The sequence below is a fragment of the Capsicum annuum genome, chromosome 6 (genome assembly GCF_002878395.1).
Source record: "Capsicum annuum cultivar UCD-10X-F1 chromosome 6, UCD10Xv1.1, whole genome shotgun sequence".
Classification (NCBI taxonomy): Eukaryota; Viridiplantae; Streptophyta; class Magnoliopsida; order Solanales; family Solanaceae; genus Capsicum; species Capsicum annuum.
The window spans coordinates 121,656,852-121,728,734 of record NC_061116.1 but is presented as its reverse complement, the minus strand read 5'-3'; the positions used below and the strand labels follow the sequence as shown (position 1 = coordinate 121,728,734).

Below are 71,883 nucleotides of genomic sequence, written 5' to 3'. Positions count from 1 at the left end.
AATCCAGTAGCAATAGCAAAAGTTGAAACATATTGGTTATCTGTTGGGTTTATGGCAAGGGCTGATTTGTATTGTTCCAAACAGATTACTCATATGTTGCAACAGATAAGCAGTCTGATGCAACAGATAACTAATATGTTTCAACAGATAACTAGTCTGTTTCACGGCTTTGATGTTTTAATTCATACTCCCTCCGTCTCAAATTACCCGTCCCAAATTGAGATGACACATTGATTAAGAAAAATAACTAATAACATGCCTAGTTTACCATAATACCCCTATTAATTGATGTTTACATTTTAATTTGAAGAAAAAGTAATTAATGAAAAAGGATAAAACATGAAATTTTTTTGTCTCTTCTTGATTAATGAAAAAAGACAAGTAAAATAATTTGGGACGGATAATTTGATATGGAGGAAGTATTTAATTTTAATTCTATCTATTATCTTCTCAAAAAACATGTCGACGATTAGACGTAAGGAATAATTTTAAATCTAGTAGCAATAGCAGAAGTTGAAACATATTGGTTATCTGTTGGGTTTTGTGGCAGGGGCTGATTTGAGTTGTTCCAAATAGATTAATCATCTGTTGTAATAAATTACTTATATATTGCAACAGATAAGCAGTCTGATGCAACAGATAATCAGTCTGATACAACAGATAACTAGTATGTTGCAATAGATAACTAGTTTGTTGCAACAGATAAATCTTCTGTTGCAACAAATTACCCATCTATTCGATTCATATTACGGGCACTATAGAAGCATAAATATGAATCCAGCATATGAGTCTTCCTTTGCAACAGATTACTTATCTAATGTGCTAAATGAGTGATTTGTTTAAATTATAGGCACTTATGTTGGATTCATGATCGGATTTTTTCCATTGTTGGATAAAACAGTTTTAACTGTGTACCCAGATGATAAATTCGAATAAAAATCATAATTTTACTTGCCAAAGTCAACTATAAAGTAATGCCAAAGTGGAAAGCGATGTAGGAAACAAAATTTGACCTAAAAAATTGGTTAGATAGCAGTAGTAACAGTAATAACAACAACAACAATGATCGACAAGAAGAAGATAAAGATGATAATGAAGTATAAAATGATGATAATGAAGCAGAAGATGATGAATAAAGTAGCAACAACAATGAAAGAGAGCAAACAACAACGGATGAGAAGAGAGAGAAACGCGTCTTTTTTCCCTCCGTTTCCTATTATATTAACTAATATCTGGATCAAAGAGTAAATTAAAAAACTTGTGGGTTATTTTTAAACTTTTTTAACTTTCTTAATCCATAATAAAGTAATTATCACCTCCACTCAATTATTAAGATTTGTATCACCTACATCTCATTTTAAAACTCTTTTATCACCTACAACCTAAAGCCCCTAGAAAGTCTTACTTTGCATTCTTAAACATTGTGCATAGTCAAATTGCGATATATATTTGGGAATTGGTCTATAAAATTGACCTTGGGTGTAAAAGCATGGTGACTAGAGATGTTAAGACGTAATGACAAAATCATATTTAAGGAAGTTGTCTTAAAATACCTACAATCCATTGAAATCCATGGAAATTTAGCACAAGAAGGCACGGTACAACAAAAAAATCCAAACATATCATTCCTGATAGTTGGGATTATAATTTAGTTATGTTTGTTGACACCTAATTTTTGCCCTCCACGACTAAATTTAATCCGGAGTTTCTTCAATATTTAATAAAATTAAAATATTTATTTCATCCAAATAAAAAAAATTAAAATATTTTTGTACATGATTTTGTCATTTTAAGTAGTGATTATATATTATCGTGTTCAATTATACGAGATTATATAATTTGATTACTTAAATATGTATTCTATGGAATATTGGGTTTTAATTAAGGATTATTTTGAAAATAAATATAATGATTAAAATCTTGATTTTAATATAATTTATTATCAAAATAATTTATTTGGATAAATATACATTTGATTTTATTAAATCAAGAAGCTCAGGATTAAAAGAAGTATTAATTAGTATTGAATTTCAATTTAATTTAGTCAATCATTAGATTTGGCCATAATTGAAATCAAATTGGTCATAATTGCAATGCAATCCGTTAATTGATTTTTAATTTAGTCAAAATTAAATAAATATAGCTAAATTTTAAATTTCAATTGGGGTTATATTTTAAATAACCCCAAAATTCTCAAAAACTCTCATAACTTCTACCCAATTTCCACCAAAAAATAATTTCAAATTATACTACATTGTACTATTTTTCACCAACTTTTTTCTTTCCCAATTTTGAATTCAAAAATTGTACTATATTTTACAATTCTCCCCAACATTTTTCCTTTTTCCAAATTCCAATTTTGAAATTCAAAAATTATACTACATTGTATAATTTTCTCCCCATATTATCTTTCACCTCACCTTATCTTCAATTTTTAAATTCCAAAAACACCCCTAAAAAACTTCCTCCCACATTGGTAGATTAATAGAATTGGATCCCAATCCTTTCCTATAAATACTACCACTATTTTGGTAGAAAAAACAAGTCTCAAAGCCTCAAAGAATTGAAAAGCTTTTGAGCAAATAGTTGAAATTTTTTTTAGTGAAAAAAAAAGTCCCAAGGTTGGAAAAAAGAACTTCGAGCAAAGAAGAGTTTTTATTTTAGTAAAAAAAATTCTTTTTCATGAAATTCATGGGCTAATTGAGGTTCTCGAGTTGAAAGCTTTCCGGTGGTTATCAAGACTCTGAAGAAAGCTTGTAGTCCCAATTTGCACCCCAAAAAAGGTAAACACACCTTTTCCTTTTTTTAGTTTTATTATCATTTTCTTCATCATCTTTTTCTTTTTCGTAGTTCAGAGTTATAATTTTGTTTGCTGGAATTGTTTGTTGTAAATGGCCTTGAAGGCCATAGGACGTTGTGGTGTCAATATTATGGTTATTTTCATGTTCATTGTATAACAATGAGCTAGCAATAGTTGTATATGTCTTTTTGACTTTATTCTTTGATTATTATAGATAAAGTTTTAATCTTTACTTAAAAGATGTACTTATGCTTTGTTTAAATTCATTGTTGGCGGATATATTTATTTAGCATGTAAAGTTGTTTTCTTTATGTTGAAAAGAATATTTAATATTGATTGTTTGTCCTTTTTTACTTTATTCTTTGATTATTATAGATAAATTTCAATCTTTGCTTAAAAGATGTACTCATGTCTTGACTAAACTCATTGTTGGTGGATATATTTATTTTAGCATGTAAAGTTGTTTCTTTTATGTTGAAAAGAATAGTTAATATTGATTGTTTTGCTTTTTAGCTTTATTCTTTGATTATTTCGTATAAAGTTTTGATCTTTGCTCAAAAGATGTACTCATGTCATGTTTAAATTCATTGTTGGCGGATATATTTGTTTTTAACATGAAAAGTTGTTTCTTTTATATTGAAAAAATTGTTACTATTGTTTGTTTCGCCTTAATAAGAATAGTAATTGATTAAATCAAGAATTTGTCATTTTCTTGTTAATTATTTTAAAGGATTTTCAAAATTCTCATATAAGAGATGAAGTGCTAGCTTTATTTTCCATCCACGATGTTTATTCCTCTTTTTTTTTTGCATGTTTTTAAATTTGTCTAAATGATGAGAAAGTTCGGATTTTTGTGGCTAAATAGAATTATTTAGATATTTTTGAGTCATGCATAGTATGATTGTGAAACTTTATTTCACTTTTAGAAATGTCAAACTTTATTCTAGTTTTCTTACTCCCTTTGGATTGTTATATGTGCTCTTTGTGAGTGTAAAGACTTGATTCGTGTCTCTCCTTGGTTCATAATATCAAAAGAAAATCAATGATATCTTAAAAAGATAAAACCATAGGCCGTTACACGTTTTTTCCTAAAATATTGGTTGTAATTTAGATGTATAAATCTTTGTTAATATTGCCTTAATTGAAATTTAAGGATTCTCTTTCATGAAAAAATAGCCTTTATTTTATTTTGTTATATGGATTAGTGTCTATGTTTGTTCAATTTTAGAAGTCATGGTTATTTTTCTTATTGCCTCATCCCTTTACTTTCACAAGCTTGCGTTGTTTGTTCTCGCATTAATTTATTGAATACGACCTTTTTCCTTTTACCTTTATTCATTCTTAATATGAACATAAATCATGAGGCATGTAAGTGGGTCTCTTTGCTTTGCATTTTATCTATTGACTCTTATTCTTGTTATACGTGTCCAAGTGTTCTTATGCTTGTCATTCAAAAATTGGTTCTTGATATTTTCTTTTGCTTTGAAATATGTCATTTTTATGCCTTGAACGTATATTAATTTATTTATCTTTTCTTTGCATGTAAAAAATGTCTCGAGTCCAAATGGACTCCTCTCCTCTTGCATTTCGTAATGGGTCAATGAGGTCCATCTCTTCGAGTCAAATTCAAAGTTTAAATCCAAGGTCAACTACATGGCGTGCAGATGCTAGAAGACAGATGAAGAAGGAAAATGGGTCAAAACCCATTGTGAGGTTGCTAAAATACTTGAAAAGTCTTGATTTTTATTATTATCTTCTTTTTACTTAGTCATTTATTTATTCATTTATTTGGGGTCTCGAAGCCAAAGTTATATTCTAATATAGGTAATGTAGATTGTGAGGCAAAAAAGGCTCGAAAATATAGATTAGGACAGGTGATGATGGGCCTAAAAGCCTAAATTAGTTTAGGACAAGTTTATTGATTTAGGCCTAACGGCTTAAATCTTTCAATTTCTCTCTTTCCCATTTTATGTTCTTATTTTGTTTTTCATTTGCTTAGACTTGATTAAATCCCCTGTTAAGTCATCAAAATTTATTTTTTATACAAATATTTTCCTAAAATCACTTTCTTTTCAAAAAAACCAACTTTTTTTTTTTTTTTAAAGTTAGTCAAAGATATTTTTCAAACAGTCCAAATAACCGCAAGTTAGCGGAACCTTCCTAAAATGTTAATAGGAACCACTTACCTAGAATTTCAAAACTTAAATAATTTTTCTATTTTGGATCGTTTAAATTAACTTATAAAGGTTTTCTTAATTCCTTTTCAAAAATTAAGTGGCGACTCTCAAAAGTCAAAATTTTCGCAAAACAATGTTGATACATTTGTTGTAGATCCAATAATCATTAGGAGTCTTTTAGTCTTGTAGATTTGTAGAAAGTGTAGAAAACATATAGTGCTAGAAAACAGAAACTTGTTAAATATTAGATTAATACGAGTCTAAATTGATTGATGTGGTTTGTGAGGATTCATATAACTCGCATCAACTAACTAGTGTTGAGGAGTAATTTTTGTTATTGCTTTCATTCTATTATCTCAAAATTAATAATAAGTGGTAGTACAATCTACCTTTGGGTTCGCTTGCTTTAAAATGTTACGTCGTTCCAACTTTAAACTCAATATGTGCTTGGATAAGCTTAGACCAGTTGGAATAAAGAGAGTATTACAAGATATCATCTTCCTTCCCCTGAACTCATGGACTCTCTTGGTTTAAATAAGTTAATTGGATAATTTTGATCACTAGATATTCTGGGCATGTATCTCTCATATAGTCACCCATATTTGTTGGTTAAATATTTTTGGTGGAATACGTGGTTTGGAACCATTCACGTTTTAAATTTATTCCTCAAGAACAATATTATCAAAAGAGATGATAATATGTTGGGTTCAAGTCTCATCGATTTATGCCTAAGACGTTTTTATATGGATAAGACGTTGAGTTTGAATCTCAATGCACCATATTGATGATATTATGATGGCTAAGGCAAAATAATGTGTTTTTGATGAAAAGTCAAGAAAAATTTCCATTGAATATGCTCCATTCCATGAAGTGAATGTGGTAGAAATATATGACAGGTCCGAAAGATGACAATTTGCTCCATTCTTGAAGTGAATATGGTAGCAATATATGATATATGCCTCGATTTGCTCCTGAACTAGCAATATCATGGAAAAGGTTATAAGCTATCAGAATTTGATAGGCTTAAGGCATGATAACATTCCATTCCTTAGGAATGAGAAGTTTATTAATGCAAACATGCACTTGATTATGATGGAATCACAACTCACATTCGAAAGAGGCTGAATAATTGAGAAGAGTTATTTTGAAATCTACTTCTGAAGTAATAATTCTGAAATTTATTCATGGAATAGTAAATCTGAAATTTACTAAAGAAAGTACATGTCATGGTAAACTTGGTGTTTACTAATATAAAAGTTCATAAATTGATATGAACGATTGTGACATCTCGAAGATGTGCATATTGAGTATTAGACATGTATTGAAGAACTAGAAGATTCTTCAAGAACTGTTTATGTTACTTGTTCTCGTAATAAGTTGGTTGGACCAACTAATTTTGGGATTTGATCCCTCAAAATCTGAAAAACATAAAAGGTGAATAAGGACCCATCCACCAATCATGTGATCTATTAAGATGCATGATATAAGATGATCACTTGTACTTTATTGTCAACCTACAATTTGGCATTCATAAAGTTGCTTGCTCAATATAAATTAAGTTAAGAACATAATATTCAGATTGTATAATCAAGACAAGTTATCTTGATAATGTTGATTTGGCATAGAATGTCTTCGATAAATAGCTGAATCATTGCTAATGAGAACAAAGCTTCATGTGTTGGTTTGAAATATGATATAGTATATACAAAAGTACTTGTATGATCAAACCAATAAATTATGATTAAAATCTCCCTCAAAGTTGGTTCTGAGTCAGGAACTATACATTGTCCATCTAACAGTTTGATATGCGGTATACGATTGATGAATATACTATGATGCACAAAGATGAAATCCTCAAAGAAGATGAAGGGTATATGTTACTTTCCTAGCATAAGAGGGAGATTATAAGCAGCTATAAAATATGTTAGGAATTATCACCAGATCCTCATTCAAAAGATAATTCAAGTCAAATGTTGAAAGTATCTCATATTTAAGTTGCAAGTGCTCCTATTTTATGTCCATGAAGGACAAAGTCTATGCATGCATGAAGCGTGGGAGATAAATCAGTTCCAAATAAAATAATCCTTGAAAAGGATAAGGAGCAAGTAATCATAATAAGAAGACAATGTGCTCTTGAAGAGCCTGCGGCGTAACACTTCATGAAACCTTATGAGAGGTTCAGGTACCTGAAAATAATGAAGTGATGAGATCTCAAAATGTTATGTCATACTATGAACCGATACGAAATAATATATCATTAATATCTTTGATACAATATTGGCACAATATTGTAAAAGATCACGAGTATCTGAATTCTACGTTTATTTAAGCATGCTGACGTAGAAACATTTATCGACTGACATGAAAGGATGCATCTTGGTAAGCATAACACTTATTGATTTGCGGTCCAGACACTTAAAGATGTCACACATATTGATATTGTCACTTGTCAAAAATCCATATGAAAATTCCTAAAGAATTCAAAATGCCTGAAGCATACAAAGTTTCTGGAAAACTTGTTTATTATCCTTATGAGGGATAAATTGATGGTTTCAAATCATTGAAACTTTTGGAGAGTTTTCAAAAGCAATAAGATTATTTGCTGAAATGCGAAACATACCGAATTAGATTAGTCCTGAAGTACCATATCTTAGTCCAATTGGTGTACTATTGTATCTTGCAATTACTACAAGGCCTGATATAGCCTTTTCAGTTAATTTGTTAGCAAGATATAGTTCTGCTCCTATTAGGAGACATCAAAATGAGATCAAACACATGATCTTATTGCAGTCTCGATCTTGTTAGTTATGCTAATGCTGGGTATTTATTTAACCTGCATAAATCTCGGTCTCAAACATGAAATGTGTTCACATATGGGGAGACTGCCATATCTTGGAGATATACAAAGCAGTCTATCGTAGCCACTTCATTGAACCATGTTGAGATAATAGTTATTCATGAAGCAAGCCGAGAATATATATGGTTGAGGCATGATACATCTCATTCGAGAAAAATGTTATTTGAAATGTGACAAAGTACCCACGATTTTATATGAAGATAATGTAGCATGCATAGCACAATGATACAAGAACGACCTATGAATTGCTAAAACAGCCCACGAAATGACACAAAACAGTCCACTATCACAAGATGAACAAGCAATACAAAATGGAAATCAAGATGACTATAACTAAGAGGATAGATAGTGAGACATAATGTACTACACGTTATAGGCACTAAGATGTATATTAAACATCAAAACACAAACAACATGAATAAAAGACACCTACACTCTTAAGGAGACCTCAAGGGAATCTAAACTCCCAAGCAACCACTATTTCTAAGCAAGTTAACAACACAAGAATTTCACCTTGCCATAAGGATTCCACCTTGCCAAACACTTTCAATGAGTTTACAAGATATATCATTCAAGTTCTAAATGACAAAATGACCTAAATGTTCTATTTATAGACTAGGGAAACACTTAATACCAAAATAACCAAAAGGCCCTTAATGAGCCAAAATAAAAAGGTGGCCTTGTAGTGTACTCCTTGGACGATTTTGGAGTGTTGTGACTTGTTCTCAATACTTCAAATCTTTTTCCTTGGATGGGCAGCCCCACAAGCTCGGGTCTTCACTCACGTCTTCATGTCCTCGAGTGCTAAGATACCTCTTTGACCCGTATCATCCTCCTCTCCTTAGAAAGGATTCATCCTCGAATCTGAACCTTGCAAAATAATAGGAAAGACAAACAAACAAGTTCCTCAAGGTATGAGGGTTAGGATTAGTGTAATCAATCATAGCATCTTGCCAAGATATCTCAAACTTCACATACAACCAAATATTCCTCTTACCCGAATACCCTCCCAAGAAAGAATAAATTAGGCAACCCACATAAGTATGATAAGAAACAAGGAACAAGAGTTTCTTATCAAGTGGAAAACTTAGACTCTTCTAAGAACAACAAATAGGCTTGAAAGCCGAGATAGGAAAACCATATATTCCATGCACATTTAAGTCATTCCAAAAGACATCATCACCTATTTCAAATTATCACCGGGATCAAATGGATGGAGTGTCCATGGGAACGAGTTGGGGACATACTTCCCTACCCCAATACTACTACAATTATGAGCAAATGTTCCCTCCGTACTCGCAAGATCTACAACAAAAACAACTAGAGGGCCATCCTTAGTCAATCAGCCAACATGTTCAACATCACCATTTTCACACACAAGTTGGTCTTCATGACTTCCATAAGACAATGTACTATCACTTGCCACAATGGCTTCAACACTAGGTGGATCAACTAGTGTATCCACAATCTCAAGTTGTACATTATCATCACAAAATGAAGGTACATTCAGCTCACCTAAAGACAAACTATCATTAACACTTAGTTGGTTATTAACCTTATTCACTAGAGTTCAAGAGTTAGTTGGATTACTTAGTAGCTCATGTAGAGCTTGGCCACTCACGGGAATTGGATTAGGAAAGCTTGGATGCTCTATCAAGTTATCCAATTTCTTGCAAATAGAGCTCTCCATTCTTTCTATTCGTCCTTCCATTCTATCTATTATTCTTTTTGTTCTTTCTATTCGTCCTTCCATTCTCTCCATTTTCCCTTCAAAAAATCCTAAGCGGCTATCCATGACATCAAGCTTTGCCACGATGGATTTAAGTCAACTAGGCATTTCACCTTCATCGGCTATTGTACCTATCAAGAAATACGAAACAAACAACATAAAAAAAGCAAACACATTAGAGGTTAGCAAAAATCAATCCACAATTTGTCTCAAAACAGTCCGAAATCTCTCAAGCTCACACTTTTGAAGTATTCACTCTATTGGCCTCACAAGTGTTGATAACTCGCTTATACTTCAATGAGGTTACTTGATCCCAATTGTGGCTAGAGGTCGGAGTAGATTCTTGTTTGAAACAACTCAAGAAATAATGTTCGAACTTGGACCGAAGAAAAAACTATGACTTAAAAATGAGAAAAGTACACAATACACGCTTAACTTGAAAGAAAACGTACTAAAAAAACTAATCTACAACCTAGTAGGTATTTACTAGTTTGCTAATTAGCATGAGAATCAACAAAATTGAAACTAATGGAAACAAGAAAGTGAAACTAAAATATTCAATGTTCTCGAGCTCTTTGATGATGTGGCACTTAACTATTGGACGTTGGAATGTGGTTAAAGTTGAAAATATTTTGTTTCAAGAAACTAGTTGTTCAATTTCATGTATGGAAGAGAAGAATTTCGGCTGAGGTATGGGACAAACAAGGTCTAGACTCAACTTTCAAGACTCATAAATTCTTTCACCTACTTGCATCTAAATGGAAAGACAACCTGTTGGAGGTCTTGCCCCCCTTTTCTCTTTTGGCTTGTCTAGAAAAAATGAATTTACTCCCTTTTGGTACGAAGACTTTTGGGAGGTCTTTTGTTCTTTTTCCTCTTTGGTAATGTCTTGAAAGTTGTTTCAAGAATAATAAGAATCCACACTTTTTTTCCTTCGAATTTGGATCAAACAACAACCTTTTACAAGATTTCTTCAACATAACACAAGAACTCCAACAACAACAACAAAACCGTCCACTCTTCCCATAACAACTTGCAATTTTTTTTGCTCAAGAACTTGGGTTAGACTTAAGTAGTGTTAGAGAGAAAGAAAACCAACACAAGAAACAACAAAGACAATTAAAACAACACCTAAATCTAGATACAAATTCTGCCAAACAACAACACCACTTTGGCCAAGAAACCAAACCCGTAGAATAACTTCTTTTTGTGAGATTTTCGACCTTGGACACCTCTTCTAATGTTAGGAAACAAAGATCTAACACTAGAAAACACAAAACACACAAAAATTACAAGAAAACTAGGCTTCAAATTTCTACTTAAGCACAAAAACATGGACATATTACTATTTTTGAGTTTTTTCAGTTTTTCAACACTTCTTTTAATTTTTTGAGTGAACAAGCCCAAGATTGATCTCGTGGGAACAAAATCAATGATAGATTTGATACCAAATGATAAAATAATGACCTATGAAGTGCTAGAACAGCCCACAAAATGACATAAAATAGTCTACTATCACGAGATAAACAAGCAACACAAAATGGAAAACAAGATGATTATAACTAAGAGGATAGATAGTGAGACATAATGTACTACACGCTATAGGGACTAAGATGTATATTAAACATCAAAACACAAAAAACATGAATACAAGACACCTACACTCTTACGGAGACCTCAAGGGAATCGAACTCCCAAGCAACCACCATTTCTAAGCAAATTAACAACACAAGGATTCCACCTTGCCAAACACTTTCAATGAATTTACAAGATATATCATTCAAGTTCTAAATGAAAAAATGACCTAAATTTTCTATTTATATACTAGGGCAACACTTAATACAAAAATGACCAAAGGCCCTTAATGAGCCCAAACAAAGGGGCGGCCTTGAAGTGTACTCCTTGGACGGTTTTGGAGTGTTAGGACTTGTTCTCAATACTTCAAAGCTTGTTCCTTAGATGGACAGCCCCACAAGCTTGGGTTTTCACTCACGTCTTCATGTCCTCGAGTGCTAAGATGCCTCTTTGACCCATATCGCATAACTTAAGGGAGAATTTATAAAAGGAGATAGAATGAAGCGCATTTCGCCAAAATTTTTCTACGTACATAAGCTCAAAAAAATTATGATATTAACATTCAACAAATTCTTTTAAGTGTCAATGTGGCTGGTTTATCACCAAGTCTCTTCTAATTGCAACTTTCAAGAAGATGGTGCACAAGATTGGGATGCAAAGGTTCAAGGATGTTCTCATCAGGGGGAGTTAATACAGTTGTACTCTTTTTTCCTTACGAAGTTTTGTCCCACTGAGTTTTCCTTGTAAATTTTTTAATGAGGCAGCCTATATACGTATTATTAGATATGTGTACTCTTTGTCCTTCACTAGATTTTTTTCAGTGATTTTTTCCTAGTAAGATTTTAACGAGGCACATTATCTATCAATTAGACATTCAAGGAGAGTGTTATAAATGTATTTACATTATAGTGAATGTCTATCAAGAATATAGATAAGATCTATCAAGATCTAGTTGATATCTATCAGGATTTGAAGTATTTGTCCTTTAATCAGAAATTAGGAGTATTTTTTCTATAAATAGAGGGATTTTGTCGATTGTATTCTCAATCTTATGAAGAGAAATAAAGAATTACTTTCTCTACTCTTCTTCTTTATTCTATATTATTTTATGACAAAAACATGGATGATTGAGTAGCCGTTTGACCATGAAAATTATTTCTTTTTTTTTTTGAAAAATTATTTTACTTTAGTGAAAAAAGTGAAAGAAGATGAATTTGGCCATGAAAATTTCAAATACAATTCTGAAATTGTATTTGAAATTTTCAATTTTTTTCACTCATACTTCTCTCACGAAATTTCAAAAATAATTTTAATTTATATTTATGGCCAAACACAACTTCAATTTCAACTCCAAAAAATTATTATTTTCATAGCCAAACGGGGCATCAAGTATTCATGAAAATAACTCTCTTTTCCACGTCAGTGAAATTCTCAAACTAGCAATTTATAGAATTCAAATTTTGGCTTACTCCTTTCCACGAATTATAGGTTCACCAAAATTAGCGGAGACTAGGGGTGGCAAATGGACGAATTGGATTGGATTTGGACGGGTTAAATATGAATCTAGCAAAAATGATTTGAATTGCAATCCGCTCATATTAATATGGGTAAATATGAATTTGGTCAAATATGGATTGGGTAAAAATGTCTTCAACCCACCTTACCTCCTAAGTCAAAAGCTTAAAACTTCTATATTATATCAACTTGACTGTTTTTTCATTTCTTTTTTTATTTTTTTGTCTCTCTTCTATATGTAGCCTCTAGTTTTTTTTTTTTTTTTCATTTTTTTGTCATTTTTTTCTCTCTCTTCTATCTCTACCCTCTACCTTTTGTTTCACTTTCTTTTTTCTTTTTCTTTTTAGTCTCCTTTTTTTTATTTTTTATTTTTTTGTTTTTACTTCTTTCTCATTTTTTCTTTTTTAGTTGTATTTTATGTTTTATATTTTTCTTATTTTGGAAGAACATGATTAAGTCGAGTATAAATTATGGATGATGACTAAAATATCATAACCACTCAGTATATTTGTTTTCACCATCATCTTTTTTTTTCCTTTACTCCTTTTTCATTTTTTTTTTCTTTTTGATTTTTTTTGTATTTTTTTCTTCAATTCTTTCTTTACGCTTTTTTGTCTCTTCTATCTCTAACTTCTACCTCTCTTTCTATTTTTTTTTATTTCTTTTTTTTTTATGATAACGAAAATACCATATGCGCATATTGATTTATATTTATCCAACATTTATAATTCGAGGGCTATGTGGATCCTCGGCCATATATATTTTAGTCTCAAGAAAATACAATTAATTCATATACTTTTTTTGGTTTTTCATCCGGTGATCGGTGCCTGCATTGGAGCCCCGACTAATCCGGATCGGGCGTTGCAGAGCCCATTAAGGTGGCAGCGCTCCCAACAGAGTTTTCTCCATAACCAGGGTTGTACCCTTGACCTCTGGTTAAGGGTGGAGCAGCTCCATCCACTGCACCATAACCCATGTTGATTTTAATTCATATACTTATTTGTATATAAATATAAATGATAAATTGCACATATTGACAACTAAACTATTCAAATATAAATAATAAATTTATTTAAAATATATAGTATGATACAAATAAATTTAAAGTAAAAAAATATAAAATGTAATGACAAAAAAAAGTGAGGAAAAGAATATGAAAAATAAGAAAAATGACGAACCAAAAATGAAAAAGGGGGAAACGAAAATACAAAAAAAATGCAAATAAATAAAATTAAAAAAAAAAGATGAAAAAGAAGAAAGAAAAAAGTGTAAGAAACGAGTAAAAAATTAGTGGAAAAAATGAAAAAGAAAAAAAAGTAAATTAAAGGAAAAAAGAAACAAAAAAATAGTAAATTAAAGGAAAAAAAAGAAAAAAGAAATAAAAGATAGAAAAAATAATAATAAAGGAGTGAGACTATGGATTATATTTAATTGATAAGAGATGTTATGAATTATATAGGTTAAATGGGATCATTAGAAGGTTATATTTATTAACTCATGTAGGTTTCAAACGAATACGAATGATGAAATAAGAATGAGAAAGAAAAGAGCAAAAAAAAAGAAATAAAAAAAAAAGATGAAAAAATGAGAAAGAAAAAAAGAAATTATAAAGAATGAGTAAAAAATTAAAAAAATTAAAAAGAAAAAAAGTAAATTAAAGGAAAAAAGAAAGAAAAAAAAAAGAAAAGAAACTATAAAAAAAAAAAAACTGAAACTTTAAGTATAGGTGGGTGATTTTTGTATTTAAATAAGTATTTATATTTTATTTATATTTATATATACTTTTAAAATGAATTAAAATTTATATTTACCTATTTGAAATATGAGTGATTCAATTCACTGCAATTGTTTTTACATTTTTACAGCTGAAATTATTGCCACCCCCAGCGGGGACCCCTAGCGGGGACCTCAAATCAAATTAAAGGTTCTTTTATTCTTTTTGGCAATTTAATCACATTTCCCTTTCGTGTTATATTTATTTGCTTAAATTTTCAACTCTCCTCCTCGCGCCGCCAGTAGAACCCCAAACTCTCCTTCACAACTCCATATTCTTCTTCTCTGAACATTACAATGGCGTCAATCAGCATAAATCCTTACAACATCTCATTCCGCCCCAGAAACCCTTTAACTCAAACTCTCCTCAACTTCAAACCATCAATCCCCACACATTCATTTTCCATTCCCATTGTTCGCTGCTCAATCCGCTGTCGACCCGAATACACTCCCTCTCACATTTCGGACCCTAACTACATCCGCATCTTTGACACAACTCTCCGTGACGGTGAACAATCACCAGGCGCAACAATGACGACAAAGGAAAAACTCGACGTTGCACGTCAATTAGCTAAGCTCGGTGTTGATATAATTGAAGCCGGTTTTCCTGCGTCTTCTGAAGCTGATCTTGAAGCGGTCAAACTTATAGCTAAGGAAGTTGGTAATGGTGTTTATGAGGAAGGACATGTTCCGGTTATTTGTGGATTAGCGAGGTGTAATAAGAGGGATATTGATAAGGCTTGGGAAGCTGTGAAGTATGCAAAGAAGCCGAGGATTCATACGTTTATTGCTACCAGTGAGATACATATGAAGTTTAAGTTGAAAATGAGTAGAGATGAAGTTATTGAGAAAGCTAGGAGTATGGTGGCTTATGCTAGGAGTATTGGTTGTCAGGATGTTGAATTTAGCCCTGAAGATGCTGGAAGGTTTGCACTTTACAACTACAGTTCCTCAACTTTCAAATTTTTTTGAAGATATTCAACTATTCAAAATTTGAACTTCACAACAACAACAACAACAACGTACTCTGTAGTTCCACAAAGTGGGATCTGGTGAGGGTGGAGTGTATCCAGACCTTACTGCTGTCTTAGGGTAGAGGGGTTGTTTCCAGTATACCTTGATGCCTGAATTTCTCTAGCAGACTAAACTTTTCATCGTCATTTTACTATTTTCCCCATTTTCACTAGTTTAGTATAAAATTGATAACATAATGTTTAAGTTAATTAAAATCTAAACTTTTTACTCCTATCAAATACCATTATATAATTTCTTTAGGGTATCATTTCGTTTTATCTGACCACATCCCTGCTAGAATTGTTGATTCCAGACCTTTTTCTTGTATGGAGATAATAATTTACTTGAGTGTCTATCAGAAACGACTTCTCTACCTTCCAAGGTAGGGGTAAGGTCTGCATACACACTAGGTATGTTGTTGGAGATACTTATGAGTTTTTTTTCCCTGAGCATTGGTACTTTGTAGATAAATATTGAATTTAGGCTATCCATAAATTGCCAATCGGGAACTAAATGAATAAGTTGGAGTTTTGGACTTATTTCCTTGTTTCTCTTTTGGATTAGTCATATTCATTATGGTCATATATGTTGAACAGATCGTTATATGCTCAAAGATAGTGTTATTTAAATTCAGATGTTTATTTTAAAGTGACTTGAAATTTATCTGGCGAATGATCCTGAAGATTCTGAAAAGTTTGGAGAAAATCTCGTCACAGGTCTGTTGACACCTAACTTGTTTTATTAAACACAATGCTTTTACGGCATTCTTCTTAACTAGTGCATGGAAGACCTTAAAATTATTTGAATATACTAGTAACTGTTTACCCTCTCAACCGAACACTTAAAAAGATAATATGACCTCGTGGTCTGTTAATTTGCCCTTTTCTATCAAGACATTCTCTGGTATGATGCTTTGAGATCTCAAACAAGAGGGTTAAACTACCAAGTGCTATTCTGTTGCCATTTATAAAAGTTTGTAGACTGGCTCAGTGATTTGAATCGACAATGGGAACCACATTCAAGCACTCTACTAATTGGATCTGTTGCTATTTTTTTTCCTGAACTGAGCTTTATATCTTTGGTACTAGCTTTAATAATATTACCTTACTTTATTAAAAAATCCTTGCTTCCTGTTTATTCCTCTCAGGTCCGATCCGGAGTTCCTCTATCATATCCTTGGAGAAGTTATCAAAGCTGGGGCAACAACTCTTAACATCCCTGATACTGTTGGATACACTGTACCCGAAGAATTTGGACAATTAATTGCTAATATAAAAGCCAATACCCCAGGAGTTGAAGATGTGATCATTTCAACGCACTGCCAGAACGATCTTGGGCTTTCTACTGCCAACACTTTAGCTGTATGTGGTTCAATGTTGTTGAGAACCTGGTTGTTTATGCCAACTTAAGTTGTATGCACATTAAATCGTGTCCAATTTCAGGGAGCATGTGCAGGTGCAAGACAATTAGAAGTGACCATCAATGGAATTGGTGAAAGAGCTGGAAATGCTTCTTTGGAGGAGGTGTGAGGGCTTTTCACTGAGAAACTTCATTCAGTTCTCTTATGTGCATGATCTGAGCTCCAAAATTTGAGGGGTGGTAAGGGGTGGAATCACTGATTAAACAACCCTGATTATGAATTCCCCTCTATTCTTCCTTGACAAAAAGTTAGGTCTTCAAAATAATTCCCGTAATCTTGGAAGGCATTCTCCACCTAAAAGGAACTATTCTACCTTTTCCTAACTAAATTAACATCTTGAATTTAGATTGATATTAGAGTAGAAACTGTGTAGTTATCTAACCTTTGCAAAACAATAGTTGCAAGCTTGCAACCTTTTCTTTAAAAAAAAAAACAATAGTTCCAAGCTTGCAACCCTATTTTGGAGACAATTTTTGCCATTGGTTGTGTTATGTGCTGTTGAAACTGACAAACTACTTACGTGTATGGGGCTCCTTTTTCCTGTGTGGTACTTGTTTCTGTTTGGGTTTCTCTTGGGCATGTCTGGCTTTCATTTTCTAACCCTTTACCTTCTCCAATGCTGGAATAGGTTGTAATGGCCTTAAAATGCCGTGGAGAGCAAGTATTAGGTGGCTTATATACAGGGATTAATACACAACATATACTCATGTCAAGCAAGATGGTTTGTACCCTACTATCGCATAATATGGTGATCATTTACTGGGTAATATTCTGCCGATATCCGTTCTGCTTACCTTTGTCGTGCAGGTAGAGGAGTACACGGGGCTTCATGTGCAGCCACATAAGGCCATTGTTGGAGCTAATGCCTTTGCTCATGAAAGTGGTATCCATCAGGTTTGTGTAATTTGCTCTAATTATTGTTTGAAAGAAACAAATGTTCTAAACCCTAAACAGCTCCTGGAAGAGGCAAATCTTCTTATTTACTCATGTGCATCTCGTCTTTTATTGGTAAATGTAATTGATTAATGTACAACAAGAAGTGCTGTAAAATATTTACAAGAGATAGCTGCATTACTGATTGCGTAATGAATTCAAGAAGTCAACCATGACCTCTATGTCATTTGCAATGGCCCAGTTGCAAAAAATAATTAAAAAAAAAATAGCAATGCTATACATCATTTAATGTTCACTAAAGATTCCATTTTTCTCTTAAAAACTCATGCATTTATTTCTTTCCAATGATCCACCAAATTACTGATGGAAGGGTGTTCCAAGTTCCCTGTTTTCCTATACCAAACCTCGTAAATTCCAGCATAACAGCAGTTTTTATGTAGTCCTGAGAAAGAGGCTCTAGATCTATGAGGTGAAGGAACTATGAAGAAATAAATGGTTGAGTCCTCACTTACTTTCAACGTAGGTAACACCAACTATATATGTTGATTCCCCCTCTCTGAAGATTTCAATGCGTAAGACAAGCTTCTTTTGCCATCAACCAAGTAAAACATTGAACACAGTTGGCTCTGTTAGCAAGAACAATTTGATCTCTAAGTGATAAGGATCCTAGTTGGAGGTGACTAAAATCGATATCGAACGTGGAATTAAACAACAAAGTTAAAGGCTAGTTGAGAAATAAGAGATGAGAACGGAAGAAAGAAAGACTCAATTGAACAACAATTAAATCAAGGGAAAAAGAGAACTCAATCAAATGCACGAGAAATCAAATTGAATCCACAGTATGATAACTCGATGATAATTCAAGCTAAGAAGATAACACAAGCAATTTGGGAATCCACCCGAATCACTCGATTTAACCTAACGATTGGAATTGAATCCAGTTACTATCCCAACCTAGAGTAACTAAATATCAAGTCTATTCAAGACAATTCAATCATCAAAAATAGCTAAGTATGAAAATGACAAAGACAACTATTTATAGTTATTGCCTTTTCAAAACTAGTCTATTACAAAATATTCCAAAAGCGACTATTTTACAAAATAACCCACTAGGGCCTTTCTTGATTGCCAAAATGGCATCTTGATTGCCCATGACCTTTTGTATTTGTTTCTTTATGCCTTCCTCCGGGCTCCAAGCTATCATCCATATATCGAAGTCCCTCCTAATGTGCTCCAAGTTAACCGTGCTCATATCACTAAGTTTCAAACCAATGGCTCACAGCTTAATATAAAGACTTTTAAGATAAATAGAGAAGCCCCAAAGACCCAACAAACAATTAGAAGTTGCTCCAAGTTGTCCTTGGGGCATTAGGTTATAATAAACGTTCAGTGCCACATAATCCAGGAGGGGCAGAGATCTTATACCTCCTGACAAAAAAGAACTTTCCTTTAGGAGTTTGAATCTGTTTATTCTTCTATGTTTCAGATTATCTATTTGTTTATGGCCCTTCTCACTTTAGATGCATAGTTACTATCCTATAATTGACTTGTTAGAGCTCAAACAATTGATCTGTTTGCATCTGTTTTTGATTCATCTTCAAATGCATAAAGTTTTTCATTTAAACTTCTTTGAATATATTTAGTATATTGTGTCTCCCCTCCCTTTTCTTCCTTACCTCAAAGCTGGATTCTGCACCTTTTTGTAATAGTAAGGCTGTGAATTAAAAAATGCGAAAAATTATTTCAGTTTTTCCTTTTTCAAGCTTTTGTCCTTAAACTACTTTTATGCTCTTTAGGATGGAATGTTAAAACACAAAGATACATATGAGATCATGTCTCCTGAAGATATTGGGCTTAATCGTGCTAATGAATCCGGTATTGTCCTTGGGAAACTCAGGTATGTGATTTACCAATCAATGCTTCTTGCTATGATGGCACAAGTAGTAGATTTCTGTGTTGTTCGAGTTTTTCACTTATTATCCCTTGATTATTGAACTAGCTTAGCAAAGTACATCTTTTTAGTTGCTATGAGGTAAATATTTTGTTAGTACTTGAGTAAGGCTTCTGTGATCTACATATAGTTGCTGTTTCAAATAGTGAATCAAACCTTTGTTGTTTTAGAATAGTGTGGTTTTTTTTTGGAACTTTCTCTCTCCCTTGGAAAGGTGAAGTAGAAGTTGATTGAGTTTGTCTCACTTTAATATGGTCAGAGCCACCATTGTGTCAAATAATCATCATCACAGTCTGTACCTTTATCCCTCCAGTCTGCCCTCCTTCCTAACCTGCTCTATTCACTATTTGCATTGAATTACATAAGTCTTCAAGGAAATTGATATGTTGGAACTTTTTTGTTTGTAGTGGGCGTCATGCTTTGCAAGCCAAAATGCTTGAGGTAAATTATATGCTCTGAGATTTGAGTTTATTTCTTAGATTTAAGAGTATGAGATAAATCATTTTAGTCGTATTGCAGCTTGGATACGAAATTGAGGGAAAAGAACTTGATGACCTCTTTTGGCGATTCAAATCTGTGGCTGAGAAGAAAAAGGTGAATTAAGCTGTTGAAATTTCCACTGCTGTTTGGTAATATTTATGTCATCATTCAAATGCATGTGGATAGTGTGGAGTTCAGCAATTTTGCTAATGTTGAGACCCTTGTGGTCTGTCCTTTCCCCTTGCCCTGTGCATAGCGGGAGCTTTAGTGCACCACTGCCCCCTTTTTTTTTGAGAATTCATGGAAGGGGATTAATGAGAACATCCTTCCCAGATAACCTACTGGCTAGAACATGGGGTAAAAATATAATTACTTTCTCTTCACTTCCAGTACAATCTTAAGTATGTCACATCTTCAAATTTTGTGAATTGTAGTGTTTCTATTCATTGATGTATCTGGGTTGTACATTAACCTTGTGGAATTGGAAACAACTGGTGTGTAAGAACTTCTATGCTATTGTAAAATGAGATGATTTAAGTATCAAAAAGGGTGGAATTGAGAGGAGAAAAAGTTGAAGAAAATGGAGCATGGATGTGAACGAAAAGATTGGGCAGAGCTCAGGGTTCCTTTTGACTATTTGTTTGTATGCGGCAATCTTGAAAAATTTGTTTTGCAAGTAACAATGACTATTTGTTTTGTATGTTGCAACCCTGAAAAATTGTCCTATTTTTACTGGCATACTACCGCTCATCTCATTGAGCCCGGGGTCTATCGGAAACAGCCTCTCTACTTCTTCGAGGTAGCTGTATGGTCTGCGTACATCTTACCCTCCCCAGACCCCACTTTGTGTGAATACACTGGATTGTTGTTGTTGTTGTACTACCGCTCATCTCAAGGTGAGGCAACTCACAAATTTGTCCTAAGGATCTATAAATCCTCTTTTGGTTGTCAAAGTTTCTTCTGCTATTTGAAAGGGTTATCTGGCTATTTACACTTTTATTAGTTTAATTATTATTAAAATTGAGGTTGAGCTACTATGTGGATCTAATATGATGTCGTTATCGTGGATATATTTTTTGGCCATCTATTTATCTCCACCCTGCTCTTTCAGAAAATTACAGATGATGACCTGATAGCACTGATGTCAGATGAAGTTTTCCAGCCTCAATTTGTTTGGCAACTTCAAAATGTACAGGTAGATGTTAATGTTGACTATATTTGCACTGTTTTTATCCAAGTCTTTGACTTCTTATCTGGATTGAAGAGGATAGTTCAGCTGATCAAAAGACCTCCTGTTCTATGGACAGGTTACCTGTGGAAGTCTTGGCCTTTCTACGGCAACTGTTAAGCTCATTGATGCTGATGGGAAAGAGCATATTTCTTGTTCTGTTGGAACGGGGCCAGTTGATGCGGCTTATAAGGCAGTTGATCTCATTGTCAAGGTCTGAAATAGAAACGAAACTTCCTAATTATTAATAACCTTGCCGCAATGCTAGGACCGATATTGATCGCAAGCTGATCAGTATGTTAATATTCAACCATGAAACAGTTTATCCGAAACACATTTGGCAGAACCTCTTTTATGCAAATCATATTCATAATTATATAAATACTAATTTTATCCTCTCCCCTGGCTATAGATGCATCGAGTTTTGTTGAGAAAAATATTCAACAGCTCATGATTTTGGATGTATTGTCTTGCTGAGTCCTCTTACCTGTACCTTTTTTCATCATATTTATGACATCAATAGTTGCCTTAGGTCAACTCTTTTTTTTGAAAAAAAAAAAAACAGTATTCTTGTTGTTGAAGAAGTCAGGTCAACCCAAGAATATGTTTGTACTTTAAAACTAAGACTAGAGTTCAACTCCCAAATTAATAACCACATATGAAGTCCTTTTCTAAATTTAGTCCAATCCTAACTCAGCATCCAGTGCTGCATTCAATGATGACATCAGCAAACAACCCAAATTCTACGCAACGAATGCCAGCTATTTTGCTATAATGTGCTGTGAACATATCTATTAAGAGCAGTTTCATCATTTTCCACATATTTGATCAACCTACTAGCTTTATCGTAGTTATCAAAAATAAGTAAAACTACGTTAGATATGCATGTTGAGTAAGAACTTTTACATCTTGAATTTGACTTACAAGCAGTTAACTATATATATCTAGAGAGAACCCAAGTTTTTTGTTCAAGAAGATGGTGTTTGCCTCTAAATCAGCAGTCAGACTTTTGTCTTCTATTTAATCATCTTTTTGGTTTTATACATTATTGGTCTGGTATGAATTGTAGTGTTCCCCCATTGTGCAGATACCGGTAACACTCCTTGAGTATTCCATGAATGCAGTCACGCAAGGTATAGATGCCATAGCTTCAACCAGAGTATTAATTCGTGGAGAGAATGGCCATACATCAACCCATGCTTTAACTGGAGAGACTGTTCACCGTACATTTAGGTATGAAATGTACCAGCCATGTTTGCATTTATTCTTCTTTGCCCTCTTTCTCTAATAGAACCTAGGAAACAGACAAGGAAAGAGGTTGACAGAGTAAATGTTGGAACTGAGCACATGAAACCAAAGTGAAATAAAATTTATATGTTATTGATAAAGCTAACTGTGTTGAACTCAGATAGAAATGCTGTATGAGAACCATGGGGGTAAATTAATTAAGGGTGACAAAAAAGTTTCAAAACTAAAAAAGAGTGACACAAGTCTTAAATATTGAGTAGAGGTGACAATTTTAAGATTAGTGTTAATGACACTAATTTTAAAACTCTCAAGTTTTATTATTTATACAAAGATCCCTACCCCATATTTACACAAAAATCCCTGCAGCAACTTCGACAGTTGCTTGCACCAACTTCGACAGTTGTTGTAACACAACAACGAATAGTAGTTATTGCAGCAATTACCGTAGTTGCTGAAGCAACTCTCGTAGTTGTTGAACCAACTCTCGTAGTTGCCGAACCAACTGTTGCTGAACCAACTCTCGTAGTTGCTGAATTTGCTAAATTATTTCTTCATTCATTTTTAAAAGAAATCAAAAAGTTTCTTCTCAAACTTTTCAATTTTTTTTTATAAAAATAGTCCATGAAAATTAAAAAAGGAAGAACGAAATGAAAAGAGAAAGAAAAAAAAGAAGAGAAAATGGAAGAAGAGAAAAATCTCTAGAGAGAAAAAAATAAGAAGATGGGGAGAAAGAAAAAGAACAAAGATTGAAAGATAAAAAAAGGGGGAAAACTCTAAAATTTGAAATTCTGAGTTGGGGGACTTTTTAAAAAATTTAAAAAAATTTAAAAATTACACTTTCCACCCCAATAATTTGACCACAATTTAAATGAAGTTTTGACCTTAGCTGGTCAAAGTTGTCACCATTTTTAATTCAAAGACTTTTTTGTCACCTCCCACCTAATTTTCTCATGGACAAGCTTGGATATTTAAATAGAAAATATCTAACCACCGTAGATGTCAGATTCATGTTTCCTCTGCACCTTTCTCCTCTCCACTTGGTCTTTATTCTACAGGTGCAGCCTTCCCCCAACAAAAGGACTTGCAGGCCCCTTGTTTCTTTTCTCCATTGACTGTCCTCACCCTTTGTGTTTCCTCATCACTGCAATCCCCCCGGCCCCCGGGCTGAACCCCCAGGTTTTTGCAAGTACTGCTCTTAACTGTTACTCCGGTGCCCCCAAGTTTTTTCTTAAATCTCCCATTTTCCCATTTGGCTTATTCAAAAGGAACACCAGTGTCAATGTGTGCACATAGTAGAAGAATCAAAATTCGTGGTATGCATGCTTGGCTGGATGTCAATTATGTGTCCTACATATATTCATTCAACATGTGGCTAATGCATACTCATCACATTTGTTTTTTTGGCGGAGTCCGTAAAATGTCACCTTTCCTTTTTCTTACTAGAAAATGTCTTTTATATCTACTTTCTTCTTCCAGTGGAACCGGAGCAGATATGGATATTGTTATCTCTAGTGTCCGAGCCTATATTGGTGCATTGAATAAGATGATGAGTTTCAGAAAACTGTTGGCGAAAAACACCAAAGCTGAAGGCAGTGCAGTTATATAGGTACTTCTGTGCAAATCAAACTTGTGGCTCTTATGCAACTGCGCCGGAGCTTTATCAATTGTACAGAAGTGGGAGACTATTCAAAGAATTTGACGTATACATGTATTTTATTTTTAGTACTGTGGTGGCCAGAGGATGTCATCATACACTTACCGTTTTCGTTTTCATTAATTCTCTCCATTCTTCTGCATGTTGATTTGTAATCTGTAGTTTACTCGAAACTAAAGCTTATATGCTGGTAGTGCTTGAAAATCATCTAAGTTAATGGTGTCAGTTAAAACATAAATCTATTGGCCATACAAGATGTGTTTCAGCCTTATAACTTTGTTCATGCTCCCACTTCACTAAAGTATGAACCTCGTTTTTAGTCACCCGAAACCAATTTTTAATCACACATTCTGGGTTAATCACATAAAACTAGTTCTTTTTAGATTTAACTACATATGAATGAAGGGGAAACTTGGAGTGACTGGTAAAGTTGTCTCCATGTGATCAGGAGGTTATGGGTTCAAGCCTCAGAAACCTCTTTTAGAAATGCAAAGCTGCATACAATAGACCCTTGTGGTCGGGTCCTTTCTTAGACCCCATAGAACTTTACTGCTTTGAGCTATCTTTTTTTTTTTTCCTTTATTAACTTACATATGAAATTTTTATTGACGGTTTCTGAAACGGTTTCAGAAATTATAAAAATCTGTGTCAATTTATATGTGGTGATGTTGTAACACTTGTATGTTGTTAATCTGCTTTTGAAAGAGTGTCTGCGCTGTTTTATCAGTTTGCCATCTGAACTTGCAATTTTATATTCCTCTCCTAGCGCAAGTTGGATTATGTCTTCCCTCTTCAGTCCTTGGGTGGCAGTTGTTTTTAAAAAGTACAATTTCGGATTTTTGTTTGAAAAACTTTTTCATTTTTTCTCATAAAAGAAGAAAAAAATTCAAGCATGAACAACCACTTAATATTTGGTGTGAAAACTGATTTGATTTTTCAGTTTGTTTATACGAAGCTATTTACTGCAGGAACGTTCATCCAGTTGCTGCAACATGAAAGTTTGGTTAGTCTCAGATTTGGAGAAGAATCATGGATATCAAATCTGAGTCTGAGGCGCATATAATGTGTAGATTCTCTGATGGGGAAAGTTCATGGGATAACTGGTCAAGCCAAAATTAGTGATAGGTTTTAACAAGGGAAAAGGACTATTCCCTCTTTCATTTTATGTGATATTTTTAACTTGAGACCATATTTAAGAAAAGAAAAAAGAAATAAATTTTGAAATTTATAGTCTAAAACAATTCTTAAATATATTGTGTAACAATAAATTATTTCATTAAGGATAAAAATAAAATTTTAAAATTAAATTATTTCTAGTTATACTTATGTGATATCTTTTTTAAACAAACTAAAAAGGAATGGGTGTTGCATAAAATAGCACAGCAGAGTAATTTGTTTGGGATTGAGGTATAATTATTTGTTTATTTTTTAATAACAAGGGAAAAGAGAGGCTTTATTCACGAAGGGACGTGGAGACCAAAGTTCTGCTTTAGAGAATGTCCTCCCTCCTGTTGTCAGAGGGGGGTATATCTCCCTTAATGGTTAGATCAGCCTGTTTGGACCATAATCAATGATAGATTCCTTCTCATGTTAATCTGCTTGGCAATTATTCAAACAAGCCAGAAAATTTACTTACTAACTTCGCTTCCAGGATCTAGTACAAGGGGATCCCCTCCAAAATTTCATTGATTACTACATCATAGTTTGAGGACATGACTCTAGATAAGAAGGTGTGGAAATCGCGGATTAGGGTAGAAGGTTAATGCGTGTGTGGGTTATAGCTAGTAATTAGGGAGCTCTGGTGTAGCCGGCTTAGTAAGCTTATGACTGTGCTCACTAGTAGGAGCCATTAGTGTATGCTACGACCTTTTATTATTTCTTATTTACTGTTTTTTACTTTCGTATTGCTCTTATTTTCATTACTCTCTTAGCTCTATTTGTATTATCTCGGTTATGCCATCCATTCTGCTTCAAGTATTACTATGACCGTGTTAACTATTCTTGATCTTGAGCGGGGAGTCTATCGGAAACAGCCTCTCTATTTTTTCGAAAGTAGCGGTATGAACTGCATACATTTTACCCTCTCCAGATCTCAGTTGATGGAAATTCACTGGATTTGTTGTTGTTGTAAACAGTCTGCCTACTGATGAAATCTCTAGAAGATTTGGTTTCTTTGGACTATCTATGTGTCCAAGATGTAAATCCCCCAAAATCTGAATAGGCTGAGCATGTTTTCCTAAGCAATTTATGTATCAACTGCTTTGATATTGTTTGGGGATTCTTATGGTTTCGAAGTTGCTTCTGAAACGAGGCGAACATTCAATTGATGGTTATCAAAACCCTAAAACAATGGCAATTCTTCTTCATCTTCCCTGTTTAATTTGTTGTGAAATTAGAAAGCAAAGAAGTACAAATTTACAATTTCCGTCTTTTTTTTTTGCCCCTGGTGTCCCAGCCAGCTTACACACCCACCTCAACTAATTTACGGGATTTCTGCCACTTACCACCAACATGTATCCGATAATCATGTCCACCAAGACTAGAACAGATGAGAAAAAATCACCTAGTGTTTCTCCGTTGGGAATTGAACCTGAAACCTCATGCTGTTCAACCCGTCTTCATTCAACCACTAGGCTACACCCTTGGTGCAATTTCCATCTATATGTATTGCTTTACTCAATGGGAACAATTAATCCAAACTGTGGAAGGATGTTACGCTTTGTTAAAGGATATCAAAAGGATAAACGACTACATTGGATACCTGAAACATGGCAACAGAGGAAATCCAGGCTTAGCATGTGGAAGAGGTTGCTTAAGAAATCAAATGGATGCCTTAATCGCACGCTTCAGTTCCTTTGGTATCTGCACAAACCACCTGGCAGAAGCAATGGCTATTTTGGTTGGTTTGAAGTAGTACACTGGACAATGGATGGAAGGAAACTGAAGTTGAATCTGACTCCTTAATCCCAATCAATGCAATAAACACACAAATTTGAACACCTTTGGCAGATTGTTCAATTGATGGAACAAATTATGAAAGCTAAAACAGGAAGATAATTTCAGTTCCGACACTAATAGAGAAGCAAATTGCACTGCAGACTTCAGCTTGAGCTCACGGCAACCCTCACCAGAATGGCGACATTTAAGTTTTTTTATATGATTACAAATATTAATAATATAATGTTTTCCTCTCGGAATCAGTATTACTAAGCGATAGTCTGATAATGACAAATTGAGGGGGACCGCCGGGGGGGGGGGGTTCTAGAGTGAGAAAATTTAAGGAAAAAAATAAAAGAGCAGGAATGACGAAATCAATTGATTACGTCACGCAACATCCAGAGCATGTTTTGCATAAAGAAGTAGCCGTCGAACTTGTGTGTCGCTGCTATTAATTTCATATCATTCTCTTAAAAACAATATGTGAGATTTGGAGTTCTCTGAAACTAGATGCAGGTAGAAGACAAGTCCACTCTTATCATTGCTCTTGATCAAACCAGGACTAGACTACCAGCCACATTAGATATCCGATGATGGCTTAACCTTCTCTTTCAAGAATTGCAATATGTGCTCATGTTTCCAGTTATCAATTCTGCAAGATGTACTGAATACGTTAGATAACCAGAATAAAGACTTGGCAGTTATTGAACATGCCTGCAAAGGAATGATGCAATGCACAACTCATTTTTGTCCAAAAAAAAAAAAAATTAGTGCTGAACTCCATGAATTGCAGCTCCTTGTACTAAGGCTTCACAAGGGTACTAATTAGACTGATCCAAAGATCTATGAAATCGTTTAGCATGTGGCACACTCATGACTCATGACCCGAAAGTTGATTCTTGGTGACAACGAAATGACTGTCTTCCTGTATGCTGAATATAGATATGTTTCCCGAGAATCGACTAGGAAGACATGAAAGAGGAGGATTCAAATGTATCAGGCCACAACAGTTCTGATGGCTTATACTGAACATGTGCATTGTAGAGGCATTATAGAAACACAAGTAGTGCCCACATACAAAACACAAAGGAAAGAAGGGAAAAAAAGAGAGAAGAAGATGACCTAATGGTTTCCTTGTGCTCTCCATGATCATCCAACATGATCAACTTTGGTGGAGAATTAAATGCATATTGAACTTTTACAAAAGGGAATTGGTCCTTCTCTTCTTCAATGAACCCGACGACTTCAGGATAGAAAACTAGCTTTCTCATGCAGACTTCCAAAACTGCTCCAGAATAAACAACCTGTATTCACATTTAGAGTAGATTGAAATTTAGAAGTACCATTTCGAAGTAAAGGCATCATGTTGATCAATCGGCAAAGAAGTACCATGTTTTGTCATAGATGCGACGGCTCATACGTTAGTCTGGCGTTTCAGGAGGTTAATGATTTACTCTACCCATTAGTTGATTGTTATGAGATAGCAATGTCATGTACTTATGCAACAGGTGTAGATTGTGTTGAATCTTTAAGAATAACCATCCCCCAAGTACAAGAAAAGGATGGAAAAAGAAAGAAAGGAACAACGCCCGTGACTTAGGTGTATGGGTAAGTATGCAACACATAATGTGTGGGTTAGACAAATCTCATGGGTTACCCTCCCACAAGTAGGCTTGTTATCCACAAATTTTCAAACCATGCTCCATTGGCCCTAGTGAATTCTCAGTTATTCAAAAAAGAGAAAGAAAGAAAAGAAAGCTTAATTAATCTCGTAACTCTACAATGTTTTTCAAAATATTGGGCAACACTATAGACCAGAAAACCGGAGGAGACTCTTTATAACTTTATGTTCAACCTAAATTAAAGATGCTAAAAATGACCTCTAGCAGAAGAAATATCTCAGTCGCATCTGTACCTTACTCATGGCATCATCAGAGTCTTCTGTGCAACAGCTCAAACATTCAGACACCAACTCTGTAGACAACATATATTAATACTATTTAGCAACATATAATTATACTTGTCAATATGCATATGAAAATTAAATTAGGAAAAAAAAAAACAGAAAGACAAGGAGAGAAGAACATTTCATTTGTTCATTATTAACTCCTAATAATCCACAAAAAAGGGAAGAACCAATGAAAAGGCAATAGCTCCTGCATCCAATATGGAGCATGGCTTCTAAGAACATATCGGTCAAATTTTCTGCATTAGTGCCATTGTTTCCACAACACTATTCTTTTTTTCCTTCTCACATGATAAGTTGTTTTCTCTAATTATGTATGGTCCAATTTCTTAATAAATCACAATGATTAGTCAAATTTAGTACTACTTGTTAGGATAACTACTAGTTAAGAGATATACACTATAGGTGATAAATGTTACGTTCCTTCTCTGTTTAGGACTCTTGTATTATACTTGTATTTAACCTCATAGTAACATGCGTATTGAATAGATACAGAGAGAAAGAATTGATCTCTCCAATCCTTTCATGGTATCAGAGAGCAACAAATCGCTTCCCTCAACAATGACAAACCCATCGATCCCCACTTCCATAACCTCATCTCAAAACATGAAGACAGGTTTTACAAATAACTTCACCCACTCAAATCTGATAAAACTAGACAGGAATAACTATGTCCTGTGGCGATCACAAATTCTTCCAGCCTTACGGGGTCATGATTTGGAAGGATACATTGAAGGAACTCATGATTGTCCATCCAAATTTGTTGCTAACAGTTCATCAGAAGGAAAATCTTCTGCAGAAATAACTGTTATCCGGCCTACACTGCTTGGAGAAAACAGGATCACTACTATTGAGTTGGCTTCTTTCGTCTCTCACAGAAAGTGTTCTAGGGCAAGTCGTCGGATGTGCTACAACCAAGGAGGTATGGCACACTTTAGAGACCATGTTTGCATCTCAATCCAAAGCGAGATTGATGCAGTTACGTCTTCAACTTCAGACAACTAAGAAAGGTACATTATCTACGACTGATTATCTACAAAAGATGAAATCCATAGCCGATAACTTGGTTGCTGCTCTCAGCCCATCAATAATGAAGATCTTATACTTCATATTCTTGGAGGGCAGGGACCAGATTATGATGCACTAGTTGTATCTGTGACCTCCAGGCCAGAAAACATAATGCTCAATGACTTACATGGACTGTTGTTGAGCCATGAGACTCGACTCGAAAATCTTACAATTGTGGGACAAGGCTTTGGACAAGCAAACTATATGGCAAGAAATTCTATTGGGAATCCTAATGGCAATCCTAACTTCAAAGGAGAAGTTGGATACAGAAGATACTCCAATTCAAACAACTCTGGTGGAGGAAGATCTAGCCGAGGTCGTGGTCGCGGAGGCAGAAATGGAAATAGAGATCATGGACATAATTCAAATGGCTCTTCGCCATGTCAAGTCTGCAACAAATTTGGACATATTGCTCTAAACTGCTATCACCGTTTTGATCATGCCTATCAATCTGCTTCCAAAACCCACATGGCAGCCTACTTAGCTCAACTGAATGTTGTAGGTGATCCTGCATAGTAACCTGATTCGGGTGCCACCAATCATGATAGCATCCAGGCTGGCCCACTTGCATTAAGATTGACGGGCTTCAATGTGAATCAAGAAGATGCTTATGATGGAAGAAAAGCCCAAGAATGAGTCCAAAATTATGGAGAAGCATGGGCAAAGTGATACACATTTCATGATTCAATTTCAAGTCTAAATGCAGAAGATTGGGCCAATAGGGTTTTGATTAAAATCAGAAACTTTTGCTTACCTAGTTTAAAGTTTCCTAGTTTAAAAGTTTCCTAGTTTAAAGTTTCCTAGATTTATTTATTTTCATAAAATGTGAAAACTCTCTCCTTCATACCGTTTTCTCTCGCCTAACGTCTTTCTCTCTACATCCGGCAAACGTCTTTCTCTCTCTCCGGTGAAGCAGACGCCGGAGTAAGAACATCGCCGGCGACAGGTAAGTACAATACCTTCTCGCTCTCCCTTCGTCTCACCCTCTCTCCCTCTCCCTCCTTCCCTAAAGCTGGTTCACTCTCTCGCCGGCGTGTGGGTTATCGTTTCCACTCCGGCGACGGGATAGAATCGAAGCGAATAAAAAAAAAACAGATCTGACACTCAGACTAGATCTGACCCGGCAACTTTCCGGCAACGTTATTCCGGCAGCCAATTTCCATCCCGGTGACTTCTAACCTCGAAACTTTATTTTAACGCACTCTCTTGCATCACGCCTTTTTATATTATCTCCACTGTTTAAATTTTGTGTGGGTTATTTTGCTACGGGTTGCCTAGTTATTTCTAGGCTGTCTAGTTATCTTCACTGATTATTTCTAGTATTTGTTCTTGAAATTTTGTTGCATTGTGTGCTTTGCGTTTGCCTTTTATAGTTATTGCTGTTTTTAGCCTTCTCTGTGCTTTTCGTGAGTGGTGGCTTGGGTGGCTAATGGTGGAGTAGGGTCATGTCCTAGGGGGTTGGGGGTGGGGTCGGGGTTTGGGGTTGGGTTAGGTTGGAGATGCGGAGTGCGAAGTATTAAAGGAAGGGATAAGAGAGATGATAGGTTGAGGGTAGGGTCGTGAAACATAGGGACCCTTCACGGTAAGTCGATAGAACTGGTAAAGATTCTTAGGAAGAGAAGGATCAATATGCGTGTGTCCCGGAGACCAAGTGGGTAGGTTCTAAGGCTAGGGATGTAGATGGGTACAAGTTGTGGTACTCTGGTAGTGAGAGGCGTAGGAAAAACGTCTGTATCTTAGTGGATGAAGAGCTTTGGGGGCAGGTAGTGCAGGTTAAAAGGGTTAGTGATGGGGTGATGTCTATCAAATTAATTGTTGGGGGGTCTTCTGTGAACATCTCTAGTGCGTACGCGCCTCAGGTGGGCCTGGACGAGGAGGAGAAGAAGAGATTTTGGGAGGTTTTGGACAAGGTGGTAAGAGGCGTGCCTAGTGCAGAGATGATTTTCATAAGAGGGGATTTTAATGGGCACATCGGGTCTCTGCCGATGGGTTATGATGATGTGCATGGAGGTTTCGGGTTCGAGGATAGGAATGTTGAGGGAGCTGCTCTTTAAGATTTTGCGAGGGCCTTTGGGTTAGTGGTAGTGAATTCCAGTTTTCCGAAAGAGGAGCATCTGGTTACATTTCGTAGTACGCTAGCCAAGACTCAAATTGACTTTTTCCTACTTAGGAAGGGGGATAGAGCAATGTGTAAGGATTGTAAGGTTATCCCGAGTGAGAATCTTGCGACCCAGCATAGACTTCTAGTGATGGACTTGGGTATCAAGGGCAAGAAGAGACGGGGTGGGGAGGGCCGTCCTAGAGTTAGATGGGGTTGACTGACTCCAGCTAGTGCCCTGGAGATAGGGGCGAAGTTAGAAGGGATGGGGGTTTGGGAGCATAGCGGGGACGTGGATAGTATGTGGGATAGGGCTGCGAGATGCATCAAAGAGTCGGCTAGAGAGGTGTTGGGTGTCTCGAGGGGCTGGTCAGGCTCGTATCAAGGGGATTGGTGGTGGAATGAAGATGTTAAGAAGAAGGTGGAGATGAAGAAGGCGGCTTATGTTAAGTTGGTGGAGAGTAAGAATGAAGAGAAAAAGCGAGTTAGTAGGGAGGAGTATAAGTTAGCTAAGAAGGAGGCTAAGTTAGCAGTTACAGATGCTAAGACAACAACTTTTGAGAGCTTGTATAAGGGGTTAGAGGAGAAAGACGGGGAAAAATAGTTGTTTAGGCTTGCCAAGGCTAGGGAGCGGAAGGGTCGGGATCTGGATCAAGTGAACTATTGGTGGCAGAGTATTGGTGGAGGACGCCCTCATTAAAAAAAGATGGCAGTCATATTTTCATAAGCTCTTGAATGACGAGGGGGACAGAGGTCTTGTGCTAGGGGAGTTGGAGTACACCAGGAAGTGTCATGATTTCGGTTATTGTCGGCGTTTTAAAGTAGAGGAGGTCAGTGAGGCTATTCGCAAGATGCGAAGGGGCAGGGCGACGGGGCCCGATGAGATTCCGGTGGATTTTTGAAAGTTTTCTAGCGTGGCTGGGGTGAGGTGGCGACCAACCTGTTTAACAATATTTTCAAGTCCGCGAAGATGCCTGAGGCGTGGAGATGGAGCACGATGATTCCATTATATAAGAACAAGGGTGATATTCAGAGTTGCAACAACTACCGGGGTATTAAGTTGTTGAGTCACACGATGAAAATTTGGGAGAGAGTGGTGAAGCGAAGGTTGAGAAATATTGTGTCTATTTCGGAGAATCAATTTGGATTTATGCCTGGTCGCTCGACGACTGAGGCAATTCACCTATTGCGGAAACTGGTAGAGCAGTATAGAGAGAGGAAGAGGGATCTTCACATAGTGTTTATTGACTTGGAAAAGGCGCATGACAAGGTCCCTAGAGAGGTTCTTTGGAGATGCTTGGAGGCGAGGGGGTTCCTGTGGCGTACATTAGAGCGATTAAGGATATGTATGAGGAGGCGAGGACTCGAGTAAGGACGGTAGGAGGAGATTCTGAGCACTTCCCGGTCTTGACAAGGTTGCATCAGGGATCAGCTCTTAGTCCGTTCTTATTTGCCGTGGTGATGGATGTGTTGACGCGGAGTATACAAGGCCAGGTGCCTTGGTGTATGCTTTTTGCGGATGATGTAGTTTTGATTGATGAGTCGCGGCAAGGTGTTAATGATAAGCTTGAGGTTTGGAGACAAAAGCTGGAGTCTAAAGGTTTCAGATTGAGTAGGACCAAGACGGATTATTTGGAGTGCAAGTTTAGTGACTCGAGGCAAGAGGAGGAGGTGGTGGTGAAGTTGGACTCTCAGGCAGTTTGCAAGAGGGATAATTTTAAGTATCTTGGGTCTATGATTCAGGGAAATGGAGAGATTGATGAGAATGTCTCGCACCGTATTGGGGCAGGTTGGATGAAATGGAGGCTCGCTTCAGGGATTTTATGCAATAAGAAGGTGCCTCTCAAGCTTAAAGGCAAAATTCTATAGAGTTGCAGTCCGGCCGGCTATGTTGTATGAAGCGGAGTGTTGGCCAGTTAAGACTTCCCATATCCAAAAGTTGAAGGTGGCGAAAATGAGGATGTTGCATTAGATGTGTGGTCTTACAAGGGCTGACAGGATTAGGAATGAGATTATTCAGGAGAAGGTGGGAGTGGTATCGGTGGATGAAAAAATGCGGGAAGTGAGGTTGAGATGGTTTGGTCATGTGATGAGGAGGGGCACCCCGTGCCCCAGTTCATAGGTGTGAGAGACTAGCGTTAGATGGTTTCAAGCGGGGTAGGGGTAGACTGAAGAAATACTAGAGAGAAGTGATTAGGTGTGACATGGAGCACTTACATCTCACTGAGGACATGACCCTGGATAGGAAGATTTGGAGGAAAAATACTAGGATAGAGGGATAAGGTGAGGGATGAATCATAGTCCGTAGTTAGGAGGGTTCTGGTGTTTTTTCTTTGGTAATGTACATTATTTTTGTGAATGTTGTATCTATGTTAGTTTTATCATGTTTCATACTTTGAATATTTTTGTATATTGTCCTGTGTCTTGAGCCGGGGGTCTATCGGAAACAGCCTCTCTACTTCTTTAGAGGTAGTGGTATGGACTGCGTACATTCTACCCTCCCCAGACCCCACTAGGTGGGAATATACTGGGTTTGTTGTTGTTGTAGTATTTATTTTCATAAAAGTAGAATTCGAATCCCTAGCTATTTGGGGTAGCTTTTTCCTAGTCCTTGTTAGATTTGATAAAGGTAGATCTCAATCCCATGCTTTTTGGGATAGGGTTTTTTTTCCTATATATAGGGATGGATTTTGTTATTTTCAAGGAGACAATATTATTATTAATTGAGAGTTTCTCTTATTTACACCTTTGTATGTGGTTACTTGGGATTTATCTTCCAACCCTATAAGAACGATTCTTTAGGAGGCAAGATTAATTCTTAATTTGATATCTTTGGTTTCTATTAAAGCTAATTAAAGAAGGTGATTAGTCTTATACTAATTGATGTCCTTAGTTTCTTTGAAATAGGGGTCTAGATCACTTTTGATCTAAGTTCTTGAATTGACTCTATTAGTATCATAATTAGTCTTAATCCGTTAATTTTGAATACTAAGATCAATTAGGGTTCTTAGCACTTAACCTCGAAATTGGTGATTTTATTCTCCAATTTTGCCTATCTTTAATTTCTTGCCTTTAATCTTAGTATTTTCGCTTCCGCATTATTTTCTTGTTTATTAACGTAACCCGATTCTTATCAAATCATCTTACTAATGATCTCAATAACCTGACTCTTAAAGGCGACTACACCGGAACATATCAGATTCTTGTTGGTAATGAAGCAGGTTTGAATCTCTCTTATTGGTGAATCGAAATTGATGACTTCTTCTAAAGCCTTGCATCTTAAAAATATTTTATATGTGCCTAAGATCACTAAGAGTTTATTAAGTGTGGCTCAATTTACTGCTAACAATATTGTTTATTTTGAATTTCACCCTCATGGTTGTGTTGTGAAGGATCGGGCAACGGGGAAGGTACTATTGCAAGGGAGACTTGAAAATGGTCTCTACATACTTTTATCCTCTGGAAGATCTCATTGGCGTTCTTCAAATAAAGCACAAGCACTTCTTGTGTCTAAATCTTCTTTTGATGTTTGGCATAATCGTTTAGAACATCCTTCATCTAAAATTGTTTAGAGCGTTGTTAAAATGCTCCATTTACCACTTCAAATCAATAAAAGTTCTAGTATTTGTTCTTCTTGTCAACAAGGCAAAAGCCATAAACAACCTTTTCCTGTTTCGTCTTCCTTGTCCTTGTTTCCTTTAGACTTAGTTCATTCTGATGGGGTCCTGCTCCTTATTTAGCAAGCAATAAATTTCGTTATTATGTAGTCTTTGTTGATGATTGTACAAAATTCACTTGGTATTATCCCATGTCGACTAAAGGCGAAGTTTACTCTATTTACTTGCATTTTAAATTACAAGTTGAAAATTACTTTGAACGCAAAATAAAAGTAATTCAATCAGATTGGGGTGGCGAATATCAAAAGTGTTCTAAATTTTTTGAACAAGTTGATATAGTCCACACATATCTTGTGCCCGTACTCATGAACAAAATGGTTCTGCTGAACGCAAACATCGCCATATTGTTGAGACTGGTCTTACCTTGTTAGCTCATGCTTCGTTACCTCTACATTTTTTGGATGAAGCTTTCTCTACTGCCGTATATCTCATTAATCGTATGCCTTGTCCTGTCCTTCAGAATCTTTCTCCTTTTGAGAAGTTATATAACAAAGTCACTGATTATAGTTTCTTAAAAGCATTTGGTTCTGCTTGTTATCCATACTTGAGACCCTATAACTCAAATAAGCTTGCTTTGAGATCGTCTCAATGTGTCTTTTTAGGATATAGTCCAAACCACAAAGGCTATAAGTGTCTGCATATTCCCACTAGCCGTGTGTATATTTCTCGCCATGTAGTATTTGATGAGTTAAAAGTTCCTTTTTACAATGCACCATGAAAATGCACCAGTGATATCATCTCCGTCCCATAGCACTTCTACATTACATGTGGTTGCCCCGTGCACTTCCATGACTAATTTTTCACCTCTGGGTTCATCGTCTTTCGGTGTTTCTACAAACACGTCCTTGCTGCCATCTACTGCTCCTACTTGTTCCAGTAGCCCAGTTTTACCAGTGTCTTCTCCAGCTTCCTCTTCCTCACTGCCTGCTCTAAATCTCACAGTTAATTTGCCTCCATTACCAACCACGGTGTCGCATTCGATTCCCAATCCGTCTTCGCAGTCCAAAGGTACCGCCTCTTCTTTTGTTCCTCACCATATGCTTACTCGTTATAAAGCCAAGAACTCTCAGCCTAATGCAAATATGTCTACCAAGTATCCGCTCCTTACTTCCAATTTACCTTCCGAGCCATTTGTTTCACTCAAGCCAATAGAGATATTCACTGGAGAAAAGCTATGCAAGAGGAATACAATGCTCTCATTCAGAATGGTACCTGGACTCTAGTGCCTGCATCTAATGCAACTAACATTGTTGGCAGTAAATGGGTTTTGAAACTTAAACTCAACCCGAATGGTTTTATTGAGCGATATAAGGCCCGTTTAGTTGCAAAAGGGTTCAATCAAGAAGCTCGGATTGATTATCATGACACGTTTAGTCCAGTGGTAAAACCCACAACTATACGAGTGGTGTTAACTTTGGCCTTGTCTAATGGTTGGTCTTTACGCCAACTTGATGTTAAAAATGCCTTTTTACATAGTGAATTGCGAAAGGAAGTTTATATGATACAACATTCTGGTTTTGTTGATCCTCGGTATCCCACACATGTTTGTCGCCTTCATAAAGCTCTACATGGTTTCAAGCAGGCTCCCAGGGCTTGGTTCGACAAATTACGTTCGGTCTTATTGCGCTTCGGTTTCATTTCGTCCAAGTCAGATACTTCTCTGTTTATTCATAATTCTCATGGAAATTTCACTTTAATTTTGGTATGACGACTTGATCATTACAGGAAATTCCCAGGTTTTTATCAATGATCTTATTTGTCAGCTTTCAGCTAGCTTTGCTTTAAAGGACTTGGGCATGCTCCATTACTTTCTAGGAGTTGAAGTTAATTACACTAGTTCGGGTTTGATTCTCTCCCAGTCTTAAGTATATTCGTGACCTCCTCCAACGTGCTAACATGGAAGGGGCCAAGCCAATATCAACACCTATGGTAGGTGGTTTGCAACTCTCTAAACATGGCAGTGAGCCCTCTCTGATCCCGCTTTGTATCGTAACCTTGCTGGAGCACTTCAGTACATTTGTATTACTCTCCCAGATGCGTCATTCTGTGTTAACTTTGTCAGTTTATGCATGCTACGACACTAGCTCATTTTCAAGTTATGAAGCGTGTGTTGTGCTATCTGAAGGGTACTATGCTTCATGGCTTGCATCTCCAGTTCTCTTCCAAGCTCATCCTTAATGGATTTACTAATGCGGATTGGGATGGCTGGCTGGATGATAGAAGGTCTACACATGGAATTGTATTTTCCTTGGTCCTAATCTGGTTTCTTGGTCCTCGAAGAAGCAACGAGTTGTTGCTCGTTCCAGTACTGAATCTGAATATAGAGGTTTGGCTGTTGCGACTGCTGAGGTTACATGGATTCAACAACTTCTCCAAGAATTACGTGTCCCTTTGCTTGCTGCTCCGAAATTATGGTGTGATAATATATTAGCTATATATATTACTGTTAATCCTATTTTTCATGCTCGTACGAAGCATAGACTGCGTACACTCTACCCTCCCCAGACCCCACTATGTGGGAATATACTGGGTTTGTTGTTGTTGTTGTACGAAGCATATTGAGTTAGATTTTCACTTCGTCAGAGAGAAAGTTGCTTCAAAGGATCTTGAAGTTGGTTACATTAGCTCTTTAGATCAAGTGGCTGATACGTTAACAAAAAGTTTGTCTGTTCGAGGGTTTTTTTTTTCCTGCGCGACAAGCTTACTGTGGTCAATCCACAGCTGCACATGAAGGGGGGTGTTAGGATAACTACTAGTTAAGAGATATACACTATAGGTGATAAATGTTACGTTCCTTCTCTCTTTAGGACTTGTATTATACTTGTATTTAACCTCATTGTAACATGTGTATTGAATATATACAGAGAGAAAGAATTGATCTCTCCAATCCTTTCACTACTATCATATCATTCTTAATATACAGGACATGGCAGTGAAAGGTTAAATAAGTTCAAACATTTCTAATCACAATCAGACACGCCTGAGATACACGGCTCTTTACATATCCATATAATCCTCTCATATTACGCAACTAAAGTTTCAGCAAGTAATGCATCCCAATTCTTCTAGAGGTCTCAGCATTGGCATAGAAATTAAGAAAACCTTTTTGCAGTATAAGGATGAGGGCAAAGATACCAAGCTAGCAAATGTGAAGGACTTGGACCACCTAGGAGATTGCATCTATTATAACAAAATAAAACAGGTATTTATGTATTTACAAAGCCAAAGGGTTGCATATTTGCAGCAAAATATTGTGAATTTGTAACACCAGAGATAAGCTAATAAGCTGCTATTTCCACTACCTTCCAAATCATTTTTGCCAGCGTATGCTTTTCTATTTCAGTTTAGTACTCATATAGTCTTCCCCTTAACATTTCAAACTCTATTGAAATCCCACCAACTGGATACATGGTGTAGCAATCCTTCAACGCTTCAATACATAGAGAAATCATAATTGGTTTGTTATAAGCCCATAAGAATAGTTTTTATGTAGAGGTCTAGCATTAATTCAGGCTCTAGATTAGGACTCCTGATATTGGTCAATTGTTGTTTCTTTCCCAGATTAGAACTAGTTAAACAAGTTCGAACAGAGCTATGATTTAAAGCAAGTATCAAGCATTTAGTTACCTAGAGAAAAAACAACAAGCTTAGTTATCCACAGAGAATAAATCTTGTCTTGGATGATTTATAGCAAATAGCACTTCTGGTGCCCAGAAGAAAGCTGATTAAGCAGGACTTTGGAAAATATTGACAACGAACAGAAGTAACACACTGTGTTGTAGTGTTCCACTCCCTGAAAGTGTTTCGGTCAGACTAGGGTATAAATCCTTTTAAGACTGGCCACTTCCCAAGGTTCAAGAGCAATCCCAAACGTGTCAACTTGTGGATGGAAGTTTTGAGTAAAGTCATTGAAGTCAGGAGGCCAACCCCCAAGTTTTTTTCTAATGGATCCTCAATTACATTAAAGTTCCCCCTACTAGCCACGGGAAGTTAATGAAAGTCGATAGGTCCTTCTCATTTTTTTTTTGTTTTGGACTCCAGAATTATTTGTCGATATTTCTGTTTAAATCTCCTTGGTACTAGATTTTCTTTAGGAAAAATTACAGGAATAAATTGTTATTCCTTTCCTCTACAGAGAAACCTAGTCTGCAGAAATAGAATCGCCCAGAAAGAAAATTGAGAAGAACAACTTTGAGAGAATGAGAATGTTTTTTTTTTTCTGCATTTGATAATTCACACAAAGGGCCACTTTTATAGGCCAATTTGCTAGGGTTGTTACGAAAGGAACAGTTACAGGAATTAACTTGTAGTTATAGAAATTAAACCACTTTGTTACAAAATTCATTCCAGAGCAGTTGCAGACTGCTAGAAAAAGGTCAGAAAACTATAGCCAGGCTAAAAAGGGGCGCCACATGACACCGGCACGCATCACGAGCCAAGCCGGCTGAACAGGGTGGCGACGCGCATGTGATTCAATTCAACAAGCATGGTTCGCCCCTAATGGTTCTTTCTTAACTCAGGATAAACTTTGAGTAGGAAGTTCCATTTAGCCAATAGATGCTGCATGTGCTTGTACAACTCAGAATCTATCAATCATTTGTTTCTTCATTGCACTGTTGCCACAGACCTTTGGAACATGTTCTTTTCTCTTTTTGATCTTTTCTCTTTTTGACTAACTTCGGCCATGCCAGGCTCTTTGAGAGAGGCTTTTGTGTGTTGGAGCTTCTGGAAAGTTGAGAAGTCCATCAAAAAGATCTGGTCTTTGGTTCCTGCTTGTATTTTGTTTCTTCATTGCACTGCTTGTATTTTGTGGCTTTTGTGTGTTGGAACTGCTGGATAGAGAGGAACAAAAGGTGTCTTGATGGCATCCCAAATCACATCCCTTCGCTTGAGGTTGAAAGATATAATGCCGAGCTTCTAAATATAATAATTTACTAAGTATTGCACCCAAGGGCGTGACCTAAAGGTCAATGAAGGGTTCAAATCCCAGAAGAGACAAAAATACTAGGTGATTCTTTCCATCTATCCTAGACTTATCTAGTATCTATTGCTGGTGGGAAGGTGGCAAGTATCACGTGGAATTAGTCCGGTGTAAAGCTGGCCCGACACCACGGTTATCAAAAAAATTAGTAGCTATTTATTTTTCTAAAACTATCTCGATAGAGAGAGAGAGATTGCAGAAGAAGAATCAACATAAACAACAGAACAAACCTTTAACAACAATTCATAAATAAATTCACCAAAAAGAAAAAGAAAACGCTAAGTATATACATGTATGAGCAAAGATGTATATAGACAGAGAAAAAAAAGATGTCCAGTTTAGAAAGAACCTTGATCTTTGACATACTCAGCAAGAGTTCTACAATCGGAGCATAAAGCTAGACCCGTAAATCCCAGATTTTCACACTCTTTTGTGCTCAATTGCTCAGCTTTTGCCCCTAAAACTCCAACAAATAAGCACACCAATGCTACCTCCATTACACCCATTTCTCTCTCTCTCTTCTTCCCACACTGCGTTTGCGGTCTGTATATATCAAATCAGAGGAAGGTTTGACCCGAACCGCAGTTAACGGGTCGGTTCCTTTTGACTTGACTCATCCGTCTTCAGATTTCTTTTTTTTTTTTTTAAATCTTTTCCCATTTTTTTTCATTTTTCTCAAACATTTTTTTTCTATCACTTTTGTGTTCTCAATCTTGTGTGTGTTTTATTCTCTCTTTTTTCTTTTTTTAACCTTTTGTTATGAAATAACTAAAGAACAAAGAAAAAGAGTAGAGAGAAAAGAGAGTTATTGTTATTTCTGTTGATAAATGATTTACAATGAAGGAAAATCATTTATTTATAGGGGAAAACTAACCTTGGGATTTGTAACTTTTCCATAAATAGACATACACAATATATGTTAAAGTAGGTATTCACTATATATAATAAAGTAAACATTCACTATATATGGTACATTTATAATACTCCCCGTTGAATGTCTAATTAATATATAATACGCATATATGTTGCCTCATTAAAAACCTTATAAGGAAAATTCAGTGGGATAAAACCTTATAAGAGAAAAAGAGTACAACGCATATTAACTCCACCTAATGAGATCATCCTTGAACATTTGCATCCCGATCTTGTGCACTATCTTCTTGAAAATTGCAGTTGGAAGAGACTTGGTGAATAAATCAACCACATTGCCACTTAAACGAATTTGTTGCATGTTAATATCACCATTCTTTTGTAGCTCATGTATGTAGAAAAGCTTTGATGAAATGTGCTTCGTTCTATCTCCTTTTATGGATCCTCCCTTAAGTTGTGTTATGCATGTTGCATTATCTTCATATAAGAATGTGGGTATATTATCACATTTCAAACAATATTTTTCTCGAATGAGATGTAACATGCCTCAACCATACACATTCTCGGCTTGTTTCATGAATAACTATTATCTCAGCTAGTTTCATGAAGTGGCTATGATAGACTGCTTTGTATATCTCCAAGATATTACAGTACTACCACATATAAACATATAGCCTATTTGAGATCGAGTTTTATATAGGTCAGATAAGTACCCAACATCAACATGACTGATAAGTACCCAACATCAACATGACTAATAAGATCGGGACTGCAAACTTGCTAACAAATTAACTAAAAAAGGCTATATCAGGCCTTATAGTATTTGCAAGATACATTAATACATCAATTGCACTAAGATATGGTACTTCATAACTAAGGAGTTCCTCATTCTTTTCTTGAGGTCAGAATGGATCCTTATTCAATTTTGCATGTTTCTCATTTAAGCAAAAATTCTATTGTTTTTGAAAACTCTCCGAGAGTTTCAATGATACTCAAATTATCAAATTATCTCTTATGAGGATAGTAAAAAGTTTCCCAAAAACTTTATATGCTTCAAGCATTTTGAATCCATTAGAGATTTTCATATGGATTTTTGTCAAGTGACAATATCCAACATGTCAAATGCGACATCTTCAAGTGTCTCGACTGCAAAACAAATAAGTTTTATACTTACCAAAATGCATCCTTTCGTGTCACTTGATAAATATTTCTATGTTTGGATGCTTAAATAAACGTAGAATTCGGATCCTCCTAATACTTTACAATATTGCGTCAATATTTTATCAAAGATATTATCGATGATATATCATTTTGTATTGGTTCACAATGTGACATAACATTTTGAGATCTCATCACTTCATTATTTTCAAGTACCTGAACTTCTCATAGGTTTCATGAAGTGTTATGCCGTAGGCTCTTCAAGAACACATTGCCTTCTTATTATGATTATTTGCTCCTTATCCTTTTCAAGGATTATTTCATTTAGAACCGATTAGTCTACTATGCTTCATGCATGCATAGATTTTGTCCTTTAAAATGTAAAATAGAAGCACTTGCAGCTTAGATATGAGATTAAATTTGAGTCAGTAAATGCTTCCGGCTTATCACTTGAATTATCTTTTGAATGAGGTTCTGATGATAATTCCTAACATATTTCATAGCTGTTTGTAATCTCCCCCTTATGTTAGGATAACTAACATATATCCTTCATCTTTTTTGAGGAATACATCTTTGTGCATCATGGTATATTTATTAATTGTATACCGCACATCAAAACTATTAGATGAAATAGTTGGTTCCTAACCTTGAACCAATTGAGAGGGAAGAAATAATCATAATTTATTGGTCTAATGCATGCAAGCCTTATTGTATGCAACATGTCGTATTTCAGACCAACACATGAAGCTTTGTCCTCATCAACAATGGTTTAGTTATTTATTGAAGGCATTCAATGCCAAATCATTTTCATCAAGATGAATTGTCTTGATTGCACAATCTGAAAGTTATGCTCTTAACTCAATTTTATTGAGCAAGCAACTTTTTAAATGTCAAACCACAGGTTGACAATAAATGTATATGTGATTATCTTATTGATGCATCTTTTCAACATATCACATGAAAGGTGAACGACCCCTTATTCACCTTTTATATTTTTCAGTTTTTGAGGGATCCAATCTAATACTTAGTTGTTTTAACCAACTTATCATGAGAACAAACAACATGAATAATTCTTGAAGAGTTTTCTAATTCTTCATTATATGCCCAATACTCAATATGCACATCTTCGGGATGTCATAATCGTTCATGTCAACTTAAGAACTTTTATTCTAGCAAACTCCAAATTTAGCATGACATGTACCTTTTTACTATAGTAAATTTCGGATTCACTATTACATGAATAAATTTTAGATTTACTACTTTAGAAGTAGATTTCAAAATAACTCTTCTCGATTATTCTACCTCATTCGGAGGTGAATTGTGAAGCCATCACAATCAAGTTCACGTTTGTTGATAAGCTTCACTAAATATCATCACATTCACCCAGGGCATGGATCTATGCTTATAACAATTGAAATTCTCATTCCCATGAATGAAATATAATTGTGTCTAAAGTCTATCAAATTGATTGCTTATAACCTCTTTTGTGATATTGCTACTTCAGGAGCAAATCGAGGCATATATATGATCTAGAGAATTTATCTCTAACATATCTTATGATCATAATATGTATGTGAAAATATCATCACTTTTGATGATCATTATCATATTGTCCCTCCACGCGTATATTTGTGCATTCAATCACTTGTCTTCTTTCAGACATATTATGCACTGTTATCATATACACTTCAACAATGAAGTAAGTTGTCATATTTCAGACTTATCATATATTGCTACCACATTTACTTCATGGAATGGAGCATATTCAATGGGACATATTTTATGACTTTTCATTAAAAGCACATTATTTTTCCTTAGCCATCACAATATCGTTAATATGGTGCATAGGAATAAATTTAGAATATAAATGGTTCCAAACCAATTATTTTTTCTCAAATCCAACAATAATTATATTACTAGTAACAAAAGAAAGATAACATAAGGAATTACTAACCTTGAAATTACATTTAGATTTATAATCTCATCTTGTTTGGTAGAGTCTCGTGCTGATAACGTGTTATAAAATAACTAAAGAACAAAGAAGAAGAGTAGAGAGAGAAAAGAGACTTATTGTTATTTCTGTTGAGGGATGATTTACAATGAAGGAAAACCTCTTCATTTATAGGGAAAAACTAACCTTGGGATTTGTAACTTTTCCATAAATAGACATACACAATATATGGTAAAGTAAGTATTCACTATATATGGTAAAGTAGACATTCGCTATATATGGTACATTTATAACACCTTTAACTTTTTTCTCAATTTTTATTTTTTCCTTTCAACTTCTATTATATTTTGTTAATGAACAGAAAACCAGACAGTCCGCAAAGAGAATCTTCTTTCTTTGGTATCGAAGTAAATTTAAGGGCGTCACTTATTATTTGGAAGGCTTTTGGGAGGTCTTACCTCTAAGACGGAGTTACAAAACATCTCATAAATCAAGACACATGCAGTAGTGTCAACTATTGCCCGTGGGGCGTAACTTGATGTTTGAAAGTATTTGGGCTAAGTCTTGCCTATAAAACAAGAGTTGTAGAACATCTCATAAAATAAGACATAATATGATAGTGTCAACCATTTTCCATGTGGCATAACTTGATGTTTGATAGTATTTGGGCTAAATCATGCCTATAAGGCAAGAGTTGTCGAACATCTCATAAATCAAGACACAATGTAATAGTATGTGTCAACTACTGACCATGGAGCGTAACTTGATGTCTAAAAGTATTTGAGCTAACTTTTGCCTATAAGGCAAGAATTATAAAACATCTCATAAATTAAGACATAATATAGTAGTGTAAACTCTTGTCCATAGGACATAACTTGTTGTTTGAAAGTCTTTGAGCTAAGTCTTGCCTTTAAGGTAAGAGTCATAGAACATCTCATATAAATTAAGACACAATATAGTTGTGTCATCTCTTACCCATAGAGCGTAACTTGTTGTTTAAAAACCCTTGGTCTAAGTCTTGCCCTAAACAAGTGTTATAGATCATCTCATAAATCAAGACACATTGTGGTAGTGTCAACTTTTGTCCATGGGGCTTGTTGTTTGGAAGTCCTTGGGCTAAGTCTTACTCTGAGAGAAGAGTTGTAGAGCATCTCAGAAATTAAGATATAGTATGGCAGTGTTAACTATTTTCGGTAAAGCGTAACTTGTTGTTTAAAAGTTTGTAACTTGTTGTTTGAAAGTCATTGGCCTTAGTCTTGCCTCTAAGGCAAGAGTTATTAGAAAACCTTTCATAAATAAAAACACAGTGTGGTAGTGTCAACTCATGTCCATAGGACGTAACTTGTTTGAAAGTACTTGGACTAAGTTTTGTCTCTGAGGCAAAATTTATAGAATATCTCATAAATCAAGACACAATGTGGTAGTGTCAACTCTTGCCCGTAGGGTATAACTTGTTGTTTGGAAGGAATTAAAGAAAAGAAAATAATAAGAGTTGAGGAAGAAGAAAAAATATTAATAAATAAATAAAAATAAAAATAATAAAAAATAGAAAAAGAAAAAATAGATGTTGAGCGGAGAAAAGGCCAAAAACTAAAAGAAAATAAAAGGTTGAGAAAAAAAAAAGAAAATGAAGGAATAAAGATAAAATAAAAAATAAAGACGAGAAAAATAAAAGAGAAAAGAAAAATAAAAATGAGAAGAAAAAAATGAAAGAATAATAAAAGTTAAGGAGAAAAGAAAAAAGTAAAGGTTGAGAAAATTTTTAAAAAATAAAAAATCAAATCAAAAGTAAATTAAACAAAGAAAAAAATTGAAGTTGAAAGATAAATACATGGAGAGTTGTTTAACAATACTAGTTTAACCGCACGTGCATCTCGCGTGTAACTTTTAATTATTTAAAATTAGACGATTATGTCTATTGTGAAGATTTTTAATAAATAGCAAAAAGTTCAAATCACTTCTCAAAGGTCCTTCACAATTTTAATATAATAATGTAATCAGAAGTTTCAAATGATTAATTAATCGTCACTTTTGCATTTGTCATGCAATACCTTTTTTTCTTGTTGCTATAGGTTAAGAGATATGCATCGATTTGCACCATATTTGTAGTACGATTATATTTTTTTATTTATTTTTCTATATTTAAAATCCTTTCTTATTTTTAAAATTAAATCTTTAGAAAACTCTTTGATTACTTACTTAAAACTTTTTAAAATTTGGTACTTTTTATATTTTTCTTATTCTTACATTTTCATATTTATTTCTAAATTTTTCAAATCTTCTTAAAATCAACTAAAATTGATTTAGAATTCTTAAACTAATGAAAAAGGTATTATTTGTTGTCATTAATTTTGATGACTTCTAATAAAGAAAGGTTTTACTATAAATATTTAATTAATTTTTAACTCTTAAATATTACTAGAAAAAAAAGTAAAAAGACAATTGTCTAAAGTAGAGACTTTTAGTGAAGGGCAAAAAGTACAAACAATATTTTTAAGACCCTTCACACTTTTAATATAGTATAGAGGCTACGAGATACTCATCGATTTGAACCATATTCGTAGTGCGATTATATTTTTTTATTTTTTTTTATATTTAAAATCTTTTGTTATTTTTAAAGTTAAATCCTTAGAAAATCTTTGAATACTTACTTAAACTTGGTGTTTCTTACTTTTTTCTTATCCTAACGCTTTCATATTTATTTATAGATTTTTAAAATTTTCTTAAAATCAACTTTAGTTAATTTTGAATTTTTAAACTAATGAAAAATATACTAATTATCATTAATTGTGATAACTTCTAATAAAAAAAGGTTTACAAATATTTAATTAATTTTTAACTCTTAAATATTAGAAAAATAGTGAAAAGATGATTTTTCTAAAATAGAGACTTTTAATGAAGGGCAAAAAGTTCAAATAATATGAAGGAATGCTAATTTCGTAGAATTTTTCTTACGGGGGATTTAAAAAAAAAAAAGCAAAATCACCCACTGTAAAGGCCATTTTTGTAGTATTCTAATGGGTTAAACAAAAAGCAAGGTCAGTTAGGTCTCAAATTTGAAAAACATTTATTTTAGCAATTATATATATAATAATAAATAGGACGAAAAATATTGTAGAGAAAGGGCGAAAAGAGAGAAAGAATTTTATTTAGAGATAAAATATAATAAATAGAAAATAATTTAAATTGCTCTTGAACTATTAAAAATTGTATAAACATGTCCTCTCCATTCACTTTTAGAGCTTTTTTTTAGAAATAAAATATAATGAGTAAAAAATAGAATAATTGAAAATTATATAAATATGTCCGTCTATATCTATTGTTTTGACTCTACAACGCCATTGGCGCTATCTATATGGCTCAGTATTACCCTTCCTACTAATTAGCAATTCCATAAGGATACACACAATTAGATTTTCATTTATTAAATGACATAATATTATTGGTTGAAATTTTAATTAACTTTAACTAATTAAATTCAATCTAAACTCAAATCCAACTTAAAATCATACCAACCCCACTAACATATCCTATCAAGTAAAGGAGCAAACCCGTTTAACCTAGGTCATTTTTAACTTTTGTGATTTGGAGGAGCGATTTTAAGCAAAATTTTATTATGAAGAGCTTTCATTAACCTCATACTTTTATCACGATGAAGATCTTGATTGATATACTCCCTAATCAAGTAAGAGTTGAAGATTTATATCCTAATATTAGGGTTTGGTTCTCTTTAATATCGTTTAAGATCTAATGAATGTTTTGTATTTTGTAAGTTATTTTTATTTTACATTCTTGTTTTTATGATCGGGGTTAACTTTTTGGTTGCCTTATATTATAATGTTATCCAAACGTACGATTTTCATGATGTTAGTGTTGCATGTTATATTATCTCTATTTTGAATTTTTGTTAGTTGTATGTTTTATATGCTTGTTTTAGATTTTTTTTTTTTTTAATTTCAACCTTGTGTAATTTTTGGCTCGATTTAGTGCATATGCTGATTTTTTATTTTTTTTTTGTTGATTCTTTTCTGTTTGTTATGGATATTTATACTCATGTGAAGTAGGCATGTTTATGATGTATCTTTTATACATGTTGTTCCTATAATTTTACCACACTAGTCTTCACAACAAATAATGTAAATTTTCCATAATTTTTTGTGATTATTTCTATAATTTTCTGACAAGTCTCTTTATTTGTATTTGTCTTGTGAATTTATTGGAGAATGATTGAAAAAATGAACTCGACATTTTATTATGAATGTAAATCGGCCCTATCTCCTCAACTTGCTTACATTAAAAACAAGAAAAAGAAAAATTGAATCAGTCTTCAGAAGGGTATGGATATTGATTTGCTGCCATATATTGATATATGTGTAGAGTGTATAAAAAAAAATTGATTTTCGGGTTGTGCTGCAACTGCTAGTGACGGCCAATTGACAGATTTTTTTATTTTTTTTTGCTTAAGGATGATTTAAGAATTAGAACGCTAATCTATTTTGTTTAATAAGTTCAGAATACTTCAACTCTTTGCTGCAAATCAGAGTGAAGCTATTGTTACAGCTTCTAACATCTCTCTTGTTAATTGTGAGGTTGACATTCTAATATTAGTATTTAATAATACTAGACCAATGTATGTGCGTTATACGTGTATATTAGTTAATAATAATAAACACATATAAAAATTAAATTATTGTTTGAAAGTGATATTATAAAGTATGAAATTAAAAAGTAAAATATATTTTTCAAATATGAAGTGTAATTAAATAAGAACATGATAACTCACAGTTACTCTAACAATTAAAGAGCAAAACTTAATATATTGAACAAAATATCGTCATTGATATCAGAAGTCAAATTATGTTTTAATACAAAAAAACAAATTCTAAATAATAGGGTAAATAAAAAATGAAGTAACAAAGTAATATAACACAATTACTTGTAACAAATTAACAATAACGAAAAGGACTATGGTGAAGCAAAAGATGACAACCAAAATTTCGCTAAAACTACATAATTTTATCTTGTTCCCACTAATTGTGTAAACCATTAAATCCAAACTCTTGATGTACCTTTAGAATACGATTGATTCAAACTATAAGCAATTTAGGTGATTAATTTTTTTTTAATTAAAGAAGAACGTCGACATTGTTTTGTAAATAAGTGAACAATCAGTGACTTAAAAAAATAAATACAACCTAACAAAAACACAATAATGAAAATTATTTACCTTCAGAGACTCATACTCTGAAATGTGATACTTAAAATTGTATCATGTGATGAAAGAAATTAATTATCTTTAGAAAACATAATGCCTGCATAATAGCTAAAGAAAAAAAGATTGATGAGACATAAAATTGTGTGAATTTGATGTAGTTTAAAACTTCAAGAATACGTTCTAACATATAATAATATTAGAAGTTGAAACTTGTGGCAAAACAACACTACATGAGAAATAAGTTGACCTAAAAATAAAGAGGAAAAGAGAAGCACAAAATTTATACTCCCTCGATTTAAAATAGTTGGCTCTTATGAATTTGACACGTTCATTAAGAAACCAATATTAGAAATACATTTTACTCTTTTACCCTTATATGTCTTTTAAAACTCAATAATCAGTACAATAATTAAATATATAGAGAAATTTAGTGCAAATTATTTCATTCCAATTATTACGTCTAGAACCTGAAGTATTTATATTGAAACTATAAATATTTTTCTTTTTAAAAATTGAAATCATGTGCACCATTTCATTACTCTATCGAAGCATATAAAAAGTATGTTGTTATTTTGAAAAATGTAGATGTACTTAACACTATTAACGGTAAAATAATGAACGTGTATACTCCAAAATAGTTTTGATTTTATAACTTGAACAACAAATTTGAAACAAACATTTTTAGCAATAGGACCAACTATTTTGAAAGGGAGAGTACTTTCGTTTAAAAATAGTTGACCTTTGTTGACTTGACATTCTTCAAATAGTAAAAACATTATGTGCACTTACACAAAATATTTGTAGTCATTGAGTTTTATAAATAAGGTAAAATATTTTAAGAATTTGTTTCCAATATGAACCTAATTTTTCGAACAATAAGTGAAAAGGAGTCCTTGATTAACTTAATTTCTTTTGAAAAACATAAGTCAAGTATTCTTGGTTTATAACTCTTTTAGAATGTTAATCACTACGTTAAACACTAACCTAAAAAACATAAGTCAAATATTCTTGATTTATAATTTTTTTAGACTTCTAATCACTATGTTAAACACAAACCTAAAAGGAGTGCTATGAAATTCTTAAATTTAGGAATGGATTCTTAAAAGGTAAAATAGTATTTTATTTTAGATTTTTTTACAAAGTTTAAAATAAAAAATAATAATAATGAAAGCAGTGTGTCTAACATTGTCACATTAATCAATAAAATTGTATATAAGAATAAAATTATTTAAAAATAACAATTGATATTAAAATAAAAATTATATCTATCTGCATAATATAAGTAAATATTGTATCTCAAATATGTTATCTTCCATGAGACTTCCACCTTCTTTTGTATCGATTTGGACCACATTTTTTGCATCAAATAATATGTGAATTTTTACTGAATCATTTTGGAGAGCTCAAGCTTCTCAAATTGCTAGTACTTCAACAATCATTACATTTCCTATAAATTTAATCCGAGGCCAAAGTCTTGAAGCAAACATACATAAGCTATACATAGCTATTATACTTGGTGATAATGAATTCAAAATATAAAGTAGACATACGAAGAAGTCAAGAAAATTTAATATCTATAATGTACACATAGAATGAAATTTGACCGTATAGACTCAGGTATTCTCCAACAAATGGCACTCGAAGAAGCGCCTTATCTACCCATATCCAATTTGATCCATTTGTTTGCCACTCATAGGCACAAATCGACAAGAGGATAGAATGAAACGATCCAAATTAAAGTATCGATAAATCTGCTGGAATTAATGAATTCACAAGCTGCTGAATTTTTAAGACTATATAAAGAAGCATCAAATGCATCAAGATATCAAATAGATTATTTGCATTCAATAATAAACTGCAAAGACGTAGGAGAGAGGATTCTTGCTCTAGTTAGAGTTATCCTTCTAATTTAAAGGAAGGGTAGAGTTTATGCATATCTCATTCCTACCTTGTTGAGGTAAAGAAACTATTTTTGAAGAACTCGACTTAAGTTTATCAAATCAAGTTCCTTTCAGTATACAAATCATAAAAATGTAATCTTAATTACAAAAATTCTACATAATTGAAACAACAAAAAGCTCATTAAATTTGTTATCAATGAATTGAGAAAAAAATTTAACCTGGTGGTGAACGCCACCAATCTTTGCCCTTCATTAAAAATTTACGCTTTAGACAAAATTGTCATTTATTTTTTTATTTAAAAATAATAATATTTAATAATAGTGGTTTGATTGTTTCCTTAGTATTAGGACTTTTGGACCGTACTTTCCTCAATATATAAGACATTAGGATCATGTTTTTAGGTTAGAAATATCTACTACTTTAATTATTATAAGATTTGGTTTAGGATCCCTCAGTATCAAGGATTTTGAATTGTTCTTTTATGTATTCTGACCGAATTTTACTAACGGCCTCTTATTCTATATCAATCTTCGTTGCCCACTGATTGAAGAATTGAAAGAGAGATTTTACTTGATTTAATATATTAAAAAATAGTAGAAATTAAATTAGTTGAGAACGCATTGAAGAAAATACTTTTCAAAGAATTGCTGATTCCATATTATTGAAAGGAATTTGTAGCCATGATTGATGATGTTCTAAGTCTTGAATCTACTATATGTATTTAGTACATGCAAATGAAATTTGTACTGCCTATCGTCTAAGTTGTTGCATTGTTTTTCGACTTTCCACACTTATGTGTTCCCTTACTTTAATGAAATTACAATGATAAATCTTGCAAAAATCTATTAACTTATGTAGGCACTGATCCTACATTATTTTTGTTTCTTTTCATGAAAAAAGAAACTTAGAATCTTTACCTTGTTGTTTAACTTCAATATAGGCATGAACATCTGATCCAATAGAGATCCAAAACAAAGTGATTTGAATATCGCCTATCATAGATCAAAAAAATAAAAATAAAATATTAATAGTAATATAATGAATAAGGTTACTAAAACTTAATGCTTAAATTACTTATCATGGATTCAAAAAAAAAAATACTGATTTGACTTACTTTTATCTCCTCTTTCTTTTAGCTACAATAAATCAAACATCACCAGAATTAAAGAAGAAATTACAGCAAAAATAAAAATATAATTAATAAATTAATTGAAAGAAAAAAAATATAATTAATACTAACCTCGGGTAAAACCTATTCAATTTATCATTCAAGGAAAAAAAAGTGCAAGAAACATTACCCAAAGGTCCCCAGTTAGCAAACTAATAGAAAATGGAGAACAAATTAACATACTAACCTAATGTTGAAATTACACAAATTCGAAGAATATGATACTGATTTTTATGAGAGTTTGATCGAGAATCATGATGTTCCATGAAAACACGCTTTGTAATTGTGTGCATAACAAAAATATATATAAAGACTTCAATTAGATAATCTTCTTAATATCAAATTTAGTTGATTTAAAATTCTTAAATTAATAGAAAAATTATTAGTTATCATTAATTTTGATGACTTCTAATAAGGAAAGGTAACATAGATAAAAAAGATTTTTTTTCATAAAAGAAAATTGTCTTAAAAAAAGAATAACCATGCATAATTTTTTTTTTTATAAAAGGAAATTATTTTCTACCAATAAAAATAATTTCAATCAATAATATATTAAAATATTATAGAACATAGAACAATGAATGCTCAAAAGTGACCGGTGGTATTTTCTCATTAAAGTAATTAGTTGTATTTAGATTTATATTAGAAATTAGGATACCGTCCTTTTTTCTCCATAAATATTAGAATGTAACATATTTGATTTATATTAGGATACAATTTAATTAATTTTAAAATATATTAAATAAAATAGTGAAAAGACGATTTTATCTTAAGTAAAATCTTTTAATGAAGGACAAAAAGTTCAAATCACTTTTCTAAGGGGCTTCACACTTTTCATATATGATAGATATAGATATAGATTATAGATATAGATTTATTTGCTTTCTATTGTTGGCTGCTACAGTTTTTTACGTTGGGAATACTAATCTAAGTGGCTGAATGTTACAATTCTATACCTAAAGTTGCATTGCACCAATTGCAACACTAATTCCTTTCATTATTGTGCATTGTTGTACGTCATTAAAGCAATTGATTCTTAATGGTGGCTGAATTTGGCTACCATTTACCTTGAAATTCATGTAACTTTACACTCTTTGTTCATTCATTACTTTATTTTTTTATGATGGTAGAATATGGTCATTAGTGTCATTAGTTATATGTAACTCTCGTAACCTCTAGACTGTTGATATTCCATATTTACCACCCTTCATTCATTCTTATTCATTGCATGAAAGATTTATTTTTCTATAAATAGAGGTGGTCTTGAATATTTTTCAAGTACATAAAAATATTGAGTTAACAAAAGTTAGAAAAAAAAGAGTTTATTAGTTGAAGGAAGGTGTTCTTTTTGTGGAACTTTGAACTCAACTCTTGTCCAGAGTTGTTGAGTTATTTTTTGTGAGAAAGCTACTGTATCCTGGAGAGGATAAGTCAAGAAGATTACTGTTGGACCGGTGAAACTACGTGCTACAGTGGGCTTGAATCTCCTTAAAGAGAGCGACATATCCATCCCTCAATCGAAGAAGAAGAAATTTTTTTTTATTTTTGTTCACTTTTAATTTTTCAATTGTAATATTATTATAATTTCACCAACAATTTTAAGGTGATTCAATGGAAACACTGAAAAATCTGTAAATGTCAAGATGAGAGATCTTAACAAGTCATTCTGGTTCAACGGTACTCATTTTAAGAGGTGGGAGAGTAAAGTGCTTTTCTACTTAAGTCTTCTCAATGTTTCTGATGTATTAACTGAGAAGAATCCAAATAAAGTAAATAACCCTCCCATGACCGATAATGAACTTATTTCTCTTCAAGAGAAAATTGAAAAATACGATGGTGACTCCTACAAGTATCGGTATTTTTTTTACTAAATTGTCTATCTGATAATTTTTATGATTATTATGATAGAACGTACTCTAGTGCAAAGAAAATTTGGAAAGCATTGCAGAGTAAATATGACATTGAGGAGGCAGGGAACGAAAAAATATACTGTTAGCAGATTTTTCTCATTTCTAAATGATGGACAACAAATAAGTGATAGATCAAGCTAAGGACTTCATAATGATCGTTGGAGAGCTCAGGACCGAGGAAGTCAAAATTGGAGATAACCTTATTGTTTGTGGCATAATTGATAAACTTCCATGTACTTTTGTGGAAGAAATTTCAAAAAAACTATGCGCCACAAGAAAAAGAAAACTTCTCTTGAGACTTTGATAATGAGAATCCGCATGGAAGAAGAAGCAAGAGGTCAAGATACACTTTTGCAAACAGAAGAGAGCAACGTCACACCTAAGGTAAATCTAACTACTTCAAATAAAGCTACTCCTGAAACTAACAAAAATACTACTTTGAAGCCTAAGAAGAAAATATTTAAGAAAAATGATTGTAGACATTTCAAGGACAATAATGGTGAAAATACCTAAGCAAAAAATCAACATGTTCAAGAAAAGGGATCGTGCTTTGTCTGTGGCGAGAGTGCACATATTGCTCAATTTTGTAAATTTCGATAACACGGGCCTATACCTCAGACAAACGTTATCGAAGAACTATTTGTGGTGGTGATAACAGACATAAACATGGTAGAGAATGTTGATAGATGATGGACTGACTCTGGTGCAAACCGTCATGTCTGTTATGACAAAGACTGATTTAAAAACTATACTCCTTTTGAGGAGCCCAAAATCATAATTCTTGAAGATTTTCACACAACTCAAGTGCTTGGAATGGGAGATGTCGAGTTGAGGTTTAATTCTGAAAGGGTATTAATTAAAAGATGTACTTTATACTCCTTCAATAAGAAAAAATTTGATGTGTAGTTTTCTTCTTAATAAAGCAGGCTTCAAACAGATTATTGAATCTGACCAAAATGTAATTTTGAAAATAATGATTTCGTGGGAAAGGGGTATGCTCGTGATAGGTGTTCAAGTTGAATGTTGAAATGAATGTAATATCTACTTCTGCTTACATGCTTTCTTCTATTAATATTTGGCATACTCGTTTGTTTCATATAAATGATCGTTATGTAGGAATCATGAGTAGTTTAGGTGTCACGACCCAAATGGTCATGAGTGACACCTACACTAATCTTTCTGTGGGAGAACCATCTAAATCAAACTATTATCCAATCACTTAGTCAATATTGAGATGATATTATCATAAAATCAACATAGTAATAATAATCCAGAACTAATCATTAATTATGCGACAATCGAACAACTACTTACTAAAATCTCCAAGACCCGAAAGTCATCGTACAAGAACTACTAACAAAGATCATGTCTAAAGAGATATCCAAAATAAAGTAAATAAGGAAGGTTTCATTGCCCGAAATATGGACAATAAAAAATAAGATGACCCCTGGCAGCCTAGAGACGGAATGCTCACCCTTGGGTCAAGATCTGCTATCAAACTCTAGAGGTGAGGTCATTTCTGAGCCTCTAGAACACTTTCTGCACTCAACAAAAGAAGAATACATGGTAGTATCAGTACAAACCACTATGCACTGGTAGGTATTATAGGCCAACTCAACTTAATAACATGTACACAATATAAATCAAATAATAATTAGACAGACATCATCAGTTCATCACATGACAAATTCTTAATAAATTAATAATACAACAACAATAGGTCAACAGTGTTCCCAAACAAGCCACATAACCATCAAGAGTATCCACCATACTATAACCATCCACATAATCAACACAAATATGTACACACATGCTATGAGACTTATTTTTTTCCAAATAGTCATGACCTTCAGGGAATAATCTATGTTCATGTACCGTATCGACGTGGTATCCGATCCAAGATATACATATCCGTACCGGCATGGTACCCGATTTAACATATATATATCCATGATGGCGTGGTACCCGATACAACATATATATATCCGTACCGGTGTGGTACCTGATCCAACATATACATATTCATACCAGTGTGGTACCCGATCCAACACATACATATTAGTACCGGCGTAGTACCCGATCTAACATATACATATCTATACCAACATGGTACCCGATCCACCATAAACAAATCAATATGAAATTTACACAATCTTACAACATACAATACAATATACTAAGTTTACAAGTACACTTAAGTCATAAGACAATTCCATTAAGTAAATTTTCAATAGTCATTTATACACGCATTAATAATTCAAACATCAATAATTTCATGCATGTCCAAATACCAATAACAAGCATCCAATTTAGAAGTATGCACATAATTAAGTCGAGTCTAAACACCAATTAAACCGCAACCTGCCTCAACCAACGAATTTAAATGTAGTTAGTCCGCAAGTTCTTTTTTCTTCCTCAGTTTTAGAATCGTTTCAAAATGTAATCCCCATAAGAATACAAATCTAAAACCAAAGTTTCCTATAATAAAAGAGACATTAATTTGTGGCTAAAGGTTGTTAAGATCATAATTATTGGGATTATCAAATCCTAAATTAGCTAACATTCTCGTTGTTCATTGTTGTAAGGCTTGATTAGCCATTATTGCACAATGATTAGAAGAAGGACAAAACTATTATATTATAATTAATTACTCATGAGAAAATTTAATAGAAGGATTCCAAGAAACTTATTCGCACCATTGCTTCTTATATACTACTAGTTTTTCTTACTTTAAAATAAAATAAAATACTGCCATCATTAGTCAATCATTATCATTATTTTTAATCTTGTAACGTGTAATACACCACTTCAAACATAGAATAGGAGTAATTCTTTAACAGACCTAAGTTATTGCGACCTCTTCTGCAACGACTATAATAAACCGCTATTCTTCGTATTCTCTCTTTTTCTTTTTCTCTGCTGGTGTGAAAAAAAAACCTAAGTGTTGTTTTGTGGAAATTTTGACTTTTGAAGAGTGACCACTTAATTTTGAAAAGAAATTAAGAAACTTTTGTAAGATACTTAGACGATTCAAAACAGGAAAATCGTTTAAGTTAGAGATTCTGAATAAGCGTTCCTATTAATGTTTTAGGAAGGTGTTAGGCACCTAAAATGTCCGCAAACTTGTGGTTATTCGGACTGTTTGAAAACATATTTTTATTAACTTCTAAAAAGATTAATTTGTTGAAAAGTGATTAATTTTTTAGAAAGCAATTTTTATAAAACAAATTTAGACGACTTGGTAGGGATTTTTAACTAAGTCTAAACGAACAAAGGAAAAAAAACACGTATAAGGGGAAAGGGAGGAGGGAATAAAAGACTTAGGCCATTAGGCCCAAATCAACCTATCCTAAACTAGTTTAGGCTTTCAGCCCATTTCACCTGTCCTAGTCTAGTTTCGAGTCTTTTGATCCGAAATTCGCTCCACCTGTATTAAAATACAACTTGGCTTCGAGGACCAAATAAATAAATAAAATAAATAACTAAATAAATAAGACAACAATAATAAATGAATAATAAATAAATGAAATGGAAACTGAGACTTTCAAGTCTCTTGGCCGCTTCAACGATAAGATTTAACCTATTCTTTTCTTCTTACATCCATACACCTCATAATCGGCTTTTGGACTTGGTCTCGGAGTTGACTCGATAGAGATAGTGGGCATCAATAGCCCATGATGAATATGCAGAAGGGAGGGAGTCCATGTGGGACTCAAAAATGGATTCATATGCAATAAACGAAATAGGGCGATTAATATGCATCCAAAGTGCAGAACGCCATATAGATAAATAACATAACAAATCCATAGATAAAAAGAGAACTATTGTAATCCAAAATAACATAGCAAACAGTAGGTCAAGATGTAGAAAAGTCAAGGAAAAAGGGCATGCTTAATAGGGTAAAGTTAGGCAACTATGGCTGTCATCAGTACATAAATAAACATATAAACTAAAGAAAAAAGTTTTAAGACTAAATTGGCAAGGATTCCCGTAAGTAAGAACTAGTAAATAATGAGATGTACACTAGAGTTGAGAGTTAAAATAAACCTCATAAGCGACTCATGCATAACGTCGAGTAAGAAAAGAACCCCTCTTTTTGAGGAAATAAAATAGAGTTCTTCACTGTACCATTTCTTTAAAAGGAAAAAACTTATTAACATATCTTACCTAAATTTAGCAGCTTGGAAAACAAACACTAACATACAACGTCAACTTAAGCAAGAATTAATAAAACTTGACCTAAGAACTATTCAGACAACTAAAAGAATCATAACTTTTCAAGAAGATAAGTTTGTAAGTCAATATTATATTTATACTAAAGTGAGCAAAGAAGCAACAGATCTTTGAACAGTCAAAAGAGTCTTAGTAACTTTGGCTTCAAGAACAATTCCATCACCATTCTTCCACTGAACAAAAATAAAATAACCAATGTAATACCATAAAGCGTAGGCAGATATGATGAAAGGAAAACAAAAAGGGAGAGAACATTTAAAATGAATCAAGCAAAACCTTCCTACCTAGAGTTTTGGCAGAGAAACTATGAAGATGACAATCGGGTATGAAGAGACCCAGTTTCATCTTCCAAATTTATTTTTGAGAGAAATCTAAAGAATTTTCTCCCACAAAAGCCTTGTCTCTAAATAATTGCTAAAAGCATTTCCTGGAAATAGCCTTAAAAAACTCTAAAGAGCTTTAGTGTAATGCCCGTGCTTTTTCTTAGCTTGAAAATCATCTCAAAGATGTTAGAATTTGCTTTAAAAAAGAATTCATTCTTATACACATAGTATTTCTATAATTTTCACTTCCTATCATGTGTAAAATTGAATAAAATTTCCATCGATATAGAATTCGCCCAAATTCGACACCCGAATGAAGAGTTTGGGCCTTTTTCGTGAGACAGTGTTTGACCTGAGCCTTCAGCGTGTTGCGGATATAGCTTAAATAGAAATTGTCAATTTCTAGTATTTCTCCATGATACTGGCATGCCGCGCCAAACTTTCAGGTCATAGATAAGGTGGCAACGCGATAGCTCCTCATTGCGCCACCGTGAAATTTCTCATTTGTCAATTTCCAGTGACTTGACGTGATGGTGGCACGTCATGCCAAGGGCCCAATTCGAAAAATTTTACTGAAAATTAAATTATGTGTCCAGTGTTAAAAGGTTCAATTTGCCCCCCCCCCCATATCAGCTTCCAAACAGGGGATTTAACCCTTATTCATCCAAAATATTGATGTTTTTCTCAAATACTCTCAAGAACTCAAGCTAGGGTTTTCCTAGAAGGTCCAATTTTAAGAAGGTTTCACTATCAATCTTCATGAAATCACGAACTAAGGTATGCATAGTGTTCATTCATGGACTCCTTTCGTCCTTGAAGTACAAGAATCCCTTTTCTAAACACAAGTTATGGATTTTCTATATGTTTTCATGTTTTGGCTGCTCATGTTCATGTTTGATAAATGTGAAATTGGATTCTACTCCATGATTGTTGATAGTTTCTATGTGGGTTTAATTACTATAGCCATAGATTCATGCAACCCTAAAATTTAAACCCTTGAATGATGAAATTAAAAATGAATAATGATGTTTATATGTACTATGCCTGTCATATGTTTGATTAAATGCCTAGATGAAGGAATATTTTCTAACTAGCATGATATCATAAAATCCCCATGTATGTGCAAGTTCATGCCTATTACATGTTTGATTCAATGCGCCTATGAATGTAGTATGTATTATGATATTAGTCAAGTCTTCAAGTAAATCATGCTATGTCAGTTTTCTTCTATCGAGTCCTGGGGGTACTTGTACCCAAAACATTAGTTGTGTGCCTAGAGCCATGTCATGTTTTCACAATACTCTCCGTCAAGCTATGAAATCTTAGTCTTCAGGTAGTCTCATGACTTAGGAAAAATCTCCATGATCTCATGACTCAGTCAGTTGCCAGATATCAGTAGTATTCCGTCAGCCACAGAAATTCAGTAACTCAGTTTATGCTCAGTTCAGTTCAGTAAATCATGTTTAGCGTCTATTTAGATGAGACTAGGAATTAGCACCGAGTGAACCCAAGAATGGAGACTCACCTGTTATATGAGGGTGTAATTCCTAAAAGCAATCCTTGCATTCCAGAACTATGTAGGCAGCATAGGTTGAGACATCGTAGCCTGCTATATGAGGATAGATGAGATGGCTTAACCTGTTATGTGAGGATTCCCACCATTCTCGCTAGAGTTACTTATTATATGAGGGTTATTCACATGTTGTCCTTACCATTGGTGTGCTATTGACACCCTTTCAATCAGCGCATAGATTGGACCCCAGTTCAGCTATTATAGTACTTTTGGGGCATCTCGGTTAGATACTACTTCCCACAGTTTCATGTTACAGAATCAGGACTGTCAAATACAGTCGATCAGTCTCAGTAATAAAACTCAGAAAGTTTTTCAAATTTTAAGACTGTCAGACACAGTCAACTCAGACATAGTACGAAACTCTGATAGTTTCATCAAATTTAGGATTGTCAGACACAGTCACCCATGTTATCAGTTATATTCAGATACAATCATTCATGTTATCAGTTATGTCATATTATCAGTGTCCAGACTCAGTAGTCATACTACCACGGTATCAGTATCATGTTATCACGTTGTCAGTTACAGTTGCATATTTATATATGCATTCTCATGTTCATGTTAGACAGTCAGTTAGTATTGATCATGCATTCAAACCCTTGCATATAGCCTACCTCACATGTATACTCATTACATTCTATTGTACTGACGCATTTGCACTATGGTGCTTTCTTTTTATGTTACACCATAGGTTCAGAGACACGAGTTTCAGATCAGCAGTAGATTCCAGATTCAGCAGTCAGAGTAGAAGTAGGTCCTCATCCTTCAAGGATATAATGATTTTTTAGTATCTCATTGATTAGCTTATTAGTTGGAGTTAGTTGGGGACATGTTCCATCAACTTCTTATTCAGATTCTTTAGACAGTAGAGGCTTTCAGACTAGATACAGACTAAATATAGACTACTATGTTTTAGACTTTAGTTTTGTTTAGGTATTCTATTACTCCACACAGATGTTACGTTATTTAGTTATGTTTATGATCGAACCTTATGGCCTTTCAGTGCATGTTTCCATATTATTATATTATCTTATGCAGTATACAAGTACAAATATCAATCATGGATTAGCTTGTGGTCCTTTGGGATCATGAGCACCGTGTAGCATTTTGATTCAGTAAATTGGGTTGTTACAAACTTGGTATCAAAGCCTAAGGTTCAATAGAGTCCTAGGAAGTCTGAAAGCTGCATTTAGTAGAGTCTTGTGCATGGGTGTGCTGCGCGCCACAGTTATGTGCAAGAGGCTATGAGATGTTTAAGAACAATTTACCTTCTTTCAGTATTCATGTCGTGCTAGTAAGCATAATCACAAGTTAGTCTCTCAGTCTAATCCACTTCTTCTCTTTATTTCAGAACATACCACCTAAGAGAAGAAATTAGTCAGCCCTTCAGCCCGAAGAACCTTTGGGCGATCATGTTTCTCATGCAGAGTTCAGGACCACATTTACCACTCTTGATCTACCAATCGCTACTCATAATGAACAGCCAACTCAGCTGCAGCGAGGATTCGGGACTTCACCCGAATGAATTCTCCAACCTTCCTTGGGTCTAAGGTAGATGAAGACCCTCAGGAATTCATTGATCAAGTTCAAAAAGTGACAGACATAGTGGGGGTGACTATGATTGAGAGTGCTGAGCTAGCTGCATATCAATTATAAGATGTGGCTCATACTTGGTACAAACAGTGGAAGTCTAAAAGGGTAGATGATGGAGGTCCTATAGAGTGGGAGGAGTTTGTCACTGCATTCTTAGATAGATTCTTTCCCCAAGAGCTTAGAGAAGCTAAGGTGCTAGAGTTCATCAACCTCAGGCAAGGCAATATAACGGTGAAAGAGTATTCTCTAATGTTTACTCAATTAGCTAGATATGCCCCTCATGTGGTTACAGATGGTAGAGCCAAAACAAGTACGTTTGCTTCAGGGGTGAACAACAACGTGGTTAATGAGTGCAGATCTTCCATGCTAAATAGTGACATGACCTTAGCAAGGCTTATGACTCATGCTCAGCAGATAGAGGAGTAGAAGATTAAGCAGAGAAGGAAACAGAATAAGAGAGCGAAGACAGGTAGTTTCAAATTTGCTCAGCCTAAGTCAGAAGGAGAACCGTTCCCAGTTTTGTCCAAAGTCATTAGTTCCATCTCCCTCTACAGCAAGTGCTCTAGTTCCTAAGTTCAGAGAGGGTAATAAAGATAGAGCGTCAGGCTCTAAGACCCAGGGCAGTGTTAGTAGTGCCTGCATCTATCCCCTTTGCCAGACTTGTGGTAAGCACCATCTGGGTATGTGTAGAGCAGATAGTGGTATTTGTTTTGATTATGGCAAGCCAGGCCATAGAGTTAGAGACTATCCGCAGCCAGGTCTTTAGGGTCAACAGAATTACTCTTCAGCTCAAACCGGTCACCCAAATCAGCAGGGTGCCACTTTCAGTACTACTAGCGGGCAATACCCAAATTGTCTCTATGCTCTTCAAACCCGACAGGATTAGGAAAATTCTCCTGATGTAGTTACTGGTACGTTATAGATCTTTCATAAGCATATTTACGCTTTGCTAGATCTAGGAGCTTCCTTGTCTTTCATTACTCCTTATATAGCAGTTAATTTCAGAGTCAGTCCCAAAATTCTAGTAGAACCCTTTTCAGTATCTACCCTAGTGGGTAAAACCATCATAGCTCGGCGGGTATACAGGAACTGCCCGATTATGATATTTCAGAAAGTCACTTCAGTAGACTTAGTCAAATTAGAGATGACTAATTTTAATGTCATTCTCGACATGGATTGTCTTTATTCCTACTATGCCACAGTCGACTGCAGAAATAGAATAGTTCAGTTTCAGTTCCTAAATGAACCCATCCTAGAGTGGAAGGTTAGTGTATCTACTTTCAGTGGTTAGCTTATTTCCTACCTTCAAGCAAGGAAAAATGATATCTAAGGGATGTGTTTATCATCTAGTTCATGTTAGAGTTTCCAGTTCCGAGGCTCCTAGTCTCAAATCAGTCCCAATAGTAAATGAATATTCAGATGTCTTTCCCGAAGATCTTCTAGGAATTCTTCCCGAAAGGGAAATAGACTTCGGTATTGATCTTCTTTCAGACACTTAGCCTATCTCTATTCTGCTATATAGAATGGCAGCAGCAGAACTCAAAGAACTAAAAGAACAGTTGAAGGATCTCTTAGATAAGGGATTCATCAGACCCAGCATTTCCCCGTGGGGCGCACCAGTCTTATTCGTGCGCAAGAATGATGGTTCTCTCAAAATGTGCATTGATTACCGTCAACTCAATAAGGTTAAAGTCAAGAACAAGTATCCTCTTCCCAGTATCGATGACTTGTTTGACCAACTTCAGGGTGCCAATTATTTCTCTAAGATAGACCTCAGATCCGGCTATCATCAGCTCAGAGTTAGAGAATATGACATCCCGAAAATAGATTTTTGTACTCCATATGGTTACTTCAAATTTTTAGTTATGTCCTTTGGTCTTACCAATGCCCCAACAGCTTTCATGGACTTGATGAATCGCGTGTTCAAGCAGTACTTGGATATGTTTGTCATAGTCTTCATAGATGATATTCTGGTATATTCCCGAATTGAGTGAGATCATGCAGACCATCTCAGAATAGAACTTCAGACTCTCAGAGATCATCACTTATTCACCAAATTTAGTAAGTGCGAATTTTTGATAAGGTCAGTAGCATTCCTTGGTCATATCATTTCTGGTGATGGAATTAGGGTAGATCCTCAAAAGACCAAAGCGGTAAGAAACTGGCCTCACCCTATTTCTCCATTAGATATCAGAAGTTTCTTGGGTTTGGCTAGCTATTACAGACGGTTTGTTGAAGGATTTTCATCCATTGCATCCCCTATGTCCAAATTGACTTAGAAGAAAGTCAAGTTTCAGTGGTCAGATCCTTGCTAGAAGAGTTTTCAGAAATTGAAGACTCGACTCACCTCAGCTCCAATCTTAGCTCTTACAGATGGTTCAGATGGGTTAGGAGTGTATTATGATGCATCCAGAGTAGGTTTGGGTTGTGTCCTCATGCAGCATGGTAAGGTCATAGCCTACGCCTCTAGACAGTTAAAGCCCCATGAGAATAATTATCCTACTCATGATCTTGAGTTAGCAGCCGTAGTATTTGCCTTAAAGATTTGGAGGCATTATCTTTACGGAGTTCATGTAGACATCTTCACAGATCATAAGAGCCTTCAGTACATTTTTTCTCAAAAAAATATCAATTTTTGTCAGAGAAGGTGGTTAGAGCTCTTGAAAAATTATGACATGAGTGTCCTCGATCACCTGGGAAAGGCCAATATAGTGGCCGACGCTCTCAGTAGACTCTCTATGGGTAGTATTTCTCATGTTGAGGATTGTAAGAAGAAGTTAGCTTAAGAAGTACACCAACTTGCTAGACTAGGCGTTCACTTAGTCGACTCTTCAGAGGGCGGTGTATGTGTTCAGAGTAGTTCAGAATCATCTTTAATTTCCGAGGTGAAAGAAAATCAAGATAAGGGTCCCAGCCTTGTCAAGTTAAAAGAGTCAGTTCAGGATCAGAAAATAGAGGTTTTCTTCGAAGGGGGAGCTAGTGTTCTTCGTTGTCAGAGCCATCTTTGTGTTCCAGACGTAGATGACATAAGACGGCAAATTCTTGCAGAAGCACATGGTGCACGCTACTCTATTCATCCAGAGGCCACAAATATGGACCACGACTTGCGGGAGACCTATTAGTGGAGCAGGATGAAAAGAGATGTTGCAAAATTTGTGGCTAAGTGCTTTACATGTCAGGAGGTTAAGATACAGCATCAGAAGCCTAGTGGGTCCATGCAGGAGTTCAATATTCCTAGCTGGAAGTGGGAAGTTGTGAACATGGACTTCGTGATGGGTTTGCCTCAAACCCGTCATCAGCATGATTCAGTTTGGGTCATTGTAGACAGGATGACCAAATCAGCTCATTTTCTTCCAGTTCATACCTCTTATTCATCCGAGGATTACGCCAAAATCTACATCAAGGATTTGGTTATATTTCACGGTGTTCCATTATCTATTATCTTAGATAGAGGTACCCAATTCACCTCTCATTTCTGGAAAGCATTCCAAAAGGGTCTTGTTACCCAAATTTATCTCAGTGCAACCTTTCATCCTCAGATAGATGGTCAAGCAGAAAGACCATTCAGATATTAGAAGATATGCTAAGAACGTGTGCAATTTATTTCAAGGAAAGTTGGGATGACCACTTGCCTTTGATTGAGTTTGCATACAACAACAACTATCATTCCAGTATTTAGATAGCTCGATTCAAAACTCTCTATGGTAGGAGATGTAGATCTCTTATTGGTTGGTTCAAAGTTAGTGAGGCCTCAATCACAGGGCCTGACTTGGTAGTCGATGCCATAGGGAAAGTCCAGTTGATCAGACAAAGACTCCGAGCTGCTCAGAGCCGACAAAAGTCTTATATAGATGTTCATTAAAAATATCTCTAGTTTGAGATTGGTGATCATGTCTACCTCAAGATCTCTCATATGAAGGGAGTGAAGAGATTCGGCAAGAAGGGAAAACTCAAAACCCGATATGTCGGTCCCTTTAAGATTCTCAGTCATTTTGATAAGGTAGCTTATAAGCTCGAGTTGCTTCAGATCTAGCCTCAGTTCATCCAGTCTTTCATGTCTTTTTGCTCAAGAAGTGCATAGGTGACCCATCAGTCGTAGTCCCTATTCAGATCATCGATGTTCAGAACAACCTCTCTTATGAAGAGATTTTAGTCGAAATCCTAGACTATCATACTCGTAGATTGAGGAACAAAGAAGTCTCTCTAGTTAAAGTTCTTTGGCAAAATCAGTCCGTCGAGGGAGCTACTTAGGAAGCAGAAGCAGATATGCGTACCAAGTACCCTCACCTTTTCCCCGCCGACTCAGATCAAGCTCAAGATAACAGTTCTCCTTCAACTTACTCAGTTTCATGATTAGTGTACATCACTAACTTAGTTTTCAGTTTCATGTTCATGTTCTTATGATAATCTTGGTATCAAGTACCACCGCATATTCAGTCATGCATTCTTGTATCAGATCAGTTAATAGTTATGCATCAGATATGTATTCTTATTATGAGAAAACTTAGCTCTTTAGAACTTTCAGTTATGCATTTATGAATCAGTTACGCATGCATCAGATATGCATATTTAGTACGTTATGTTCAGCTTGTCAGTCACGTCCGTTATGAGATCATGTTCCAGTTATTCATGTTCAGTTTATTGTTTCCCCTCTCAGTCAGTCTCATTCGAGGACGAATGTTCTCTAGGGGAGATATTGTAATACCTGTATTTTTTCTTAGCTTGAAAATCATCTCAAAGATGTTAGAACTTGCTTTGAAATAAGAATTCATTCTTATACATGTGGTATTTCCATAATTTTCACTTTCTATAGTGTGGGAAATTGAATAAGCTTTCGATTGATATATAATTTGCCTAAATTTAACACCCGGACGAAGAGTTAGGGCGGCCTTTTTAGTGAGGCAGTGTTTGACCTGAGCCTTCAGCGCGTTGCGAATATAGCTCAAATGGCAATTATCAATTTCCAGTGTTACTCTGCGATACTAGCACGTCGCGCCAAACTTCCAGGTCGTAGACAAGGTGGCAATGTGATAGCTCCGCATCGCGCCACCGTGAGATTTCTCATTTGTCAATTTCCAGTGACTTGGCGCGATGGTTGTGCCTCGCGCCAAGGGCCCAATTCGGAAAATTTTACTGAAAATTAAATTACGTGTCCAGGGTTAAAAAGGTCAATTTGTCCCCTATATAAGCTTCCAAACACGGGATTTAGCCCTTATTCATCCAAAATATTGATGTTTTTGTCAAATACTCTTAAGAACTCAAGCTAGGGTTTTCATAGAAGGTCCAATTTCAAGAAGGTTTCACCATCAATCTTCATGAAATCACGAACTAAGGTATGCATAGTGTTCATTGATGGACTCCTTTTATCCAGAAGTTCAAGAATCCCTTTTCTAAACTCAAGTTATGGATTTTCTATATGTTTTCATGTTTTGGCTGCTCATGTTCATGTTTGATAAATGTGAAATTGGATTTTACTGTATGATTGTTGATAGTTTCTATGTGGGTTTAATTACTATAGCGATAGATTCATGCAACCCTAAGATTTAAACCCTTGAATGATGAAATTAAAATTGAATAACGATGTTTACATGTACCATGCCTGTCATATGTTTGATTAAATGCCTAGATGAAAAAATATTGTCTAACTAGCATGATATCATGAAATCTCCATGTATGTACAAGTTCATGCCTATTACATGTTTGATGAAACACTCCTATGAATGTAGTATGAATTATGGTGTGAGTCAAGTCTTCAAGTAAATCATGCTATGTCAGTTTCCTTCTATCGAGTCCTGGGGGTACTTGTACCCAAAACATTAGTTGTGTGCCTAGAGCCATGTCATGTTTTCACAATACTCTCCGTCAAGCTATGGAATCTTAGACTTCAGGTAGTCTCATGACTTAGGAAAAATCTCTATGATCTCATGACTCAGTCAGTTGTCAGATATTAGTAGTATTTCGTCAGCCACGAAAATTCAGTACCTCAGTCCATGCTCAGTTCAGTTTAGTAAATCATGTTTAGTGTCTATGCAGATGGGAGCAGGAATTAGCACCGAGTAAATCCAAGGATGAAGAATCACCTATTATATGAGGGTGTGATTCTTAGAATCAATCCTTGCGTTCCAGAACTATGTAGCCAGCATAGGTTGAGACATCGTAGCCTGCTATATGAGGGTAAATGAGGTGGCTTAACCTGTTATGTGAGGGTTCCCACCGTTATCGCTAGAGTTACCTATTATATGAGGGTTATTCACACATTGTCCTTACCATTGGCGCGGTATTAACACCCTTCCAATCAGGGCATAGATTGGACCCCAGTTTTGCTATTATAGCACTTTTAGGGCATGTCAGTTAGATACTACTTCCCACAGTTTCATGTTACAGAATTAGGACTGTCAGATAGGGTCGATCAATCTCAGTAATAGAACTCAGATAGTTCTTTAGATTTCAAGAATGTCAGACACAGTCAACTCAGACATAGTGCAGAACTCAGATAGTTCCATCAGATTCAGGACTGTCAGACACAGTCACCCATGTTAACAGTTATATTTATATACAGTCATTCATGTTATCATTTATGTCATGTTATCAGTGTTCAAACTCAGTAGTCATGCTACTATGGTATCAGTATCATGTTATCACATTGTCTGTTACAGTTACGTATTTATGTATGCATTCTCATGTTCATGTTAGACAGTCAGTTAGTATTGATCATGCATGCAAACCCTTGCATATAGCCTACCTCACATGTATACTCAGTACATTCCATTGTACTGACGAATTTGCGCTATGGTGCTTTCTTTTTATGTTACACCATAGGTTCAGAGACATGAGTTCTAGATCAGCAGCAGATTCTTAATTCTGCAGTTAGGGTAGAAGTGAGTCCTCATCCTTTGAGGACATAATGATTTTCTAGTACCTCATTGATTAGCTTATTAGTTGGAGTTAGTTGGGGACATGTCCCATCAACTTCTTATTCAGATTCTTCAGACAGTAGAGGCTTTCAGACTAGATGCAGACTAGATGCAGACTAGATACAGACTGTCATGTTTTAGACTTCAGTTTTGTTTTGGGTATTCTATTACTCCACACAGATGTTATGTTATTCAGTTATGTTCATGATCGAACCTTATGGCCTTTCAGTGCATGTTTTCGTATTATTATGTTATCTTATGCAGTATACAGGTACAGATATCAGTCATGGGTTAGCTTGTTGTCCTTCGGGGTCATGAGCACCGTGTAGCATTCCGATTCAGCAAATTGGGTCATTATATTTAGACCTTAAAAATTATAACTAGAGAGAGAACCACAAACCTAGCTCAAAGAAATGCGTACCATGTAATGATTTTCAACATCAAGGAGACCCCATCCATTCTCTTTTACAATAAATCCATTGCATTTTCCTCAGAGATCAATCAAACCGAACACCGTCTTGAAACGAAATCAAAAGGGAAATGAAAGACTCAAACTTTGCAATTCCGCAGCAAAGGGAATCCAACCAGGATGTTTCCTTTTTCAAAGAAAGGAGCTGGCAGGGCGTATGATTTTATCCTTCTCCTCTTTCCGACAAACTCAAAAAATGAGTTTTTAACAGTCAAAATGGTCATTGGAGCATTATAAGATTTCTGGTATTCTTTTGGACATATCCCATTATTCCCTTTGGCATTGGAAAAGCCAGAGGAACTCTCAAGGCAGTCCTGCTGGTGGTGTTACCAGTTTAAACAGAAAACAATGATCTAAGACTGTCAAACAGTAATGATGAACGAGTCAACATATCAGTATGGTCCTCCTCCTCATTCAAATAAAATGGCGGTCGAGGGATCCTAGGATTTTGTAGTACATTTCATTATTGGAAATATTTTGGTTATTCTCTTTAGCATTTGAGAAGCCAAAGGAACTCGCAAAGTAGTCCTGCTAGTGATATTACTAGCTAAACAGAAAGACAATAATTCAAACAAAACAACATTCAGCAACCATTAAAGCGAGAAATTGAAATAGGAATCTCGATGGAAATCAGTAAGTCAAACTCATAAACAATATACAATATGAAGCAGCAAATTGGAAGCTAATTAGTGATGTCGAGATCAGATAACAAATTATGAAATTGAGACGTGCAAATAAGACTGAAAACCAAAAATTTTAGCGACTAAACTAGGAGTTTAACATCAAACCTAATCACATGGCAAACATTTCCTTCATCCAACGCATCCTATGGTCTTACACGACCTCTACAGCAGCTAAACCTAGCATACAAAATCATGAATACAACTACATCAGCTACTCCCAGCAGAATAAGATTTCTACTATGACTACATCAGTTACAAAGAAAAAGAGACGAAGAAGAACAATGGTCAAATTAAGGGAAAATAGAGTGTATTTACCTCTTTAAGTGCAGCAAAATGAGATGACAATGTGGTACGTTGTTCATGACCACCGGAAAACTACTTTACCGTCAACTCGAGACTTTAATTTAGCCGACGAACTTTCAAAACAAGAACAAGATTTCTACTAAAGACTTAATTTTTATCGAAAAATTTTCTTTCTTTTCCTTTTTTCCTTCTCTTTTAGTTTTTTCAAACTAAAATTTCCTTTCTTGTTTTTCTGCCTTTTTGAGAATCTTTCCCCTCTCTTCAGACCCAAAATTTCCAACTTCTCTTTTTTGACTCTAGAGAAAAATTTCTCCCCAAAATTCGAACCCCCTCAGATTGCTCCATGTTGAGCTATTTATAGAAGGCCTACAGGGGGTAAATTAGGGATTCCTAAAATAGGAAATTTTCGAATTTCGAAATTTGAATCTCCTCCTCTTCGGTTTTCATCCCCAAAATTGTACCAATTTCGTTGTTTATGATGAAATCCAAAAATAGATTAGCCAATAGAAAGCAATTCTCCCCAAGAACCAAAGAGAAATATCCACCAACGTACGAATTCGTACCATGGTACCCGAG

General features: G+C 34.7%; 2 protein-coding genes across 3 annotated transcripts; one reads left to right on the top strand and one right to left on the bottom strand.

Annotated features, from left to right (window-relative positions):
• The first annotated feature begins 14,599 nt into the window (after positions 1-14,599).
• LOC107873175 (2-isopropylmalate synthase B) lies at positions 14,600-25,553 on the top strand. Of its 2 annotated transcripts, XM_016719926.2 has the most exons (13): positions 14,600-15,352; positions 16,588-16,801; positions 16,883-16,963; positions 17,489-17,581; positions 17,668-17,754; positions 19,551-19,651; positions 20,113-20,146; positions 20,225-20,299; positions 21,297-21,380; positions 21,493-21,627; positions 22,501-22,646; positions 24,138-24,267; positions 25,284-25,553. In XM_016719926.2, the coding sequence occupies exons 1-12, from the start codon at positions 14,724-14,726 to the stop codon at positions 24,265-24,267; spliced, it is 1,809 nt and encodes a 602-aa protein (XP_016575412.1). In that variant the 5' UTR covers positions 14,600-14,723; the 3' UTR covers positions 25,284-25,553. The 2 variants fall into 2 exon arrangements, with proteins under 2 accessions (XP_016575412.1, NP_001311954.1); NM_001325025.1 differs by lacking the exon at positions 25,284-25,553 and having other exon boundaries at positions 14,724-15,352.
• A 1,868-nt stretch (positions 25,554-27,421) lies between these two features.
• On the bottom strand, positions 27,422-41,758 carry LOC107873174 (selenoprotein F). The gene is made up of 4 exons (XM_016719924.2): positions 41,392-41,758; positions 29,168-29,226; positions 28,375-28,556; positions 27,422-27,904 (listed from the first exon to the last, which is right to left on the bottom strand). The coding sequence occupies exons 1-4, from the start codon at positions 41,546-41,548 to the stop codon at positions 27,832-27,834; spliced, it is 471 nt and encodes a 156-aa protein (XP_016575410.1). The 5' UTR covers positions 41,549-41,758; the 3' UTR covers positions 27,422-27,831.
• Positions 41,759-71,883: the final 30,125 nt, after the last annotated feature.

Excerpts from the sequence above, each read along its gene's own strand:
- LOC107873174 (XM_016719924.2), bottom strand. The coding sequence starts at position 41,548 with ATGGGTGTAATGGAGGTAGCATTGGTGTGCTTATTTGTTGGAGTTTTA. Across the intron at positions 29,227-41,391 it reads TGAGTATGTCAAAGATCAAG|AGTTGGTGTCTGAATGTTTG; the intron begins GTTCTTTCTAAA and ends TGTTGTCTACAG. Across the intron at positions 28,557-29,167 it reads CTGATGATGCCATGAGTAAG|GTTGTTTATTCTGGAGCAGT; the intron begins GTACAGATGCGA and ends ATGTGAATACAG.
- LOC107873175 (XM_016719926.2), top strand. The coding sequence starts at position 14,724 with ATGGCGTCAATCAGCATAAATCCTTACAACATCTCATTCCGCCCCAGA. Across the intron at positions 16,802-16,882 it reads CTACTGCCAACACTTTAGCT|GGAGCATGTGCAGGTGCAAG; the intron begins GTATGTGGTTCA and ends GTCCAATTTCAG. Across the intron at positions 22,647-24,137 it reads ACTGTTCACCGTACATTTAG|TGGAACCGGAGCAGATATGG; the intron begins GTATGAAATGTA and ends TTCTTCTTCCAG.